Source organism: Arctopsyche grandis, chromosome 7 (genome assembly GCF_051622035.1).
Source record: "Arctopsyche grandis isolate Sample6627 chromosome 7, ASM5162203v2, whole genome shotgun sequence".
NCBI classification, from domain to species: Eukaryota; Metazoa; Arthropoda; class Insecta; order Trichoptera; family Hydropsychidae; genus Arctopsyche; species Arctopsyche grandis.
Window position 1 is genome coordinate 5738217 of NC_135361.1, and position 72089 is coordinate 5810305.

Sequence of the window (72089 nt, forward strand, 5' to 3'; positions counted from 1 at the left end):
TCATTTCCTGTTGTCACAAAATCTGTGTGTATAATTTGTAAAAATTATGCACAGTAATCTGAAATCTATAGATATATCTATAGACATCTCTATAATTTCGTGATTATTTAACTAAATTTAACGCTAAAAATAATCCATAGATGTCTCTATGATTATTACTTCTGTACTGATTAATTGTTATATGCTATGTATTCTGATTGTATATGTATTATTGTATTTCAGACCGTTATCGTACACTCGTCGCATTGGAGCGATCTGTAATGACGAGTGTATATTGATTGTAACAATAAAATAAAATAAAAAAATACCTATAGATAATGTCACATCCAAGTTTTTGTTATTGAATCAACCCCAAAAAAATATGTATGTACTATCTACGAGTGTGCTTTCATAATTTGGTTTAAGTAAAACAACAAGGTCTTTGGTTTAAAAATATGTATATTGTTTTTAATTCAAATCATATAGTAATCTTCATGTCCATTCAAATTAGCTAGTCGACCATAGCAAAAAATTGGGAGCGAAACGATTGTTGGGATTTATCTTCACCATTTCATTGGTTTTAGTATTATATTTAAAATTATTTTTAGCTGAAAAGGTGATAAAACTTTGTTTTAACATTTTTTCATTTGGGATTATTGACATTAATTAAAATTTTATATCTTAAGTTCAAAAGTGAAATAAATCAATTAAATTTAAAAAATATATAAATCGGTATTTCATATATTAAGAAATCCTGTTAAGATTTTCAAACTTACAGCCAGAGATAAATATCATATCATCTAAAACAACTCCGCTTAACCACATGGTGTCTTCAAAAGGATTTCGGAAATGCTTCCATTGTTTAGTATTTAAGTCAAATCGTTCTCCAAATACATCGTCAGCATTTAACTTTTCTGGACCACCTAAGGCGAAGAGACCTCCATCAACAAAGACAATCTAAAATGTAGCAAAAATCAAAATTACTAGAACATTATTTTTTTCTAATCAATACTATTCACATGTAAATATGAAATGTACATTAAGTATATGTACATATGGATACCCACAGAAAAATCCGATCGTGCTTGGTTCATCGGCGTACCTAAAGTCCACTTATTCAAAGTTGGATCGTAAATTTCCATTGATTTCATAGCATCTGATGATTCGTCAGTTCCGCCAGCCACATACAGTTTTCCTTCATATACATTACTAGCGTGATCACAACGCTCAGACAGCATTGGAGCCATACCACTCCAGCTGTCTGTTTTTGGATCGTACCTAATCAAAATAATGTGTATTTTTCATAGTTTATACATAATACGTATCGACAAAAATACAGAAACAATAGACAAACCTCTCAACTGTACCAATTTTATGATATGTTTCAACATTACCTCCAGTAACGTATATGTATTCGCCTAGTTTAGCTACACCCACGTTTTTTTTCTTTTGTCCCATCGGTGTAAGTTTTTTTATTTCCTTCGTAGCCAAATCAAAAGATATAACCTGTAGTTGATACAAGTGAATGCAATTAAAAACAAAATCTTGGCAGTTAAAATTCATATTTCAAATCAATTAAACATTTATATAATAATAATAATAATAGCTTTTATTCCAGACGATGAGGAGAATAGTGCAATCCCCAACGCCCATATAAATAATATATAGATAATAAAATAAAAAGTATTGAAAAATAGTAAACAAAAAATAAATAAATAAATACATAAGTAAATATATAAATATTACTGATAATAAATAATAATAATAATAAATAATAATAATTTTATGTCTATTCAAGGCGGTCGGTGTAGCAGTTCCATCCATCGAACATACAATGAAGAATGCAAATGAGAAGATGCAGCAGCAAGAAGACAATTAGGCGATAAAAATATACGAAGACGTAGAGAGGCCGCTCTCATCCTGAGAATGGCTTCAAAATGAGGCACATGCCCTTCTACAAACATTTGCGATGCGCTACAGCTCCTAGGTAACCCGAAAAGAGCACGGTAACAGTTGTTGTATTGTACCTTTATCTTCCTCATCGTCTCCCGCTTGTATCTGGTCCATAATTCACCAGTATAGAGGCTAGTACAAAAGGACATAAATAATTGTCTCTTAACCTCTACACTGGAGTGGAAAAATCGTCTAGCCAGCATATTTGCCCTTACACAAATGGCTCTTCTTTGTCTTTCGATGTCACGGTCATCAGATAGATCCTCCAAATATATAAGCAGCATGGCTTGCTGGTTGGGCTATTGCCTAGCACTGAGAGGTCGCCGGGTTTGATCCTGTGAGTTGACCTCGATTGAAAAGAATTTATTCCGAGTATATTATCTGTAATCCTGCTGATCAAAGTTGGACATTTGTGACTCCAAGTCGATCATTTCCTATCAGAGTTTGCCAATTTATCTGATTTTCATTGAAACGGTTCCAATTTTCTTGATCCATTTTTCATAATTTTCGAGTTCTCAGCTTCTCAAATTTCACTCATTCGGATGAAATGTTGCAAATTTGCCAAATAAATGTGTCGAAAATTTCGAGTTCGAAATTTAAGTTTCAAAATGTAAGATTATCAAAAATGAATTGATTTATTATTAATTGTTGAAACGGTCCCACCAGTAAATTGGCCAAAATCTTCGTCACCACTATTTAAAAACTATATCACCACTATTTAAAAACTATATCACCACTATTTAAAAACTCGTACAATAAAATATGTGTACAAGTTAGAAATTCATAAATGTCTCGTTAGTTTTGAGTTTGTCATTGTCTCGTAATTCAACTACTAATGTAATAAAAATGCTGCATTGTTTGTAATTGGCCAGGAAGGTGGATTTGGGTTAGGCTTTGCTTGTATATGTATATTTATATAAAATTATGTATGTAAATTAAATAAATAAAATAAATAAAGACCTCATCGCTCTGCTCTTCTTCATTTTTTTTTCCTCCGAAAATATACAATTTTCCGTTTGAAATTATCGTCGAATAATCATTATAAACATTTAACTCAATTTCTGCTAACGTAGTCCACGCATCACGTGATGGATGATAGAATTGAACTGTACAATTGTTCTGAAATAACGTATTTATTGCAACATTAGATTGTGTATCATGCACAACAAAGATAGCGATTTAATAAAATGTATCGATATCTCACAGATCCGTCATAGGGAGGGCCTACTGCTACTATTGTAACTGGGTAGTCTGTTAACTGTTGCTCTTTTTCTAGCTCAACTAAAAATTAAACACATGGTATGAATAACAGAAATAGACAATAATCAAATGTGCATTGAACAATAACTGAAGGATTAACGTAATTGTATTACCAAGGTTAACCAAAGACTTATTCACCAGCAATGCTATTTTATTTTATTTTATTTTATTTAATTAATTGAAAAATCAACAGACAGGATGTACAGAGATATGTATAAAAAAAAACAAAAAGTAAATAAATAATATATGTAACATCCGAGTCCAATAATAGATTTTTACAAAAATGAAAAAGATAAATATAAGGAAAACAAATTAAAAAGTAAAGAATAAAGGCATGACAAAATATGTAGTACATTGCATAATTAAAATATAGTATTAAAATATTTGGAAAAGGTTATAAGATAGAATATAAGAAGAAATTGAAATTTACAAATATAAAAAACAAATGAAAAAGGTAAATACAAAATAAACAAATGAAAAGGAAAAGAATGAAAGCTATAATATGATTAAATAGCACATTACATAACTAAACTAAAGTATAAAAATAATGGAAATATTGGAAAAATAGAATAGAAGAAAAAATGAATCAATCGGTCAAGATTCTCTTGATGTTAGACCTGAATTGATGTAGGGAAATACCAAACAGATCAACCTCATTCAGCTCTCCGTTAAACATACGATAAACGCGCTGCAGATAAAAATATTTTTGGGAATTAGTATTGAAAGGATCAAGTGAAAAGAGTGCAACGCGTCTAGAGTATCGAACTGGGATTCTGAAATTAACCTTATTCAGTAAATCAGAACAATCAAAGAAACCATTTATGAGCTTAAAGAAGAATATAGCATCAGAATGTCGTCGCCTGACAGAAAGATTGTTAAAAGAAAGGATTTTTAAAATGTCGGAAACAGTAGAATGGGTATAGGTAGGAAAAAGGTAGCGTAAGGATTTAATAAATTTAAGTTGAACTTTCTCAATACAATTAATATGGGATAAATAAAAAGGTGACCAGATAATTGAGGCAAATTCAAGGTATTGATGATGGGATCGATGTTTTCCCGAATTTCACGTTTCTAAATTCATTGGTTTTGAGATTCATTTCTAGATTTGACACTTTAATTGAATTAATGCTCAAATTTTAAAGAAAAGTCAATATAAAATTAAATTTTACAACGGCATAGCGAGTTACATGTTAAATGGTGTCTCAAATGTGACGTATTGTTATTATATAAAATACTACTGTATTAAATACCCGTTGATATTTCAACGGATGGTTTCAGAAACGGATTTAATACGGGAATTAAAATAAAGTCATTTGACATCGCCATTGTATTATGATATTCTGTAAATTTTTAGTCGTGTCTATAACTTAGAAAAATTATTATAATCAAAATTTGATAAGCCGGATGAAATATTATATAATCGCATGGGTTATATATAGCATATTGTTATTCGGTAACAAAAAAATTAAAAGAAATATGTCAATTATGTGTTCGATTCGGGTCTACGTGACTTGACAAATTGTTAATGACAGAAAACGCAAATATCGGAAGGCAAAGATCGAAAATCGAAAGATTTTAAGTTGAAAGATAAAAAAAAAATGGTGCATGGTAAACGGTACATACTCACTTAATTTGCGCGAGCAGGATACAACAGGAACAAGAGGAACATGCTTTTCCTCCCGTATTCTGCGCGCGCACATTAATACGGGAGGAAAAGCCTGTTCCTCTTGTTCCTGTTGTATCCTGCTCACGCAAATTATGTGAGTATATACCGTTTACCATGCACCATTTTTTTTATCTTTCGTCTTAAGATCTTTCGATTTTCGATCTTTGCCTTCCGATATTTGCGTTTTCTGTCATTTAACATTCTGTCAAGTCACGGAGACCGGTTCGATTCGCATCACAGTCGTAGTTTTTTTTTTTAATTATCTTTTAAATATAATTCAAATAAAATTAAATAATAAAATATAATTTAATTGTTTAATATGAAAAAAATGATTCAAAACCTCACTCAATCAAATTACCATTATGTATTTTTTATATAGTGTGATTTATGCAATTTTTATTATAGGTATGTTACCGAGAGTTGGCGCAAACAGATACGCTTGTGAATTAAAATATTAAATACAATTACACACATACTTATGTGTATGTTTATAATTTCACATCAGATTACTTGTCATCTTATATGTATATAATTTCGAAAGAGACTATTGTTGGTTCCTAAATCCGTGATGTCTTCTAACAAATTAATTGTCTAATAATTCTAAATAAAATAATAATATTGAAATAACTTTAAATAAAATGAAACTATTCAAATAGATTTAATAAAATGTTTACTATTAGATTGGCCATGTTTAAGCGGTTTGTATTACAAATACCGAGCGAAGCCGGATAATAACACTAGTTTAATATATTACCAGTTTCGGAGTGGACGAAGGTTACAACAGCCATCAACGTTAACACATATAAACTTTTAAAATACATCATCTTGTATTTGCAATATATGTAAATATAGGTATGTATGTAATATGCGATGAACGCTTACTGCGCCATATTGTATTTGTCAAATGAATTTTATATATTTGTTTATCTCACTAAGTGGTTTTGATTATTAGATCATAGGTCAGTGTTAAAAAATTAATATATAAAAGTAGATCTCTCTAGATCAGCGGTTTCCAAACTTTATACTACTACGCCTCCCTAAAAAAATTTTTTTTTTCCGCGCCTCCCTACCTTTTATTTTTTAATAGTTATAATAATATAGACACGTTTTAAATAATAAACCTTTATTTAAAAAAAAATACTGAACACTACAATAGACAGAATAATAAAAAGGTTTTGCTATAACATAAATTTATACGAACATCTATATTTATTTTTATATTAAATTACAAATAACACTACGTCTAACACATCAAAATTTAGTGCGAAGGATGTTGTTGTTTATTGGCACAAAGTTTATCAAATCTTGGGGGGCAATATGGAGAGTGCCACTCGTAACTCCTTTTCGACTATTAACCTGGCTCGATATTTGGTTTTCATTGCAGCTAGCGCCGAAAAGCCCGTTTCGAATAAATAAGACGTTACAAACGGTAGAAGCACTTGCATTGCTTTGCAATACAAAGATTCATACTATCCACTTAGATTCATCCAAATTTTAATTATGGTTTAATTTTGAAACTTTTGTTTTAGTGAGCTATCGCATGATAATTCTATCAATTTTTCTTTTTCGATGGTTGTCAGCTCGAATTCGTCTTCTTCATTGTAGTTAAATGGATTCTGTATCCACAAAAATTTTGAGAAATCAAGGTCTTTGAAATAATTGGAAAAATGCAGCACTAAACCATCCAAGTGGTCAGTAAAAAGATTTTTACTTGCTTCAATATTGACTGTGGCCTAGAAATCTTTGGAAAGTGAAAACATATCCAACTCATTCTTTTGTAAATTTGATTTCCATATTTTCAACTTTTTAATGAAAGCTTTTACTTTATCTTTTTGAACAAGTGGATGTATTTGTGATCCCTGCATTGCTTTATTTAAACCGCTCAATTTTCCAAAAATTTCAACCAAATAGGCAAGTTCATGTCTCTTCATGTTGGTTTTCTTCGAGAAAGGTTGCCAATTAAATGTGTATATAAAAATGAAAGAAAAACAAAAATAAACATTCATGCATTGAATTTTACTGTTAAGCTACGATATGAAGTTTTATTTATTTGTAGATATTATGGTATGAAAATTATTTTTTTATTAAAAAGTTTTGGCGCCTCCCCTGGCAATAGTCCGCGCCTCCCCAGGGAGGCGCGCCTCCCAGTTTGGAAACCGCTGCTCTAGATATAAACACACATAGGCACATATTTTATTTTATTTTTATATTTTATATTTTATTTAATATTTTATTACAATCAATGTACACTCGTCATTACAGATCGCTCCAATGCGACGAGTGTACGAGAGCGGTCAGACAACGTATACAGTACGTTTAATAAACATCGAATACAATACAATACAATACAGAAATAATAATCATAGATTAGACATCTATGGATTATTTTTAGATTTTGTGCAAAATTATTATTACAATTTTTATACACATAATAAACACGAAATTATAGAGAAATCTATAGATTTCAGATTTATGTGCATAGTTTCTACAAATTATACACACAGATTTTTGTGACAACAGGAAATGATCTATTACCAATTTTCAGGAACCGTTTCAACAATGATCAGATAAAATTGGCAAACTCTGATAGAGAAACGATCGATTTGGAGTCACAAAACCCCCAAATCTAACCAGCAGTTTGACGAGTCGAACCATCGATTTCAGTGGTGCTAAATATATACTTATATTATTAAGCCAAACTGCTGGATATATATGTATATATTACTTTTTTTTATTTAGCATAATGTGTATTTTTATATATGTATATGTATATACTAGACAACGAGTACACAAAAATGTCAAAACTTTCGAACGACTCACCTTATATATTGCAACAACGAACAGATTTGTATAGATCTTGGAAGATACAACTAGTAAACGTGGTTATTCACTTGAAGATTTGTCACCAAGCAATATTGTCATAGAGAGATTTGACATTTGACATTTGCTTCTGACTATCTGTTGTCAAACGGAAATATTTCGTCAGATTCTATTTTGGGATCATATTGACAAAAAAACTGACTTACATAAAATAGAGATCAGCTCACGGGGTCTAACCCGATGAGTTAAAATGACGAAATGATCCATTCAGTGTCGTCAGAATGAAAAAATGTCATTCAAAATGCTCTCAGACATTCTATAAAGTCCTATTACTCCTATTAATTAGGTCCTGAAAATATCCTATAATCATCTAAAAAGCTAATGAACTATCTTTTAATAATAATCTTTTGGAGAATATTCTCGTTCTCCGAGAATATTCTCGACTTACATCATTTGTGATTATTGACATTAATTAAAATTTTATATTTAAATTTCTAAAACCTATCCAGATTTTCAAACTTACTGCCACAGATAAATATCGTATCATCTAATGGTCCGTACGCACCAAACCAACGACGATTTTGGGCCAACTTTTAAAACCAGTAGCGTACAAAATATCGAAATAAAAATTAAATAAAAAAATTTAAATTAAATATCAAAATTAAGCTAACGAGCGAGATTGAGCTAAAATTAGATCATCGTTGATGTTTTGAATTACAACAATGTTTTGAATTACGACGATACGCATTACGACCAGAGAAATATTATAATTACGAGCGAAAAAAGCCTTGTTATTGTTTCTTATAAGTCGTCACGATAACTACTGTGTTTCGCCGTCGATGAAATATTTAAAAAAAAAATGTCGGTGATTTGTCAAAGGGTTTTTTTTTTCGTCGAAATAAAATTAATAATCACACATTATCCGATAAATTTTACCTCTGAGATGGATTTAATTATTTGATTTATTTCGACGAGAGAAACAATTGAAGACATTATCCGATAAAATTTACCTCTGAAATGATTTAATTAATTGATTTATTTCGACGAGAGAAACAATTGAAGACTAAAAAAATTTCGTTTGATATACCGATAACGTGTCGGGTTGGGACCATCGCTCGGTCACCCATACTAACACATGATATATTCTCAGTAACTGCGCATTGCGGGGAAGTAAAAATAATAATTCTTTGATTTGTTTTTCGATCTTAGTGCGTATCTACGTAAGTCAAAACATCTTCGACAAACAAAAGTCGAGGATTACCTGTATGTGATTGTTGATGATCTAATTTTAGGTCAATCTCAAAAATTTATTTAAATTGGGCATGTTCTGTTTTAACTTTCAATGTTTTATTTTAAATTTAATATATTGATTATAATTTTATTTTGATCTTTGAATTTAATTTTAATATAATAATAATATTTTTAATTTTGATATTTGATTTAAATTTTTAAATTTAATTTTTATTTCGATATTTTGTACGCTACTGGTTTTATCCTGCTGGTTAAAACGTTGGACCAAAATTAAAAAGTTTATCAATAGATGTCTCTATGATGCGTTGTTAAAATTATTCTGAAAAATTCGGATGTGACCAACACATGACTATATCTATAAATTTGAGGAATATAAGAAGGTCGCAAAACAAAATTGGATATTGAACCGTACAGACACATTCACACATACCGGTTATGAAAGCATTTTCGATCCAAATTGAACTGAAATGTAGGGAAACTTACACAAGACAAAAGTTCTACTTCCGGATGTCGGATTTTTTTCGAAATTTTTTAATTACTTAAAATCGATTACTGATCACGTTTTCATGATCTAGAAAAAATGTGTGTGTGTGTATTTTTTTTTATATAGCTAAATTTATTTTATTTATTTTGATTAATTCATTTTATTGTATGACGTAAGCAGGCCTGTGGGCACGTATACACATATCGGTTCCCAAGTACATAAATAAAAACATTATAAATGTTTGCACACACGCCAAAAAAGATTCTTCATTATACCAAATATAACGCACAACTTACCTGTATAAAATTAGAATACAGTAATAAATAAATCAATACGCTCGTGTAGCCAAAATCGTCGGCATAATTTACACAGCTCAGTATCCGAAAACTTACAGTTGTTTACGCATATAATCGCTTAATCACTTTACGACGTAATAAATATTATAATAAAGGCCGAGTTTTTAAGCCTGCTTTTCGGATTGTTGGAAAGCCGCAAAATTTGTATGTTCATATGTTCATACGTATATTGTAATACAATATACTAGACGACGAATAACCAAAAATGTCAAAACTTTCGCACGACTCACCTTATATTGGAGAGCAACAACGAACGGATTTTGGTCCTTCGAAGGAATTTATTTTAATTATATCTCGGAACGATACAACTAGTAAAGGTGGTTATTCACTTAAAGATTTGTCACCAAGAAATCGTCCAAGAGAGATCCTCTGATAGACAAATCTTTCATGTTTGCTTCTGACAATCTGTTGTTAAACAGAAATATTTCATCAAATTCTATTTTAGGATCATATTGACAAAAAAACTAACTAAACATAGAGGTCACAAGATCAAACCTCGTGACCTCTCGGTGATAAGCATAAAGGCAATCACCGAGCCATGCTGCTGGCTGATATGTAAGTATTGATAAAAATATTATAGTTACGTGTAATTTATGTACATATATTAATTAATTAATCATGTGGAGACTGGCAAACAACTAGGATCACCCAAATATTGTTTGACAATTGGCTGATCTCTGAGAAACCATTATAACAAACAAATGGCAAGTGACTTGCATAAATAATAATAATAAATTTGTAAAAATAATAATAAAAATCTTATAAAGGTCTATTCATATTAGCACAGCGTAGATCATTTACTGCACGTAACAAGCAGGTATGAAAAGTATTCTTTAGTACAGTGCTTCCCAATTACTTTCATGTCACGACCCCCTAAATCTGAAAGAATTAATTCCCAGCCTTTTTTTCTAGTTAAATTTTTTTTTTCTAGTTAAAATGTTTATTTGGCAGTAATTATTACAATTATAATACACATATTTATATTCAGCACAAAATTATAGAAACTTGATTAAAAACATTTTTTTTAAATAAAAACTATACACACATGAAACAATTTAATGCGATAGATGAGGTCGCATGTTTTTACATAGCAAATCGATATCGGGTTCAATTTCAGAATCTTCCAAAGTCTCCGTGGAAAGGCATGACCTTTGCTTATTTTTTAATATAAGTAATGACGAAAATGCTGTTTCGCATAGGTACGTATTCGCGAAAGTAATAAGAGTTACCAGGGCTTATTTTCCAATAGCAGGATATTCTTGCTGTCGCCTTTACCAAAATTTTGAAAACTTTTTTCATTAAATTCCACTTCAATCAAATTATCTGATCTGATATCGATCAACTCTTCTTGGGCTGTCCACGTAATATTATCATACATATTTTAAGGACTTGGCAAATGGTATTATTATCCAATTGCTCCTTTCATCCTCATTCAAGTTTGGGAAATATTTCCTTAAATATATACATTCCCTAAATATATAATGTGGAAATATATTCATAAATAAATATATGTACTTTCTATTGAATATTTTCGCGGCCACCGCGAGAAATCCTACGGCCTCCCAGGGGGTCGCGACCCTTAATTTGGGAAGCACTGCTTTAGTACATTCTATATGGACGCATTTACATTTTCCATTGGTGCATGCGCACATTAATTAATATTTAGACATTAATATTTACATTGTATAATAGTACTTGTATCAAATGTACAATGTTTCTGGGCAGGGAGGCGTATTGGGGTTACCTGTTAGGCCTTCCTGGTATAAATAAAAAATAATAAAATAATATGCCTTCATATAGAATGCACCAAAGTATACTTTCCCTACGTGACAGCTACGTGCTGTTGCTGATCTGTACTGTGCTAATATATTTAGACTTCAAAAATACATTCATGTATGTATGTATATTGAAAATTTCTAATGCGTGGAAATATCATTAGTGCATTCTCTATAAGTGCATTCTTTTAAGTTATATGTGAACACGCCCATAGAGAATGTAGAGGTACAATACATACATATACATATGTAGTAATAAAAAAAATTGTATTCATATAAATAGGAATTTATGAATACAAGTAATTTGTATAATTATGTAACCTGATAGCCAGCAGTCATCACGTCGATCTGACAGCCAATTCTGATTAAATTGTGCGTTCATACATTGTGTCGGAGATATTTTTTTATTTTAATTAGAGACAACTTTCGAATGTCGGTAAAATATTAAAGCGATCGGAAGTATGTAAGTAGTTCAAAATATGCTCACAAATTTTGCTCCACGTACATACAGTCAGTGAAACTAATAATTAATACAAAGTTTAAAACAAATCTTTGAAGTTTGGTTAAAGTTTAGAAAAGTTAATCAATACTATGAATGACCCAAGCATTTTCTAGGTTAGACTTCAGACTTCAGTTAGATATATCAGTTTCACTCTGAAGAAACTATGCGAAACAATAAACACCGGTGAGATAAGATGTATCTGAAATAGTTTTAGTCCCATTAATCGATCGGTACAGACCACACAGTATTTATTTACAACTTGAAACTCACCCTTATTCGAAGAGACGTCTACCGCCAAATGTCAAATATGACACAATTGGCTATAAGACAACATTTAGAAGTTATATATACGCCACGAGGTTATATACCCCAATCATCAATATATATGAGAGATAATGAGAACCTATAAAGCAAATTTCATAAAATATAGAATGAAAAAAGAAAAAGTTATAGGCGTTTAAACAATTAAAATCTGACATAGCGAGGGGCTGGCGAAAAGGGAAAAAACTATTGGAACAGTGTGGACAAATACGACAACGTGGATAAATCCAGCAAATAGACTTAGATAAAGATTATGGAGTATTTTCAAACGTGGCTATTACGATTATTTTTCACCATCGTAATAGGGGACGTCATTTTCACTTATATTGATGACCAAACCGAGCAAAATGGCAAAGTTTGAAAACGATCGGATAAGAATCCAAACTTCCTCACACGAAAAAATCGAAAGTGAAGTAATAAGAGGCTAGTAACTCATTCTGATATATTTTTAAATAATATTTCAAACCCTTGATAGACGAACACAACTAGAATCACCCGACTGAATGCATTGTTCTGTGAGGTTAGACGTATCCATTGACCTCTGAGAAGCAACTACGACAGACAAATCATTAAAAACCCACATCCTTGCGTGGATGCCCACCTTAAATAGTAAAATGCAAACTCGAGATAAGCGATCGTATCGATTTAAAGTAACCCTCAGTGAAAACGCACAATTTCAACACAAACGAGAATTTTCAGAATTGGGTCAGAGCTCTCTCAGAGTCTCGGACCACCCTCCCTCCCCCTCCCCGCGAAAAGATAACAACACTAAAGGGTTGTGTGAATATTTTACACGTGTGTAAGAGGAGGCCGAACATTGGTATTCCCATGGTTGGTCGCTAATTTGTCCATTTAATTATTCATAATGCAACCGCACCGAGCAAATACACGACGCAGCTTCCCGCCCACGTGTCGTAATCAAATCAGAGCCAAATCAAGCCATGAGAACAACGACTAGTAGTACGTAGTTGACCCTAACCAGACGATTGTAGTGTTGGGATGAGGTAAAGGGTTGTAGGTAAAACAAGGCATTAGAATAGTACAATGAAACTATTGTCGGCCGACAACAACTGCTACGACTGATACATTTTCTATAATATGAATAAGTCATATTATACCCAACCAGAAATTGTATTGAATGGACATTTCGATGAATCTAATACAAGTAATGCAAACAGACACCGGTGATCTAACGTTGGATGGAGAGGTGTTAAAAAGATTCAAATACCTGTGTACCTGGCTGAATGAAGAGATGGACCCAGATGAAGATCTAAGAATCCGCATTGAGATGGCTAGAACAGCATTTATCAAAATTATAATTATTTACAAAGTAATTTAATTATTATTTGCATTGTTGAGTAATATCGCATTTAAATGACTTTAAAATCTCAATATGTAGTATTTCTATAAATCATAGTCATCAAGTCCAGTTGCAAAGATGTTTGAATCTTAAAATTGTATATATGCATCTACGGAACGAGAGTTATGTATACTCATTTATGTATTATGTATACGCATTTATGCCGGGAATCTTACAGCTTAGAATAGTTTATTAATACTAAGATTGCTTTAATGATAAAATTGAAGTTGTAATCATATTAACAATGAAGTTGTAATTGTATGATTGTCCATAAATGAGTTTATGTATTTACAGAAATGAACTTTTCAATCATCAGATAAATTAAATCAGCTGATAACTAAAAATAAAACTATCACTGTTTGATCTGTGTACATGTGTAGCTTGTATTGGTTAGAAATTTTGTTTTGGAGAAACAAACAATGAAATTTGAGGTTATGGGTAGCTGTTGAACTAATCGTATGTATGTAAGTTTATTGTAAAAAACTAAATGTATGTAAGCTTATTGTAAATCATATTAACAATTAGATACAACATAGCTTCTTATTGAATACTTATCTCGCAGATAAAACTCCGTGAAGAGATATACTTTTAGCCGTGAAATCTCAGATTTGACATCTTTGGCCATAAATCAATATATATCGTGTATTACCCTACAAGAAGCTACACGCCAAATTTGAAATTTATATATACATATGAGAGTTAAAACTATAAATATTTATATATTATAGATAACGGGAACCAAAAGAGCAAATTTCATAAAATATAGAGTGAATTATAGGCGTTTAAACAATTAAAATTGATAAGGCCCTGCTTGTTAAACGTCAGGGAGATTTACTTTCCCTGTTTTTCAAACGCGTTGTATACGATATTTTATCTCCAACGTAATGGCAGACGATACATTAACGTGTATTGATGACCAAAATGAGCAATATGGCAAAGTATGAAAACGATCGGATAAGAGATAAAAATGACCACTGACACGAAACCATGTGAAACGTAAAGGAGGTAAGTAATAAGTAATGAAGGCGGCGCTTACAAACAAGCATCTCGATCTTCGTACGCGGTTGAGATTCGCGAAGAGCTACGTCTGCACAGTATTACTACACAGATAAGAGATGTGGACTTTGAAGATCAGGATGATCAGCCGCATTTAAGTTTTGAGATGTGGGTCTATATGCTGAAGATCCCGTGGACCAAAAAAATATCAAATGAAGCTGTCCTCAGCATTATGGGGAGAGGCAGGGGACTTGTTTCTGTCACCATGCGAAGAAAGATGGAGTACCTCGGACACATGATACGTGGTCCAAAATACGAATTTCTCCGTTTGATAACCATGGGGAAAATAGAAGGAAAAAAATGGATTGGCAGGAAAAGTTATCTTGGCTTAGAAACATGCGCATGTGAACCGATATGAGCGCCGAAGAGCTATTCCGAGCCGCTGAAGACTGATGCGGATATCTTCAAATAATCAACGAGGTGGTCGCCAACGTCCGGATGCGGACAAGACATTAAGAAGAAGAATACAAGTAAATAGCTGCATGGACTAGTAGTTTGCATATAATACTTTAGAACAAATTGGTCATGGGTTCAAGTTTCACTAGTGGCTGGTGGCCAGACGTTGGTTCGTGACTCCAAATTGATCGTTTCCTATCAGATTTTTACAATTATCTGATTTTCATTTAAATGGTTCCAACAAGTTGGCAACCTTTACCCATTTCTCGCAATCTTGTCTGGTCTGATTAGTATAAAATGTTGCAAATTTGTCCATAAATGTCTTGAAAATTTTGAGTTTTTCAGCATCTTGAAAAAAAAATGCTGTGGAAATGAAAATTTATCAAATTTACTCAGAGATGAAACGGTTGATTGAAATGGTGCTTATAAATTGGCATTTCCTTTCCAATATCTCTTGCAAAGCGGAGTGGTCACGGTTCGATTCCTACTAGTAGCTGTTATGAACACGTCTATAGATATTTGTTCTATAAATAATATAACCAGCAGCGTGGATTAGTGATTAGCATATTATACTTTCAAGAAGAATGGTCACGGTTCGATTCCCACTAGTAGCTTCCGGGCAGACCTTGTTTTGTGACTCCAGGTCTATAGTTTCCTTTTAAAGTTTGCCAATTTTTCGGATTTTCATTGAAACAGTTCCTGTTAATTGGAATCTCCGTTCCAATCTCTCTTGCAAATCTCAAGTCATTCGGCGTCTTGAGGTTTGCTAATTTCTATAATAAAATGCTGCAAAGATTTCTCCATAGATGTCACTGTGGAAGATGTTTGTATGAAATGGCATTGTATAAAAAAATTCTTGTATCAATTGTATTATTGTATTTTATCTGTATTAATAAACTTGTCTCCTTGGAGCGATCTATAAAGGTGAGTGTCCATGTTCAATTGAAATAAAAAAATAATAAAATAATAATGTCTTTATGATGCTTATTTTAAATTATTCTAAAATTGTATATCGATGTTTTTAATTGGCCAGGAAGGCGCATTGCGTTTTATTTGTTAGGCCTACCTGGTATATAAAATTAAAATAAAGTATTTAACCACCAAGTCCATAAATCTACTGTCCATTTATTTAATAAAATTTTTATTGATATTTAAAATTCACTTGTAAATAAAATTTAAACGATACATTTCATACGTGAATAAAATATTTCGAGCACTTTAAATTTTACGGTCAAACCACCACCGGAAAAAAATACGTTTCGCACGAAAACAATTTACAATATATACAATATATTATATTATATGTATATGCACGTTGTAAAAATATTTTGAATAGTTGCCTCTGATGCATGCAGAAAACAAATTCAAACGACACAAACGTGTGGTCTTTTGCTATTGCGCCTTTTAAATTAAATTACACGTCCGTTCGAAATTCGCGTTCAAGTCTTAATTAATTCAATGAAACAGAGAGGATTTTAGCGAGTTTCGATTAAGCGACATGCGAATAAAAAAAAATGGAGTAATTTTCATTACACATTCTAGTGATTGCCGTACGCTTTCAATTTACATTTAATTACCAACTCGCCAACTACATATGTACATAGTTAGTGTAGATTCGTATCGCTATAGTCTGACGTGTGCCAGCCCAAAAATGCAAATTAACTTCACCAAATAGGCACCTATGCATGAATGTGTGTACATAATATGTACTGTTTGCAAACATAAACATTAAAATTTGGTCCATTTAAAACTATATACTATGTTTAATATACAGCGTCAACATGTTGTCCCCGTAGTTCAAGTTAATAAATTGACTTTATAAGTGATAATTATGCTGTAACATTGTTTTCAAAGCTGTTTAGTCGACCCTACACATAACATATGGTGGTGGACTTGTGTTTATAACTGTTATGACCTATTTCCCCTTCCATTCACTGTAATGCTCTATAAGTTGCAATGCTCACGCACAGTCAGATAGACACGTGAAATCAGTCACTCGAGACCCACTCATACACATGGCAGTCGTCGGCACGCAACTTATGGAGCAATCAAGGAAAGTGTATTTTAAAGTACATACAATAAATGGGGTCTACGTGACGAGCCAGAATGTTAAATTACAGAAAACACAAATATCGGAAGGCAAAGATTGAAAGATCTTAAGTCGAAAGATCAAAAAAAAAAGGTGCATGGTAAACGGTACATACTCACTTAATTTGCGCGAGCAGGGTACAACAGGAACAAGAGGAACAGGCTTTTCCTCCCGTATTCTGCGCGCGCACATTAATACGGGAGGAAAAGCCTGTTCCTTTTGTTCCTGTTGTATCCTGCTCGCGCAAATTAAGTGAGTATGTACCGTTTACCATGCACCCTTTTTTTGATCTTTCGATTTTCGATCTTTGCCTTCCGATATTTGTGTTTTCTGTAATTTAACATTCTGGCTCGTCACGGAAACCGCAATAAATGTGAAACAAGGAAAATAGAGATGATTTTAATTTGAACATTCTGGATCCCGAACATAATCCTCCTTCAATCTCAAACAGGTGGAATGTGTATAAACTTATAAAAGGCCTTCAAGTTTTGCACATGTAAAAAAACGCCAGCACGCTTGATATATGCTATGGCACCCAGTTCCGAAATCCTTGTATTGACATACATAGGTTTGACGATGATCGATTGTAGTGATTCCCATATTTGAAGAAATATAGTGGAAACTTGTCGAAACCCTTGTGATGTGAAACATGCATTTTCCACGCCACGTATACATAATTAACCCAGTCTTAAGAACAATTCAATGCAAAATTTTGTATTTAAAAATATTGTCAACAAAACTTACTCATTTTTGTATGTTATAAAGCGGGTATTCAATTTTCTAAATTTAACTATTTTAACAAAAATATATAAAACTTTCATCAGACCTAGACTTGAATATGCTTTTAACATATGGAATCCTCATTTTAAAAAGGATATTATGTACATGTATTGAAAGGGTTCAAAGGAGAATTTCAAAGATTCCTTCTGAACTCAAATCACTTACTTATAATGAAAGATTGAAAATAATGAATCTCACTACATTGGAGACGAGAAGAACTGGAGGTGACTTAATCGAAGTCTATAAAATTCTTAATAATCACTATAATTGTCATATGTCTAATGTTATTTCATTCAACACAAACACTCACCTCAGAGGTCACTCGCTTAGACTCCAAAAAGATAAATCTAATAAATTGATCAGAGATACATTCTTTTCTAACAGAGTGGTTTCAGTTTGGAATAGTCTTCCCAACGATTTAGTAACCTCTATTAATATTAATATTTTTAAGAATAAACTTGATACTTTTTTTAAAACCAAAGGATTTTTGTGATTCTTCTTCCCATAATCATATTTCTGTATTTTTATCTTTTTTGTTTATATTTTTTTTCTTCTCTTATTTTATTTTATTTTAACATTGTTTTTTTTTAATGTATTTTAATTTTTCTCATTTTTTTATTGCATATATGTATAATTTGTAAAATATGTTTATTCAAACCCCTTGGGCCTATCGGCTTTGCCGCCTCCCCCAAGTATATTAAATAAATAAATAAATAAATAATAAAATTTTCATTAAAACTAAACCATCCAACATTGAAATCATAACATCCGTTACGAACAATACAACGATCATTTCAACGCAAGATTTCCTCCAAAAGCAAATGGCCGATACTAAACAGAAACATATTTCTCAAAAATATTTCCGAGGACGTTCTCCTCAAACAAAACTAAGATTTTAATTCACTACATCCATTTCCACTAATTGGGCAATAAATAACATCGAAAACAAAACCGCCAGTGTGACTTATCATCAAAATTTTCCAAACATTATACTAACCCAGTCCCCGAGCGTTTTAATCGCACCTCGTATTTCAAAGATCCGAACGGACAATACAACAGGTACTACAATGGTATATAAATAATTCGTCGAAAATTCCATTATACTACCTACATATATACATCCTGGAAGACTATTGCTCATTACGGGTCCGCTTCCTCTGTTCTAAGGTCGTGATTTATGGCCGAATCGGACGGGACTTGCATGATTTTCCAAGAATTAACTCGCACAGATGAGCCGGCAATAAATCCCTACCCGCCCAAGGGAACCCTCTTTATATTCATCGGGAAGGCTCAGCGGACAAGATTTCTCTTTTATACATTTTTTTTTTTATACTTTTCACTCTCAACTTCATATTTCATTAACACCTGCGCTATTTAATAAATCGCGTCGAAAGCAACCGGCCGATAATGTGAAAAATGATACGGGGCGAAACGCTTGACACTCTTTTTTTGGTACATTTTCTTCCGGCTAATGAAGAAAAATTATTCGACACCCCGTATAAGGCGGAGAGATTTATTTATTAATCTTAATTTCGAAAATCGACGTGTTCGGTTCGTTTTCCGGTGACGTGACGTACATGATTTATGCGCGTCATGATGACCTGTCACGACATGACGGCGAGACGACCCAATTTACAAAAACTCCAGATGACATCGCGTCTGGATGTCGTAAAAAAGTGAAAAAAAAATGAAAATAAATACAGGATATCAAGAATGGCAGCCGCAACTGCGTCGTATTATATTCGCATAAAAATATTATGTCACAATTGCGAACGGCAAAGGGGAGAAAAGCGTTTTTCCGACTTTCGACGAGGAGAAAGTGCCAAGTCACCTTTCAAATTGGTACATTTCTCGCGAAAGATAAATCTCATAATAATATTCAAACAAACGCCGTGCATTTTAGATATCAATAGTATAATAATTTGTTATTAAATATCGGCTAATGTTAGAAGACCAATCAAACAAGCTGACCTTACGTTTTTTTGTACATAAGTACATATGTGACTATGAAGAAATGTTAAATACCCTACGAGTGGAGTAAAAATATATAAGATAGATAAAGAGAGCCTATAATTCAAATTTTATAAAATATAGAGTGAAAAAAGAAAAAGTTATAGGTGTTTAAACAATTAAAATCTGATAACAACTTTCTTATAGACGTCACCGAGAACGATAATGGAGTATGTTCAAACGTGTCATTACGATTATCATCGTAATGGCGGATTTAATTTCCACATATATTGATGACAAACCGAGCAAAATGGCAAAGTTTGAAAACGATCGGATAAGAACCCAAATTTCGTCAGACTAAAAAATCGAAAACGAGCTAAGAAGAGGCTAGTAATAAAAAATTAAACATAGTACATAAGTAAAAGTTCCTAATGCAAAAGCTACATATACGTATACATACAAACTAGATAGGAAACAAGATAGATTTTTTTATTATTACATACATAATAGCCAGCAGTATGGCTCGGTGATTGCGTTTATGTTTAGCAGCGAAAGATTACTGGGTTCGATCCCGTGCTAATCTTCAATACTGCTGGTTAGACTTGGATATTTGCGACTGCAAGTCAATTTAACAAATAATCTAACCATATGTATCACCATGGGGTAATTTCTGTCATGGCATTTACTATGTATAATATATTATTTTATTTTTAACATAGATATATACTAGGAAGGCCCGACAGGTAGACCCCAATGCCGCTTCCTAGGCAATTAATTACAGACATTTCAGCATTTTTATTACATAAATCGCTGTATTTCGAGAGGCTGAAGAACACGAAATAAAAAATTGATTAATCCATTGAGATATCTATGGATTTAGACTTGTGTATATATTTAACATATTGTAAATAAATCAAATTCAGAAATTTGTGAAAGCGGGTATGATAATTTTTGCCAATTCGAGGAACCGTTTCAACAATGAAAATCAGATAAATTGGCAAACTCTGATAGGAAACGATCGACTTGGAGTTCCAACTATCCAAGTCTGACCAGCAGCAATTAGATTTATACTTTGAATAAATTCTTTTCAATCGAGATCAATATTGTACATATGTAAGTACCAACAAACGTTCGACTTTCAGTCACAAATATCCAAGTCTCACCAGCAGCATTAAAGATTATACTCGGAATAAATTCTTTTCAATCAAAGTCAGCTCAAAAGATCGAATCCGGCAACCTCTCGGTGCTTAATATTAACGCCACCACCGAGCCTTGCTGCTGCTCTTTATATCTTTATCGTTTTACCGAAAAGTAACACTCTGTGACTGAAACAACTTGGACTAAATTTTAGACTCGCATTTTTTTTACTTTAAATTTTTAATTCGATTACATATGAAATTCAATTTTATTATCAACAAATATCAAACCATAAAATATGTATCAAAATAATAATAAAATGCGTAAAATTGAACACGCTTCAATTAATTTTTACACAAACATGCACATCCCTTGATGATACATCTATAAATTTACACGTGCCAAAGCATACACAATCGATCGAATACATAAATGTCATTCAAATTTATACGATTGTACAATCAGTTGTATTGTATCGTTTTTTCAATACACACACACATAAATACATTCTTTCAGCACACAAATGAAACATTTCCAAAAACTCGGCTTACATAATCCAAACAACCGGGAATCGGCTTTCATTCTGCGAGCTTTATATTTAACCAAAACGCATAGACAACCCATATACATATGTAGTACATATACACATGCACGTGCAAACGAGCTTTTGCTATCGATTTTATGGCGAAATAAATTTTCATAAAATATTCACCATCGGACGAACGAGGCATATTTAATATGAAACTTACATGAGAAGGTATGCGGCCCTTCTTAGACATACGATCAGACCTTTCCCATCACTCGCACGCGTCCCAGTCTTCGATCCACTTTAAATTAAGCATTCAAATCATGTGACAATGTGAGTAAAATCGGCATTAAACTATGTGTAGGATTATATCTTCTTACGGTGGATTTAATGTTGTTTTGAACATCAACAAGTCCTGGATTGCATCTTGGGTTTCTGAAAACCTGACAAATCCGGTTCCAATATTTTGAAAATCCAACGGATCCGGGTCCAAAATTAAAAACTTCCAGATTTTAAATCCAAATTTTATTTATATTTTTTTAAATGTAAATACACTGTACATTTTATTTTTATTTTATTTTATTTTACATAATCAATTAATCAAGCACACTAGTCTAACAGATTGCTCCAAGGTGACGAGTGTGCTAAAAAGATTAAGAAGTACAAAAGGAAAAAATACAAGTTAAATAAACAAATTATATATACAAATATACAAATTAAATAAGGAAAGGATTACTAAATTAAACATTAAATCATAATTAAAAACATTAACTCAACCTTTCTAAATGGTCGCGACCTCCATAACTTAGGAAGTGGTGCAGAGAATGAAGAGAGACGTGACAAATGTCAATGGCACCATCCAGTGAATTTAAGAAACGGAGGCCGCGAGGAATGGGAGAATAACTAAATGCCACAGTTCTAGCCAAAGGAGTGTGAAAAAGGGACGATGGTGGGTCCATATCACACTCTCTGGAGCATGAAGGCCCAACTCAGCCAGGATAGACGGACAAGAGATACAGCCTCTAAATATGGAAAACAAGAACTTGATGAGGGCAACACTCCTCCTGTGGTCAAGAGAAGTGTAGCCGACCATACCCATGACGAATTTTGAAGGAAATAAGTATGGGTAAATCCCATATTGCTCCTTATAAAGCAGTCTGAGAAATCGTCTTTGGACAAGTTCAAGCTTCACAGATAGAGACTTAGTGTAAGGATTCCAGATCATAGAGGCGTATTCCAAGATACTCTAGAGCTAATAACTAGAGCATTGTACAGCAATCTCAAAACAGCGGAATTATGGTAGTGTCGAGAATTACGAAAGACAAACCCAAGCATTCGTGAGGCAGAGGAACACACAGAGTCAATATGAACAGAGAAATTTAGGTCAGTCTGGAATGCAACCCCAAGATCAACAGTTGAATCGATCCAGTTCAATAAAAAGTTACCAACAAGATATGGAAAGTTACGATCGGGGGTGGATCTGGATCTGGAGTATATATGGGTGAAATTCTAAATTTAGCCAAATTTCAGTACGCCGTATCGTTTTCGGTATTTATTTTCAGTATTTGCAAAATCCGTTCCATTGTTCGCAGTTTTCTCAGAACTCACATGTCGTAAGATCAAGTTCTCGAACAACAAATGTCATACATATATGAATTTAATCGCCCGAAATGTTCGGTCGCATTGTTCGCCTACTGCGATCGCTTTGGCGTCTTCTTGCTGTTCGCCATCCTCTAGCTTTTATTTCAGATTTTATTTGCTTAAACGCCTATAACCTTTTCTTTTTCACTCTATATTTTATAAATAAGCCAGCAGCATGGCTCGGTCGTTAAGCTTCTGCTTAACACTGAGAGGCGCTGAGTTCGATCCCTTGAGCTGACCTCGATTGAAAAGAATTTTTCTGAGTATATCTGTAATGCTGCTGGTCAGACCAGGATTTGTGACTCCTGGTTGATCGTTTCCTATCAGAGTTTGCCAATTTTCTCTGATTTCATTGTTGAAACGATTCCCGATTAAAAATTGGCTAAAAATCCTTCCTACCCACTATGTCACCACTATTTGAGTATGATTAATGTAAATATTACAATAAAAATGTATGTACAATTCATAGATGTCTCGTTAATTGTCGAGTGTAAGTCAGTGTCTCGTAATTTAGCGACTTATATAATAAAAAAATGCTGTATTGTTTGTAATTTGGCCAGGAAGGCGCATTGGGGTTTACCTGTAATGCCTTCCTGGTATGAAATAAAAAAAAATAAAAAATAAATAAAAATAAATAAAATAAAATGTTTACGTTAATACTCGAAATTTTAAATACCCGGATCCGGATTTTAAGTCATTACCCGGCCGGGTCGAATCCAGAAGTCCTAATTGCAACTGCAGTGATGACATTCTTGCACTAAGCTCAACCCAGCTTTACATAAATGCTGATTCGGTTCAAAATTTTATTCAAATTTGAAAAGATCATTTGGAAAACGTAATCAAGCGTTCGTTTTATGCTTTGAATTTATGAAGGTTCATCTAAAAGCGTAATGAATACTTATAATATATGTACATATTAAAATCAATAAGATATTGTTATTATTATAAAGCGCTAACACATTACAAACACATATAAAATTTAATCGGTTTTATCTACCTTACGATTTTATGACTGCAAAATTGCTGATGTTTCCGTGTGTTTGTATAATTAAGAATCCATATAATAAAACGCTGAAAGGGGATATAATATAAAACGATACTGTTCTAAATGATTTTATATTTTGAGTAAAAATCCGACTGGAATTCTTTATATATAAATGATTCTCGTTTTATTGCCCTTAAATTATGCTGGAAATGCAGTTTCAAATATAAAAAGCTTCAGTGTAAGTTGTGCTATAAATTATGGTATTTCAACGAGAAATGTATAAAAAAAATTCTGGCTTCGCTGCCCTCGGATTTAACTGGTCTTAATTTATTTTTGTAGGGACAAGTGAAAGATTGTGTGTGGTAATAAACTTCAAGCATTTATCTAAAATAACATTCGAACACGAAATTTAGAGCATTTCATTTTATTGTAGACTTAACGGGAGACACTATTGGGTTGTAAATTTTTATAACTGTATATCAACCACTTTATATGAAAATATAATTTAATTTAAAATTCAAACCAAAATTTATTATATGTACTTTCACAGTGATCCTTATCTTATGAAAAGTTATGGTTTTTCCAAAAATAATGTACTGATGAATACGTTTTATTTTCATCCTTTAAAGATGTAGAACAAAAGTATACAAAGACATATATAAAGGAAGAAAATAAAACTTATTCATCAGTACATTATTTTTGGAAAAATTTAAAAATAATGTACTGATGAATACGTTTTATTTTCTTCCTTTAAAGATGTAGAACAAAAGTATACAAAGACATATATAAAGGAAGAAAATAAAACGTATATTAATAAAAATGGAAATGAAAAGTGAACAATACAAAAAAAATTGTAAAATAAGCGAGTTAATTTGAATTTTTATATTTTGACTATAACAAATATATGTACATATATAAAAAAATCAATAAAAACAGCATAAATAAACAGCAATGGACAGCATTCGTTAGCAAGTCCTTTTTTCACCGACCAAAAAAAAGTTGCATAAATAAACGCGACCGTCTTTAAAACGATAACATTGCAATGCAAATGATGCTCTAAATGTAGTTTGGCCAAGTCTTTCAAATTTATGCGCAATAAATGCACTTTGACAATTCGACTCGGACGAACGAATGACCCATAAAATCCTATGCTTTTTGCCCCTATCTAAACTCTCCTACGACACGAATACACCAATGAGTTTATGTACATCCGTATACATATATGTATGTATGTACGGAAACATTGAGTCGAATTTTCGCAATTTAAATTCAAATTCTAAACCATTTATGACCGACCCTTAGAAGACAATGCAACGACACGGTGAAAACCCCCAGAGTAGTTTATATCGTTCGGGCAGATGCAGTTTTGCACACTATTCGCCGCGAAGAAAATGTGAAGACGAGCCATATGTGCTCAAATAAGAAAACTGCGAAACAGAGTAAATAAGTAACAGCTGAAAGAAGTAGAACCAAGTCTACTTCTGGTGCTTTCAGCTGCAGTCCATCTCCCTGAAAGGGGAACAATACGTACGTGGCGAAGCGCGAGTACAATTTAATTCGCACATTTCGCAATGCATTTTTATATTCGTCGTATCTCTCGGATGTATAATATGTCTATTTTTATTGAAATAAAACCACACGTTTGCAATTAGCTGAATTTAGACAATATTGTAAGGCACGCACTGAAACAGATACGCATATTGCTTCATTAGATTGCAAAGGTCATAACTTGAATTAATTTAGTTATTAACTAGCTGAACCCGGCATGCGTTGCAATGCCAAAATAACGCATGCCGTTCCCGTTCCCGTTCCCGTTCTCGTTCCTGTTCTCGTTCCCGTTCCCATTGGTCGGAAAAACGCAGGCAGCGAACACGTTGGTCGCAACGCGAAAAAAATTGAAATTTTAGCGTTGCAGTGACATTCATTCCCGTTTTTCCCGTTTTTTTTTCACATTAATCTTCCCGGATATGCATACAACAGATCCTGAATGTTCCATCGTAATTGGTTCAGGAGTCTATTCGAGACACACACAAACAGACATTCATTTATATATATATATATATATATATATATATATATATATATATATATATATATATATATATATATATATATATATATATATATATATCGATTTATGTCTGTATATTGTACACAGTTGGAGCTTCCAAAAAACCGCCCAAAAGAAAAAACCGGTATTCGGCTTTTTTACTCAAATAAAAAGCCGGTTGACTGACTTTTACCAAATTTCAGAAAATTAACATTTTTTTGAACTTTCAAATTTTTTTAAATCATTTCTATTTTCTTAATATTTTATTTTTATAAAATTTATAGTGATTTTAAGTGATAAAAAATTTTTGAACAAAACCTGACAACCGGAAGTTTTGTCTTGTATAAGTTTCTCTACATTAGCCCTCAATTTGTGTCGTAAATGTTCTCATAACCCAAATGTTTGGACGTGTATGTATGTTTTATTATCGAATTTTGGTTTTTTATACGTCATATATTCCTCAAATACATAGATAAAGTCGTGGGTTGGTCACATTCGAACTTTTTTCTTGTTGTATTATCTTATTTTAGGTTTATTGTTTAAGATATAGTAGGAAAAAAAGCTCAAAAACCTATTTACAATTCTTGTAAATGTTTTATATAATTATTTGAAGCAAACAAAAAGGTTATCAAGTAAGACGAACAAACAGAATTCAAACGTTTTTCATCACTTGCAGGACTAGAAACTAACAAATCCATATTTATGCCACAATGTGTGACCACTTATGTATTGCATTCTATGAATTAAGACTAAAAGGAAGTTAACTGTAGTGAAGTTATGAAAAATCATTTTTTTGTTAAAATTCTTATCTTTAAAACGCTGACCTAAACAGTTGGATGTTGTAAAGCTATCATATTTGCTCTGTAAGGACGCAATATATGTAATATATGTATGTATACAGCAGATGTAAATAAACATGAAGCGTGGCTTAATATATAATATGTACGTTGAGTGAGCAATATTAACCCCTACGTTGAAATTCACAGCAGGCAAGTCGCGTCAAAGGGGTTAATTAACCTTTCGAATCTTGATTTTATTTAGTAAGCGCACACACGTGTATTAAGTAAGAATATTTCAGATTTAATTTGGCTAAAATAAATATTTCATAGATTTCAGTTTGATATGTAAATAAATTCCTAGATAAATTTTGTAAATTTTAAGTAAAAATTGTCAAAATTATTTATAAAAAAACATGACTTGCAAATGGGTTCGCTGACATTGCTAATTACTTAAAAAACAATATAGATTCAAGGTCATTCTTAAATATGTGTAAAAATACAATTACGATGTGGCATTTGTACATATGTACAGTATCGACGAACTATTGAAATAGTCATATTTGTACATATGGTATCGACGAATTATTGGCTATTTGTAGATACAGTATATAGTACATAAGAAGATTATAAGAATTAGGATTTAAGATTAATAAATTATAATATTAGAAATTTAAATTCGATTAAGAAACTTTTCCTTCGGCCGTTGCACATAACCTAAAAGTGCAACATTTGACAGCGAAAGTGACGTTTGGTATAAACTTGTATCTACAAATAGCCAATAATTTGTCGATACTGTATGTACAAATAGTCAACAATTCGTCGATAATGTGTGTACAAATAGCCACATGCATAAAATTAAATTAAATATGTGTCCGCATTGAATGTACTAGAATACTTTTTGTACTGCTGCCTAAGTGCAATTGCCGGTATATGCTGTGCCAGTACGAATATACCTTTATTCGTCATCTTAAATTATTTATTTATTACATACATATTTGCCATAGTGACATTACAGAATACTCTAACGCTTCACTGTATTGACCAGACATATAAGCATAATACACAAACTATATATAAGAATATACATTATAAACATACTATATATAATATAAGTATACAAATATACATATAAGCATGATACAAAAAATATACATAAGAATTAGCGAGACATCTATGTCATAAACAACACATTTTTGAAATCATTCAATCATTCAAATAATCGTGACGTAAAGGGTAGGACAGTTTTTTGCCAATTTAATGGACGAACCGCTTCAAAAGTGAAATCAGATAAATTGGTATACTCTTTATTGGAAAAGATCGACTTGGCACATATCCAAGTCTGACCAGCAGCAATTAGATTTATATTTTTAATAAATTCTTTTCAATCGAGATCGGCACACGGGATCGAACTCGGTGACCTTTTGGTGCTTAGTACCAACCCAACTACCGACCCACGCTGCTGGCTAAATCAATCACTGTATGCGCATATAACGCAACTTTAATATTAAAACAATATTTTAAGAATATGTATATTTTAACATATAGTAGCTTCGTCGTGGAATATTATGTATTATGTAATACATATTACTAGTAATATAATTAAATTAAATTATGTATGACAGGTTGTACAGAATTCACAAAACTCATACTAATTTCGCATACGAAATGCATTTTACAATAATGCTTATTTATCGTGAATATTGTTACGTACGCCGCGGATTAAGCGAATAGAATCTCATAGACTATGTGACCGTTCAAGGGTTATCTGTTAACGGATTAACTAAGTGCTTGCACTTAGACCAACGGATATCGGTTATCGGATTAACTAAGTGCTTGCACTTACTTCCAGGATTATATCTGGACTCTAAGTGCATTTAGGCTAAACAATGACCGTTTTAAGTCCTTTCTCAGAATCGGTACGGGGAGACCCAATGTCGTGGAAATACATATCCGAATACGTGACTATACAACAGGTAAACAGATTAGACGTCCTGAGAGATCTACCCTTTATAAGGCGGTACGTAGGCGATATCATGTAATTCTGGACTGAGCACTGCCAGTGCGTGTATCATCGTAATCATCAATAAATGCTGTAAAACGACTGTTGGCCTTTTACTTGGATCCTCCACCCAACCCTACGCAACAATATATTTAGTATAAAACATGAATATTACAATGTATGTAATGAATATTACAAAACGTGGTACCTATGAATAGCCTCTATTCATGAAAAGTCAGTTGATTAAGGAGGACCTCCTACTCGAAAGTATTTCTTGTAAAAATAGTACTTTTTTTTTTTGAAGAAAAATAATTAATTAAAAATTTTGTGAAAAGCTCGGAGTAATTTTTCGCGGAAAATAATTACTTTTTGTGTCTGCGAAAACTCGACGACCGTTGATGTTGTTGATGTTGCTGTTGTCTGGGAAAAATTGGCGCTAATTTTTGACGCGGCGAACACGACTTTTTACGTTCGTGTTCGTGTTCGTGTTTTCCTCACTCGTTCGAACATTATCTCCATCTCGATATTATTATTAAAATGAGTGCGCAAATTTGTACGAAACGCCTTGTGCTGTTCGCAGTACAGGTAAATTGAAATTTTAGGCAAATTTTCAATTAACTTTAATTATGTCACACACCCGAAATAAACTCCACGTCGAAAGTTAACGGCCGACTGGATTTGTCGGGTAAACAAGTCACCCCCCCCCCCCCAAACATCCTCCCTTCCGTCTCATTTAATACCTGAGCATTTTAATTGACGTGCTAAATTTTATTTTTCAACCCTTCGTTATTCTAAATAATCATCCAGAATAATTTAATCCCGTTTTAAAGCTCGGAAAATAGATATTTCCCGAATTAGAAATAAACGTGGTTCTTTATAGGTATGTACATACATACATATATATTATATATTCTTCCATAAACACAGATACCTAAACACAATCTGCTTTAGATCATCGACTTCAGAGAGTATTTAATTAATATTATGTATTAGATGTATTATAATCATTTATAAGAATTGTAAATAGGTTTTTGAGTTATTTTTTCTATTATGACGTTCCTTTAAATTAGAATAATATAATACTATGATTACTTACAAAATTAAATTAAAATTGTAAAATAGAAAATGACCAGTAGATCAGTAGCTATTAAAATAGACATAAGATGTATTGTGAACATAATTTAGTAATAATAATAAGCTTATTGTAAAAAACTAAATGTATGTAAGCTTATTGTAAATCAAATTAACAATTAGATACAACAAAAAATAAAACTATCACTGTTTGATCTGTGTACATGTGTAGCTTGTATTGGTTAGAAAGTTTGTTATGAAGGAATAAACAATGAAATTTGAGGTTATGAGTTGCTGCCGGCAATATGTATACTCACTTATGCTGGGAACCTTACAAGTTTAGAATAGATTATTAATACTAAGATTGCTTTTAGAATAGTTTATCAATGTATGATTGTCCATAAATGAGTTTATGTATTTACAGAAATGAACTTTTCAATCATCAGATAAATTAAATCAGCTGATAACTAAAAATAATTGTATGTGATGTATGTATGTAAGCTTATTGTAAATCATATTAACAATTAGATACAATATCACTTCTTATTGAATACTTGCTCACTTCTTATTGAATAATTACTCGCAGATAAAACTCCGTGAAGAGATATACTTTAAGCCGTGAAATGTCAGATTTGACACATTTGGCCATAAATCAATATATATCGTGTATTACCCTACAAGAAGCTTCACGCCAAATTTGAAATTTATATAAACATATGAGAGTTAAAACTACAAATATTTATATATTAGATATAACGAGAACCAATAGAGCAAATTTCATAAAATATAGAGTGAATTATAGGCGTTTAAACAATTAAAATCTTATATCGCCATATCAAGGCGAACAGGTTGGAAGATACGGGACGAACGCTTATTAAACGTCAGGGAGATTTACTTTCCGCGTGTTTAAAACGCGTTGTATACGATATTTTATCTCCAACGTAATGGCTGACAATACATTAACGTGTATTGATGACCAAAATGAGCAATATGGCAAAGTATGAAAACGATCGGATAAGAGATAAAAATGACCACTGACACGAAAGCCATGTGAAACGTAAAGGAGGTATGTAAAAAGCATTTAAAAATCAATATATTCTTCCATACACAGTTTGTATTCGAATTTTTAAAGCAATTATATTATTTCATTCATTGAAAAATTATATAATATAAATTAATTTATTTTATTGTTTACTAGTTAGTTACCCAGTTTTGCTCAGTATTTGTAATATAAACCGCTTAAACATAGGCTAGTTTAATAGTAAACAAAATGTATTAGAATCGAAAAAAAATTTAGCGTAACAGAAATGTCAAATGGAAATCGGAATTGGAAATCGGAACTGAAATCGAAATCGAAATACATCAGGTTTGTTAAAATAACCAGCAGCGTGGTCTAGTTAAGTTAACAGCAGTGTGTAGTTAATAAAAAACCAGCAGCGTGGTCTAGTGTTGAGTGTTGTATTCTTTCGTACAAGGTGTCACGGGTTCAATTCCTACTAGAGTCTCATTGTTGACCATACCTTGGTTTGTCGAGGTAGATCGTTTCTTATTAGAATTTAAGCCAATTTTTCTGATTTTCATTGAAACAGTTTCTGTAAAATTGGCTTTTCCTTCCCAATTTTCTGTTGCAAACCTTGAGCTATTGTTATATCTCAGGTTTTGCCAGATTTCTCACCATGTCTCTGTGGTTGTTTATCGAATGTAAAAATTCGTATAGTTACATGAAAAATGTTATTAATCGTATTTATATGATGTTTGTAATATCTGACCATAGATATCAGGTATTGTTTCGATTTACATGTGTACGTATGTATGTAATAATTATGTATTTAGATATCTCGTTAATTAAGAGTTTTCAATGTCTTGTAATAAATTAGCCATAGTGACGAACTGGAGCTAATCTATAATGTCACGAAATTATAAAACATAAATAAATAAATAAATTAGGGTATGTTCAACTGGTTCTCCCACGTGTTTTCATTTTAGTTCACATTTACGAACAATACAGCATACAAAGCTCGTCTCGCTCGATTGCTTTGAAGTGTCAAAGATTGTCAAATAGTTTAATTGACGTCTAACTTGAAAATTGTTGATGCGAAGCCGCCGATACAAACAAGTGACGTGATTCAAACTGTCGGCAAAACTCAGGTGCAAAATCATCACAAAGGTGTACGTGGATGGAAATTCAAATATACCTATTCTAGATATGGGCATACATAAATACTTACGTATCTGATATAAGAACCTTTGAATGTGTTCGAGACAATTGTTTATAGTTGAGTTGTAGACTTTGACAAATATGGCAATATCAAAAGTCATTCACGGTCGGAAAATCAAGTTTTTACTCGTGATAGTGATAGTACGATGGTATGAAAACTATTTTCATTAATTTTAGATAATTTATTATTTATTAAACATATATACATACATACATACATATGTAGGTACATATATACACTATGAAACTCGTTAGATTACTTTAAAAATAGAACAATCAGATAAAAGCTTCACCTAAGCGATACAAATTGTTTGAACGAAAACTTATTTATAGAAAGTGAAGTGATATTCGCGTCATGCTGAAACATTGTACGAAACTAAAATGGAAAGATGGTCCATTGATCAATGATAAAAGTGAACAATTTCCGCTTTTATTAACAAAGCAATGCGTAATTGATAATATGTAGCCAGCAAATAGATCGATGTAATGCTTTCAATTGTGTATTCGCGGGTTCTATCCTCGGTGTATGCTGCTGGCCAGACCTTGAATATATGCTTCCTATCACATTTTTCCAATTAAACAGATTTCATTGAAACGTTTCCAAAAAATTTGCATCTTTGTCCAATCTCTCTCGCGAAAATTCCAGCATTCATCATCTTGATTTATTCTGATTTGAAAAAATGCTGCAAATTCGTCCATAGATATATCTCTGTGGATTTCAATCGTTGTTTGTATTTTCCTTGTATTTGTTTTTGCCTTTAAAATGAGGCGATTCGTAGAATAAATGCTGTTGACTGACTTTGGTCTATTATTTATATACGTGATCGTGGTTTCCGGCTAGAAAGGACGTTTCTTCAGGCTAATGCTAATTGGTATAAGTTCCTACTAGATTTCTTCAAATATGTGCCAGCAGCATGGCTCGGTGGTTTCGATATTTTACGTATAAATACAATATTTTTATTTTTACATATTACATACCTCCTTTACGTTTCACTTACGATTACAATTCAGGAAAAAGTTTGCCTCTTATCCGATCGTTTTCATACTTTGCCATATTGCTCATTTTGGTCATCAATATAAGTAAATGGATCCTCCGCCATTACGATCGTGCAAAAATATCGTGTAAGACGCGATTTAAATTTGAATTTCTGAAAAGTGACTGACGTCTATCCAGTTTTTTGTTTTAAACATAGATGGCGATAGGAAAATAAAATTATTGGTATTTTTATTACATACCTCTTATACAGTTCACATGGTTTTCGTGTAAGTGGTAATTTTTTATATATTTTATCTCTTATCCGATCGTTTTCATACTTTGCCATATTGCTCATTTTGGTCATCAATATACGTTAATGTATCGTCTGCCATTACGTTGGAGATAAAATATCGTATACAATGCGTTTTAAAAATCGAGCCCGTAGACTTCCCTGGCGTCTATTCAACGTCAACAAGCGTTGTCATTTGTTCGCCGTGATCTGGCCATATCAGATTTTAATTGTTTAAACGCCTATAATTCACTCTATATTTTATAAAATTTGCTCTATAGGTTCTCATTATCTCTCTTATATATTTAGGTCACTCATATTGTTGTGAACGTTGATAGTGATATAAGCGATCGTCAGAAGATGCTGGCCGTACATTCGATTTTTATGACTAACTACGCTGCTAATTCAAAATAATAATTTTATATACAAATTATAGAAGAGGTATGTTTTTAAAAAACTTTATTTTAGTTTAATGTCTTTTACTATTGCGTCAATTCTTTCAGTCGGTTTTGATCAGCGAACATGAACATGCGTGCATGAACATGAACATGAAGTGCGTGTATTCAGAGCAGATTTTTTCGTAACATACGCATGTTTAATTATTATAATTTGAATTCAAAAAGATTCTTTCGTTTTATGATAATTTTAAACGTAATAATTATTTCCGTAAATGTCTTGTTGTTGGTAAACTGTATAGGTACGTATAATAATTGCGCACCGTTTTAATCACGGCACGGCAATACTCGAGTACTCTAACACAGCAGCCAATAACAGCAGCAAGCAAGTCGAGAAGATCCGTCTTGTTTCGCATCGTCCTTAAAATCGGCTTTAACCCGATTCTGTGTGTCTGCCACTTTTCGTCTGCAGTGTTTCGTGACAGGTAACGCTTCATACATCCGAGCGTAAAGAAGTTTCACTTAATAAGCTTATTGTAAAAAACTAAATGTATGTAAGCTTATTGTAAATCATATTAACAATTAGATAACTTCTTATTGAATACTTATCTCGCAGATAAAACTCCGTGAAGATATATACTTTTAGCCTTGAAATGTCAGATCTGACATATTTGGCCAAAAATCAATATTTATCGTGTATTACATTACATGAAGCTAGACGCCAAATTCGAAATTTATTTATACATATGAGAGTTAAAACTATAAATATTTAAATATTAGAGATCACGAGAACCTATAGGGCAAATTTTATAAAATATAGAGTGAATTATAGGCGTTAAAATAATTAAAATCTTATATGGCCATATCAAGGCGAACAGGTTGGAAGTCACGGGACGAACGCTTATTAAACGTCAGGAAGGTTTACGGGCCTCGTTTTTAAAACGCGTTGTATACGATATTTTATCTCCAACGTAATGGCAGACGATACATTGACGTGTATTGATGACCAAAATGAGCAATATGGCAAAGTATGAAAACGATCGGATAAGAGATAAAAATGACCACTAACACGAAAGACATGTGAAACGTAAAGGAGGTATGTAAAAATAATCAAGTAGGCTCTGTATTTGTCACTTATCTGTACGATGTAATTTAGTAGGCATATTTTTAAACCAAAAGGAAGTCCATATACTTGATTCAAGCCGCGGTAAGTACGCCTTCAGCCAGTTTATATATAAAATATATTGAACGGGAGTCGTTCGACGTTATCTGTGCATCGTTTGGTACGCAGCACGCCAATAATGAGGTGGGTGAGGGTAATTTCCTGCGAGTGTCTAATTACGCCCTTATCACAAACGCCGGTGGAACTATTCCGCAAAGTTCCCCATGATGCTGGGGGGTGGTCTACGAGGGTGGTAAGCTGGCAACCCCTCTTCCACACTCGGGGACTGACTGGGCGCAGTCCCCAAATTTTCGATGATAAATTGTCGGGAGAAACCGGCAATTTCTAAGTAAAACGGACGTATATATATCACTGAGGTTTAACAACCTTTTGTGATAGCGCACGCGGCACGCTCTTAATTATGAAAGTTCTCGTAGACCACCACGATTGATTGGCCAACCCTGGCCGATAGCACCAAAGACCTCTCGTATGTTTACCGGGTCCGACAATTTCACATACTGTCACACCATACGAGCGAAACGCTCTCGATCGATTTCTCATCTTTGACGTTCATAAGTGGTGTGTCGAAAAAATCAAGTGTTACAAACGCTCGATATTGTAAAGCAGGCGTGTCAAACTTGCAGACTTATTAGCAGCGATAGGCGCAGGAGGTGCTATTCAAGAAAAGAGAGAGCAAAATAAAATCTGAAATGGCCATATCAAGGCGAAAAGGTTGAAGATAGATTATGGTAGCTTGCCGTACCGTCATAGACGTCACCGTATCCGAGATTCTGGATATTTGATACGCATTGTATACGATATTTTATCTCCAACGTAATGGCAGACGATACATTAACGTAAATTGATGACCAAAATGAGCAATATGGCAAAGTATGAAAACGATCGGATAAGAGATAAGAGATATAAAAAATGACCACTAACATGAAAACCATGTGAACTTAATAAGAGGTAAGTAAAAAAAGGTTCACAATAGAACAATGGGGCACCTTGATGCGCCGGCCTATACTAACGAGGGCCGGACACCAACGCCTTGTCCATACAAATGTATTACACTTCTCCCTTCCTCAATTATGGCAATAGAGAAATTATTTTTTAATATGCTATAGATATCTACCATAGCGGTCTCCGTGACGAGCCGGAATGTGAAATTACCGACAACGCAAATATCGGAAGGCAAAGATCGAAAATCGAAAGATCTTAAGTCGAAAAATCAAAAAAAGGGTGCATGGTAAACGGTACATACTCACTTAATTTGCGCGAGCAGGATACAACAGGAACAAGAGGAACAGGCTTTTCCTCCCGTATTCTGCGCGCGCACATTATTACGGGAGGAAAAGCCTGTTCCTCTTGTTCCTGTTGTATCCTGCTCGCGCAAATTCAGTGAGTATGTACCGTTTACCATGCACCCTTATTTTTTTGATCTTTCGACTTAAGATCTTTCGATTTTCGATCTTTGCCTTCCGATATTTGCGTTTTCGGTAATTGCACATTCTGGCACGTGAGGTAGACCCCTACCATAGGCATGTTTCTATCTTTTAATTTTTTGGAATAGTTATTATTTTTTATAGGAGCTAGAAACCACCAAACATCTATAAAATCACCTCGTTTTTACACCCATGAAAAGAGTCCAGCGTGCTAATTTAACGGTTGATTTAAAAAAAATACGAAAATACAAACATAGAAAATATCTTTCTCATACTGATGATGATTTTTTTTTAAATTGGTCCAGTTTTAGAGGAGAAAATTGGAGAATACGAAACCTCGATTTTGTCGATTTAAAATAGGTATTATCTGGTCGAAAAACTGTCGCATTTACTCAATATATATATATATATATATATATCAGTGGCGTATATTGGGTGTGTGCTAGGTGTGCGGCGCACACCCGTGAAAACCAAAGACCACATAAAGTAGTATTTTAATACAAAATAATGTGTTGTTGTATTTTATTTTATTTTTTTATTTTATTTTATTAATTGAAAAATCAACAGACAGGATGTACAGAGATAGGTATAAAAAACACAAAAAGTAAATAAATAATATATGTAACACCCGAGTCCAATAATAGATTTTTACAAAAATGAAAAAGATAAATATAAGGAAAACAAATTAAAAAGTAAAGAATAAAGGCATGACAAAATATGTAGTACATTGCATAATTAAACTATAGTATTAAAATATTTGGAAAAGGTTATAAGATAGAATATAAGAAGAAATTGAAATTTACAAATATAAAAAACAAATGAAAAAGGTAAATACAAAATAAACAAATGAAATGGAAAGGAATGAAAGCTATAATATGATTAAATAGCACATTACATAACTAAACTAAAGTATTAAAATAATGGAAATATTGGAAAAATAGAATAGAAGAAAAAATGAATCAATCGGTCAAGATTCTCTTGATGTTAGACCTGAATTGATGTAGGGAAATACCAAACAGATCAACCTCATTCAGCTCTCCGTTAAACATACGATAAACGCGCTGCAGATAAAAATATTTTTGGGAATTAGTATTGAAAGGATCAAGTGAAAAGAGTGTAACGCGTCTAGGGTATCGAACTGGGATTCTGAAATTAACCTTATTCAGTAAATCAGAACAATCAAGGAAACCATTTATGAGCTTAAAGAAGAATATAGCATCAGAATGTCGTCGCCTGACAGAAAGATTGTTAAAAGAAAGGATTTTTAAAATGTCGGAAACAGTAGAATGGGTATAGGTAGGAAAAAGGTAGCGTAAGGATTTAATAAATTTAAGTTGAACTTTCTCAATACAATTAATATGGGATAAATAAAAAGGTGACCAGATAATTGAGGCAAATTCAAGGTGAGACCTTACAAAGGAAAAATAAAGTAATTTTAGTACATAAGGATCATTAAAGGGTTTTGTTGAGCGGAGTAGGAATCCAAGAGATTTAAATGCTTTGTTGGTAATAAAAGAAATATGTTCAGAGAAATCTAGTTTATTATTGAGTATTACACCAAGATCCTTAATAGAAGATGACGTGTTAAGGATTGAATGATTTAATTGATATTGATTAGTAATAATTGACTTATTTCTAGTGAAATTTAAAATAGAGCATTTTTCTAGATTAATAAAAAGATCATTATTTAAACAATATATAGAGAATCTATCTAGATCTTCTTGTATCTTATGACAATCGTCTATGGTGTATATAGGTTTGTAAATTTTTAAATCATCAGCGTAAAGAAGTATAAAGGAATGTTTGAAGATGTATGAGATATCATTAATATAGAGTAAAAAGAATAAGGGACCTAAATGCGACCCTTGTGGGACACCGGAAGGAATATGTCTAAGTGATGATCTAAAACCATTGAGAATTATGATTTGGTGACGATTTAGTATATACGAAGAGATCCAACGAAATAAATTTCCTCGGATTCCAAGGGACCAAAGTTTATTGAGTAAAAGGTTGTGATTGATTTTATCAAAAGCTTTAGAGAAATCCGTATAAACGACGTCTATTTGGATTCGTTTGTCCATATAAGATGTGAGAGTACTAGTGAAATTAAGCAGGTTAGTCTCTACCGATCTCCCCTTAAAAAAACCATGTTGTTCAGGTATAATGTAGTTTTTGAAATTGGAGAAAAGGAAATTATAGATAATTTTTTCAAAGATTTTACTAATGACAGATAGTTTAGATATAGGACGGTAATTCTCAATAAGATTCTTATCACCTTTTTTAAAAATAGGGGTGATGTAAGATAATTTCCAATAGTCAGGAAATTTACCGTTCGACATAGAAAGATTGAAAAGGATTGTTATGGGAAGAGATAATGGGACAGCACATTTAACAAGGAAAAAAGAAGGCAAACCATCACAACCCGCACCAAGATTAACATTGAGAGAGTTGATGTGACTGAGTACAGTAGATAAGTCAAAATGAAAAGTAGATAAGTTACAAGAAGAAGTATCTGTATTAGAGATAGAAAGGTTAATGGTAGAATCACTATTGAAAGTGGAGTCAAAATAGTCAGCAAAAATGGTACAGATTTCAGAACCATGTGAAGCCGACTTATTTCCATAATACATTACGGAAGGATATGAAGAGGAGGTATTTTTTTATTTTAGGTATTGTATAAGCAGGCATTGATGTGTATGGTGTATTTACCGCGTGCGCTAAATGTATGGTGTGGTGTATGGTGTGGTGTGCAGTCTGCAGCGTGTTGTGTGATGTTAGATGTAGTTTGTGCGCCGCGACGAGAGAATACCTATGCCGTGCAGCAAATTGGTGGGTTTGGTTGGAGTGTGCAGGCGGATATTCGCTTGTATAGGTTTGTTCGCGATATTAAGACGTACGGTGTGCTACGACTTCAGAGCACCGCGCACCGCACCGCACCGCACCGCACCGCACCGCACCACTCGGCAATTGACCGAATGCGATGCGACACGTGGTCTCGTACTTTTTCGCACATTCGTATTTTTATGGTCATATTATTACCTCTAATAACTAATAATGGCTAACAGTGTTCAAGACATTTTAACTATTCCGTTTTCAAATAGAAGTTTTGAGATAAAATTAAAAATAATTAAAGATGGGAAACCGTGTCCGTCTCTTCCAAATTTATCCAGTTTGCATAAAGAAAAAACAAAAGTTTACACTAGACATTTTTGCGTTTCAAATTATAAAAAATTCGAATGGATTACAGGCTGTGAAATTCGATCCAAACTTTTCTGCTGGCCATGTTTATTGTTCTCCAAATATATTAATGTGTGGAACAAAGAAGGATTTGCTGATCTCAACCATTTGACAGCAGCACTGAAGAAACACAAAGGATCGCAGGCACACGTTCAATCATTTCTTTCCATACAAATGTTTGGCAAACAACGAATCGACGTATTAATTGACAGTCAACGTAAAGCCGAAATAAGTCGACATAATGAACAAGTAAATAAAAATAGAGATGTTTTAAAACGAATTATTAACGCAATAATCTATCTAGGAAAACAAGAACTGTCCCTGCGAGGTCACGACGAGTCATGTAATTCCGTAAACAAAGGCAATTACATTGAATATCTAAATGCTCTTCGAGAATATGATTCTGTTTTAGATACTCATTTAAATACTGCTACTACCTTTCGTGGTACTTCTCCAAGTATACAAAATGACATAATCGAAGCAATCTCTCATGTTATTAAAGTTCATATAAAAAATGAAGTAGAGTCAGCAAGTTTTGTTGCTATTATTCTCGATGAAACTTCAGATATAATGACAAAATCACAGCTCTCAACAGTTTTACGTTTTGTATGTAAAGGCAATGTACATGAACGGTTTATTAGTTTTACAGACGTTAGTGCTGATAAAACATCTAATGGTCTATTCTAATGGTGAACATAGTTGAAGAATTTAAAATTCAAGACAAATTGGTTGGACAGACTTATGATGGAGCAAGTGTAATGAGTGGACACGTAAATGGTTTGCAATCCAAAGTCCTCAATGCTTATCCTTTTGCTCTTTTTACACACTGATATGCTCATGTATTGAATTTAGTATTGCAGCAAGGTCTTTCTGATATTAAAGAAAGTAAATCATTTTTTCAAACTTTAAATGGATTGTCTACATACTTTTCAAAATCTTCCAAAAGAGTATTCGCTTTACAGAAATTTGTGACAAAAAGACTTCCCTCTGTAGCACCCACAAGGTGGAATTTTACATCTCGTTTAAGTAGCACAGTACAACAATACAGAAGTCAATTTACATATTTTTTTTCGACATGTTATAGAAAATTGTGAATTATGGGACACAGATACTGTTATAAAAGCACGAGGGTTTTTAGGCTTTTTAGAGGATTTTCAAACAATTAAACTTCTTCAATTTTTTTCAAAACTGTTTGGAATAACTGATGTTTTGTATAACATTCTTCAATCTAAATCTTCGGACGTTTTATATTGTTGTAAAAAAATTAATGATGTTTTGCAGCAACTGAAATACGAAAGGTATAATAATTTTGAAATGTTATGGAATAATGATTTAAATGAAAAAAATGATGATCATGATCGTAGGCCACAAAGATTAAAAAATTATTCAGAAGTAGAAGATAAAACTTCATTTCGTCAATTATATTTCAAAATAGTTGATAGCATAATCGCACAAGTCGAATGTAGATATTCTTCACTTTCCAAATTAGAATATTTCCACCTTCTTTGTAATGATAAATATGACGAATATAAAGAAAATTTTCCAAATGTTTTAATTAATAAATTAAAAGATTTTTATGGATCACTGTTTGATTATATTCGATTGAAAAACGAACTCATTGTGCTATATTCCAGCTCTGAATTTTCAGAGAAACCTGTTCATGAATTAATACAATTCATGACAAAAAATAACCTCGAATCTGGTTTTAAAGAGGTGTTTAAGCTGGGAGAATTAATATTAACGATACCAAGCAGTACAGCTTCAGCAGAACGGTCTTTTTCGGCGCTGAAAAGAATAAAAACTTGCTATAGAGGTACGCAAGGTCAAGATAGATTATGTGGCCTTAGCTTAATTTCAATAGAAAAAAAGTTATTGGTGGAATTAAAACAGAAAGACACATTCTATGCAGACGTGATTGAAAAGTTTATGTCTCAGAAACGTCGCATTGAACTTATGTATAAATAACTAATAAATTAAACATTTTTGTAATGCAAAACGAGTATTTTTTTTTAATTGCTAATTTTATACCCTACGCCCTACGGCATACACAGCACACCCGGTATTAACACCCACCGTCCGCCACTGATATATATATATATACTAGCTGTATTACCCGGCTTCGCTCAGTGTTTATAATATAAACCGCTTAAACATGACTAAGCTAATTTAATTAAAAAAAAAAAAAAATTAAAAAAAAATTTAAAAATTAAAAAAAAAAATAAAAAAAAAATAAAAAAAAAATCAAAAAAAAAATAATAAAAAAATAAAAAAAAAATTAAAAAAAAATTAAAAAAAAAAATTTTAAAAAATCAAAAAAAAAATCAAAATTTTTTTTTGCCTTCTAGGGCTTCGCCCTCGGCGCCCCCCTGAGCCTTTGCCTTCTAGGGCTTCGCCCCTCCACGCCCCATGAGCAATTGCCGTTTAGGGCTTCGCCCCCCTTAGTTAATGCCTTTTAGGGCTTCGCCCCTCCGCACCCCCATGATTAAATGCCGTCTAGGGCTTCGCCCCCCTTAGTTAATGCCTTTTAGGGCTTCGCCCCCCGCGCCCCCAAGATTAATTGCCGTTTAGGGCTTCGCCCCCCTTAGTTAATGCCTTTTAGGGCTTCGCCCCTCCGCGCCCCCATGATTAAATGCCGTCTAAGGCTTCGCTCCCATGATCAGTTGCCTTTTAGGGCTTCGCCCCCCACGCCCCCAAGATTAATTGCCGTTTAGGGCTTCGCCCCCCTTAGTTAATGCCTTTTAGGGCTTCGCCCCTCCGCGCCCCCATGATTAAATGCCGTCTAAGGCTTCGCCCCCATGATCAGTTGCCTTTTAGGGCTTCGCCCCCCGCGCCCCCAAGATTAATTGCCGTTTAGGGCTTCGCCCCCCTTAGTTAATGCCTTTTAGGGCTTCGCCCCTCCGCGCCCCCATGATTAAATGCCGTCTAAGGCTTCGCCCCCATGATCAGTTGCCTTTTAGGGCTTCGCCCCCCGCGCCCCCAAGATTAATTGCCGTTTAGGGCTTCGCCCCCCTTAGTTAATGCCTTTTAGGGCTTCGCCCCTCCGCGCCCCCATGATTAAATGCCGTCTAAGGCTTCGCCCCCATGATCAGTTGCCTTTTAGGGCTTCGCCCCTCCGCTCCCCCATGATTAATTGCCGTCTAGGGCTTCGCCCCCCTTAGTTAATGCCTATTAGGGCTTGCGCCCCATGAGGCTGGGCCCCCCGGGCCCCCTTCGGGGCCCCACGGGGCTGCGCCCCTTGTGGCGCCCCCTTTTGAGCCCCATGGGGCTGCGCCCCATGAGGCTGGGCCCCACGGGGCTGCGCCCCTTGTGGCGCCCCCTTTTGAGCCCCATGGGGCTGCGCCCCATGAGGCTGGGCCCCCCGGGCCCCCTTCGGGGCCCCACGGGGCTGCGCCCCTTGTGGCGCCCCCCGAATAGCCGATCGAATAGCTTAGAGATCGCAGGCAACAAGGATATTGGTCTGTATGATGTTACTTGTTCGGGTGACTTTTCTGGTTTCTTCAACATGATTATTTGAGCAGTTTTGAAGCACTCTGGCACATGCTTGAGCCGGAAACATGCATTGTATAAGTATGTTAGCATGATAATAGCCTTTTTCGACTTTCCTTGAATAGTCCCGGTGAGATTTCGTCAATTCCAGGTGCCTTTTTAGGATTTATATTGTCATCTATTTATTTAGCTACTTCCATAGGGGTGACAGTTTTGATTAGTTGCTGTGGTTGATACATTGGTGTATAATCAGCATCAGATTGAATATAGTGTGGTTGGAATACTGTCTCTAAGTGTTGTGCAAACAGCTCAGCTTTTTCTTTATTGCTTCTTATCCACTCTCCTTGCGCATTTTTCAGAGATGGTATTTGTAGAATTGGTCGTTTGAATTTTCTAGTTGCTTTCTATAGTGAGTGATTTTTATCAGCTGCAGCGCCCAAACCTTCCAAATATTTTTCAAAACAATTTTGTTTGTGCTCTTTAATAAGTCGGTTAACTTTGTTACTTATGTGGTTAAATTCTCTTTTGTCTGCAATATTTCTGGTTCTATGCCATATTCGTCTTGTTCTACGTCTTTCTTTAATCAATTGTCTAATTTCCATGGGGTAATTAATGATTTGGTCTGGTTTTTCTTTTGGTACAGGTGTAGCTTCTTTCGCAGCCTCTCGTACAGAGTCAATAAAATTTTGAGTGTGTAGTTCGAGATCTTCTATAGTTTTAAGTTTCACTATTAAATTTATTGATTGCCATATTATTTGAATTGGCATAATGATTTCGTTAAAAATTTTGGAATATTTATATTTTACATATATAAAAAATGCATGTTTTCATTATTGGAATTGATTTAGCCATTGTTTAAACGCGAAAAGCTATTGTAAGACGAGTTTTGAATATTTTATTGCTTTTTGTTTATCCTGCGAAATTACATTTCTAAGAAAACGATTTTACCACATCAATTTAACGCGGTAATCTAATATTTTTTTTAAATCCCACAAACTAGAAAAGCCCAAGCGAAAACAAAACCAATGAAAATTGTATTGAATTAAATATTTTACACGCATAACACAGATTATCTAAGCACAATCTGCTTTAGGTCATCGACTTTAGAGAGACTTTAATTAATATTATGTATAAGATGTATTGTGAGCATTTATAAGAATTGTAAATAGGTTTTTGAGCTATTTTTTCTATTATGCTATACATTAACATTAGAACAATATAATACTATGATTACCAACCAAATTAAATTAAAATTGTAAAATATAAAATGATTAGTAGATCAGTAGCTATTAAAATATATATAAGATATATTATGAACATAATTTCGTAATAATAATAAAAAGCATTTAAAAATAAACACGCATAAAACACTCCATATGCACACATCGACTAATACTTATAAAAAGAATTATATATATATATATATGTATATATATATATATATATATATATATATATATATATATATATATATATATATATATATGTATATATATATATATATATATATATATATATATATATATATATATATATATATATATATATATATATATATATACATAAATATACAAATAAAGAAACATTTTTAAATTACATATAACGAGTGATTGTTGCAGTTTTTTTTAAACACATTTGAGCATTGAAAATCTTTACTGCGTTTATCTAAAAGTTTCATTCTTTGCAAGTACTTAGATTAAATTTAAAAATATTAAAATTAAATATAAAAAATACTAAACTATTAAAATTATAGTTACGGCTTAGATGAAAATCTTATAGAAATATCTTTATATGAATCAAAAATAATATGTACATATAGTAGATTTATGTAATTAAATATATTACTTCATATAGAGAAACATATAATATACAAATGTATATACTAGAGGATTAATGTAAAGGGTTAATATAAAGATATGATATATATACTAGAGAATTAATTTAATTAAATATATTGCTTAAAACCCCGGGTCTTGGAAGGATGATATGATATACATAAAACGGGCTCTAAGTAAAGTAAAGAGCTAGCTAATCTTTAAACATTGTTAATTCCGATTATATTTATTTCACTATTATATTTTACTAGCAAACACAATTCAAATCTCTATTGGGGGGTCAAACCTCGCAAATTGGCAAAGTTTCAAAGCGGACTAATGGACGAATTGAAACTAATAAAAACCTTGTAAAAATACATACCCATACATAGAAAACAATATGGTTCATGGCTTCGTTTACGTGGAATCATATGAGTAGACCTCAAATGATGATTGAATAAATTAGTTGATGCAAATCAGCTTTGATTTACAAAACAGCGCCACATCCAATCAAGTGATTAACGAGCCGATTTTCTGCGATCAAAGTTCAATGATCACAACATGAAAATTAACCGTCAATATAATGTGATTTAACTCAAATAAAAATAAAATAATCTACAAAATCTTAGCCACCTTAAAAACATTAGAATTTCTATATATTAATATTGTTACGTATACTAAAAAGAGCCACCGAGTAATTGCGATCGGATTAGGCTGGGTAGCGTCCTGAGAGACCGTGTGACCGGTGTAAGTGGTTTTAAGGATTAGCGACAAGCTGTGCATGTAGGCTAAACAATGGCGACCGAGTTGGCTGGTATTGATCCTTTCCCAGAATTGACCTGTACCGTGTCGTGAGAATGTCGTGGGAAGACATATCCGTACGTGACCATAACAATAGGTAAACAAATTAGACTTCGAAGATGTCCTGAGAGATCTATCCCTTATAAGGCGATACTTAGGCGATATCAGGTCATTCTGGACTGAGCACTGACAGTGCGTGTATCTCCTTAATCATCAATAAATGCTGTGAGACGACTGTTGGCCTTTTACTTGGATCCTCCACCCACCCCTTCGCAACAATATATTATAAAACCAATTTTGAATGATTGCTTACAAACAAAGCCATGCAACAATATTGTATTTCACGTACAATTGTCATAAAGTAAACTTTCAGACAAATATTTTTTTGATGTTCATTCATAAAACATGTGTTTTAATAAAAATAAACCGTTAGATCATTCTTTATTAAAAAAAATTTGTGTTTTTATAAAAAATTTAGGAAGTGAACTCTCTGCGTATGAATAGGGATATTTTTTAATGGCGTCGTGCCAGTTTAAGTTTCCGGCGAATACCTCCTGGAGATTTTGAGGCTTCTCTCACAAAACAACCCGTTCGCTTTTGTAGACAACGGTAATATCTGGAAACCAGGAACTCCATATCGCTCTGGAGAACATCTGCCAAGAGCTTCCACGCCTGGTGAGAGCTCTAACGTATCACTTTTGACTGTGCAAATATTTGCAACTGCACCAAAACCATTAACGTTTCAGAAATACGCTTTTCATTATAACGAAGACGCGGAAACTTGATAAAACTTTAAAATTTTAAATGTTATACGCTTGTACAATGTATGTATTGAAACTAATAGCCGTACAAATATACATATTTATTTTATTTTTACATAGATATACCAGGAAGGCTTAACAGGAAGACCCTAATGCGCCTTCCTGGACAATTAATTACAAACAATGCAGAATTTTATTAATAAATCACTGTATTTCCAGAAGCTGAATAGCACGCAATAACAATTAATTTATTAATTAATTACAGTATTAATCCATTAAGGCATCTATGGATTTTAGACTTTTACATAAATTTTTACAAATTGTACATATGTACATAATACAGAAGATATACCCAATAGTCCATCCATATTACAAGGCTCTTCTACAATATTTCACTTCGCTCATTGATCTAACAATATATCCTACATTCTAGTAAAATAATGATTTGTGGTTGCTAATATATTGTGATTTCAAATCAGGTCCATATTTTTGAAATACCCTATATAATAGGATATACATGTAGCATAACACAAGCATATTTAATGAAATTAAATAAATTGGATTCAATATTGGCTTATTAAAAAATTAAAATTATTTTTTTATTTATTATAAACGGAGGTTGATTGTTCTCACGTTTAGAAAAAAATATTTACTAATACTTCGAATAGTAGATAATGTAAAAATTGTCAGTCACTTTGTCTACTTTTCTGCCCCATTCTATAAAATACAGACTGATTGAAAGCTCCTCATAACAGAGTTCATTATTCAAAGTTAAATTGTGCGGTGGTTATTTTATTGCATTATTTATTTGCTATTAGCGATTTCGTAACAGCAACTAAAGAGGCCGAATTATTTATGGAAAAACTTTTAAGCCGAGGTGTGGTTTTATTTTCATTTTTCGCATTCTGGCGCTCGTTATTACTCCATTAAAACTTCTGTAATACATATAAAATGTTTGATCAAAACCCGATGTATTTTAAAGTGAATAATGCGAACCAAATTCTAACTTACAATAATATTTTGTATTTATTAAAGAAACATTTCAGTTGCATAGAAGGTAGTTGACCGTTCGAATCTAAGGATTTTGAAACCTATTCGAGGATTATCTCTAGGCTTAAGTGCAAGTCGGCTAACAATGAGAGACCCCCGAATGCACTTAGCGGTGGTAACGGCACTCGGTCGCATTCCCGTGGAGTTCTTAGAACAGACAACTCGAAACCGTGGGACTGCATATCCGAGTACGTGACTAAACAATGGGGAAGTAACCGGACGTTGAAGATGCCCTGAGCGACCTGTCTTTTATAAGGAGGTACTTAGACCATATCAAGACATTCTGGACGGAGCACTGCCAGTGCGTGTATCTCCTTAATCACCAATAAATGCTGATAAACGCCTTTTACTTGGATCCTCCACCCACCCCTACGCAACAGTATCAACAATTTGTATATAATATATAAACTTTTAAGGAATCAATTGTAAATTTCATCATCATCATCATTTGAAGTCGTTCAATATCCATTGTTGAAAGATGACCTATACGACAAGCTTATTTTCAACTCTGTTCTGAATCACACGTATCTACAAACATATACCTATATAGTCTCACAATTTTTTATGATTTTGTCCATTTATCTCACTTTTAGCACATTTTGCACCATTTTAAACTAAATTGAGTACCAATTTAGGCATTTTATGTTTATGAAAACCAGGATTCTTTCACTTAGCCACAGCGTAGTGCTCTGAAAGTACATATCAATAGAGAAGTCGTGGGTTCAAGTCCCTGCCAAATACGCGTATGGCAATATTTTATAGTTAATAAAACACAAATCAACCATCTCCTGTTAGAATTTTCCAATTTTTCTAGTTAAATTGTTATGACGGATCCAATAAATCAGTATTCTCCCCATCAGCTTCTTGCAAATTCGAGATATTGTAGCATAAACGGAGCTGCCGTTTTAATTGGTTTTCGAGGATTATCTCCTGGTTTAAGTGCAGTCGGCTAACAATGGAGACCCTGAATTGACTTAGTGGTCGGTAACGGCATTCGGTCATTTCCCATTAGAGTTCACAGAGCTGACAGCGCGAAAGGGTGGGACTGCATGCCGAGACTGTGGGACTGCGTAACTGGTACGTGACAATAACAATAGGTAAACAAACGTGTCTAGGAAGATGCAGTGAGTGACCTGCTCTTTATAAGCAGGTACTTAGACCATATGAAGGCATTCTGGACGGAGCACTGGCAGTGCATGGATCTCCTTAATCACCCAATAAATGCTGTGAAGCAACTTTGGCCTTTTATTCGGATCCTCCACCCATCCCTACGCAACAATAAATCCCGAATTTGTTGAATCTTATAAAAATTGTACCTACAAATTGTATTTCTGGCAAATTTGCTGTATCAAAAAAACTTGTTGATTTTCTATAGATGTCGCTATTGTATTATATGTCCGTTTATGTATGAAAAAGTGTTGATTCAACCATATGTGTCACCTTGGGGTAATTAATGTCGTTTCATATATGACGTTTGTATGTTTTTAATAAAAATAAAGAAAATAAATGATAAAATATATGTTTATTTGTATATTTGGGTATTTATGACTCTTATCGGAGTTTTCCAATTTTATCTGATTATTGTTGAAACGGTTCCACAAAATTGGCAAAAAATCATCTTTCATGTCTTCACAAATCTTCTGTATTTATTGTATGTACAATTTGTTAAAATTATGTATAAATCTAAATCCATAGATGTCTCAGTGGATTAATTATTTAATTAATTAATTGTGATTTCGTGCTCTTCAGCTTCTCAAAATACAGTGATTTATATAATAATAAAACTCTGCATTGTTTGTAATTATGAAATTTTCCAGGAAGGCGCATTAGGGTCTTCCTGTCAAGGCTTTCTGGTATATCTATAAATAAAAAATATATATATTAAAAAAATGAATTTCATCTCAATTTTACTTCGTCCTAATCTCCTCTTACTTATTTCATCCCCTGTATATGATATAATAAAAATCCCCATAGATTGATATACATATGTAATCCATACAATTCATCAGATTGTGATGCATCCATATGTAGGTAATAAACTTTCGACGTCTGCAACATTCAAAACATCCATAATTTTGAACAAAGAAACATGAATTCGAATCTAAAATTAGCATATTCAATTTCGAACATTTTTTCGACTGACATAAACAATCAACATGATAAATATAAAATGAAAAGTTTTTGTTATGATATATTTAATAAATTTAAACCGAAAAAAAATGTATTGAATCTGAACAAGAGAGAGTTTTAACGAAGCCTAAGCGAACTATTTTCCTGATGAGGTTTTTTTTCGTTCGGTTACATAGTTTGAGCGAAATTTTCGGTAGATTTTTTTTCCCGGAAGGGGCGTGTGTAAACAACGCAGGCAAGCAAAAAAACCTAATAAATTCTGGTTCCAGTGAAATTGCAGTAAATTGCGATGTCGAAAAATTTCGAATTACCAAAAACCCAACCCCGCGCGTGAAATGTCAAAAGAACAAACGAAAAAGTGAAAATCAACACCTTCATCCGCTATTGAAAACCCTATATTTTTCAACCTGGGCGTGCAACTTTTAAATATGATATATTATATAGCAGATAAGCGACGGCACAACTTTGCACGATCACAAAATTAAATCTAAAAATCATTTATGCCGATTTTTCTTCTATTTCATGTATGTAAATATGATACCTAAATGTATATACATATGTACATACATACATATATCCAACTTCGTTCAAGAAAACTTGAAACTCATTGATATGATTGATAATCAAAGTTTCAATTAAATAAAATGGATGTCTATCAATTACACTGTTTGACAAATGACGACTTTTTTTGGTTCAGAGACGAGATATGACTTTTCTTATAGATCTATGCCCAGCAAACACGAATATGGTAATAAAAAATGTTGATTGGCTCGAGATTCGGAGATGTGTTTTTTAAATCGCGCGATTTTTCTATATCTTGGTGTTGTTCTGGCGATGTCTCAAAATTTGTTGATTTCCTGTTCAAAATGAATATTGGAATCTATAGTCGTGTATTTTATCTTTCATTTATAGTACTTTTCAGCTTTCAAATATCTCTAAGTAGTCGTCCAGTTTAAATCAAAAGTCAAAAGTACGTATTTTCACTTGGGATTTTTTCCCACTGTTAATACTATTTTATATTAAGTATTTTCTATTGAAACATGTTTAGTAAAATAGTGTTCTGGCCACACTATTTTTTGTTTTTGTTTAAAAGGGTTAATTGGAAGTGTGCTGAATTTAAAATCGGTAAAATTGCGAGCTAAAAGCTCGTAATAGTATTTACACGAATCTGAATTGAATTAATAGGGATAATATATTAAATTGTCTTTTTATGAGAATTAAATAAAATTCCACTTAGAAAAATCATATTGTGGATTAATAACCGAATCTCGAGCCAATCAATATTTTTTTATTACCAGATTCGTGTTCACTGGGCTTAGATCTATAAGAAAAGTCATATCACGTCTCAGAACCAAAAAACAAATCATCATTTGTCGAACTGTGTAATCAAAGTTTCAATTATATAAAATGGATGTCTATCAATTATTTATAAAATGGAAAAAATATATATGTACATTGTATGTATGAAAGCAATAAATCTCGGAAAAGCAGTATAAAAATATTACAAGCCACCAATATTTTTAAATATTGTTATACGCAAAGCATTATATTTAATGTTTTGCGAGATAACTCTCGAAATGAGGAAAAGTGACCTTTTGCCCCTTTCACATAAACATATATAGGTTCATAAACATATATAGGTATATTATACAATGAAATTTCAACAAAAGAGCACCACATTCCACACAAGTCATCAAACAATCAACATACGAAAGGCAACATTCAATCTGCCATGAATGTAATTGACTCACTTTTATTGAGAAAGTTTTGGCTTTCAAATGATTACTTTTTGATTTTCAAAGCCTTTAAACAAATAGTTAATTGTGTCCATTTATATATTGTATTGCTAGTTCATTTATGGGTGTATTTATGCAAGTTAAATGCCTATGAAAAAATATAACCAGCAGCGTGGACTAGTGATAAAAATATTAAGCTTTTGAATGAAGTGGTCACGGTTAGATTCCCACTAGTAGCTGTTAGCCAGACCTTGGTTTGTGACTCCAGGTAGATCGTTAGTAATTGGCAAACTCTGAAAGGTAACGATTCGTTACCTCTCAGAGTTTGCCAATTTTTCTGATTTTCATTGGAACGGTCCTGTAAATTGGCATTTCTTTTCCAATATTTCCTGTAAATTTTAATTTATACAAAGTCTTAAGGTTCGCCAATTTCTATAATAAAATGTTGTGAAATTTCTCCATATACGTCACTGTGGATGATGTTTGTATGAATTCGTATTGTATAAAAATGCTTGTGTTAATTCTATTATTGTATTGTGACTGTATTAGTCACTTTGGATTGATCTATTAAGGAGAGTCTACATGTACGATTGAAATAAAAATAATTAATCACTATGAAAATCCAATGAGCAATTTGTAAAGTCGAGTGTGCATGTTCGATTTAAATAAAATAAAATCAATGGACCAAAATTTTTGTAAATTAAACTTCGTATACAAAAAATATGTTATAAAATGTGTTTTATATAAGAAAAACTTTTCGCCATAACCGTTGGATCAATATTACATACATATGCAGATATTTTGAGGCTAAAGGGTCTATTCTGAATTACATAAGTGCTGTTAACTGTAACAAAACTTTTTTTTAATTTAACTTTTTATATCAAGGGACAGGAATCTGTTGCCTGGTCGTTGAAACAATTTTTTTTCAGGCAGATTTTGATACGTATTTAAAGTTGGACCAGTGGCATTATGTAATAACCTATCATCAAAAAACAATTTCTGCCATATGCCGCTAAAAGTAATTTATAACGGGCTGCTGAGCACAGCGGGCGCTCAACACATCGAAACAACAGAAAAAATATACGTGTATGTGTGTCGGAAAATTTTCGGGAAATAGGGGGGTGGGGGTTATATAGAGAGGGGGGTGGGGTATTACGCATTCGTCGGTAAGGGTGCGAAATTGTGAACAATGTGCGTACGACGTGACTAGCGATAGTTCTGGCCACTTGCCCTTCAACCCTTTCATAGCGAGAATATGCGAAAATAATCAGAGGTCAGGGGTCAAATCGACTTGCGGTCCGTTGCAACGGATATCGTTTTCAGATAAGCGAAATCGAACATGGAATTTCGCGTGATATTTGAGAAGCGTGTTTATTTTAATACGCGGATCGAATCCGTGCGGTCGGATTGCTATCGGACTCGTTTGTATGTTTTGGTTTGTACTTAAAAGTCAACTACCGATAGTGTTATGACGTAGAACTATATAGATTCGTGAGGGTGCTTCTGAAATGTGGTACAAAATAATCTATATATGTACATATATAAAATTGAATGTCTGTCTGTCTCGTATAGGCTCCTAAACGACTCAGTCGATTACGATAGAACTTTCAGGATTTGTTGTATGCATGTTCGGGAAGCTTACTGTGAAAAAAAACCTCTTAATAATAATATTTGTAATTAAGATTTTACCGACGCGAAAGTTTGAAGCGCCATTGTGTAGTTAAGGAAATTTTTACGTTGGTAACCAACTTGCGCGCACGCATTGCCAACGTACAAATACATTACGTACCACTCATAACAATCCTACATATCTATATAAATCAATGTTTGTCTGTCTGTCACGTATGCGTTCCTATACTTTACCATAATTTAATTTGATTATTAAGTATTAATTTAAACGGCGTTTTAATACTTGTTTGCTAATTTTGTGGTCACAGCATCGAATTGAAGCTATCTGTTATATGTATAGTATTGCTTGCAATTTAAATTTCATAAATCGGTAAACTGTAAATGATTCTTCCTACTACCGGTATACCGGTATTTACCAGTAAGTGAAAAATATTCGTGGATTAGACAACCGTGTGTGGTTTATTTATTCCTATAAACCTAGATTGAATCATAAATAATTAAAAATAAAGCAGGTATATATAATTAAAAATAATGTATTTGAATGATCCGTATTTATTTGAAACGGTTGGTATACATCGGTCAGTATCTGTTGAGATGTGCATGTAAATGATGAATGTGTCGTATACATATGTACATAATGAAAGGTTTGAATGAAAGGTTTGAATCATAATGAAAGGTTTGAAGTATTCGTAAGTAATCATCTTAAATGGAAATCAAATTTGTTATCATATCTAATTGAAGACTGGTCAGTATTTACAATGAATAAGGCATGCAATTCCCGTTCCCGTTCTCGTTCCCGTTCCTGTTCCATTTCCCGTTCCCGTCCCCGTTCCCGTTCCCATTTCAAGTGATGGTTGGAGCTCAACTAATTTAGCCGAAACAGACAATGACAGGATCACCAATAAGCGTGCTAACAAAATAGTGAAATGTTTCGATAGTTGCTAGTTTTTGAACTTTTGTTTTGACATGCTTTGAAAACTAACATTCAAACTGAGAAAAATAAAACAAAAAATCATATTTAAAAATAATGTACATATAATGGAATTTATTTAGTGGGTTCGATCCGCCATACTGCTGGTTAGATTTGAGGGTATTTGTGACTACAAATCGATCGTTTCTTATCATTTTTCCAATTTTATCTGATCATTGTTGAAACGGTTCCCCAAAATTGGCAAAAAATCATCTTTCCTGTTGTCACAAATCTTCTGCATTTATTGTATTTACAATTTGTAAGAATTATGTACAAATCTACATCCATATATGTCTCAATTAATTAATTATTTAATTAATTAATTGTTATTTCATGCTCTACAGCTTCTCGAAATACAGTGATTTATGTAATAATAAAATTGTCCAAGAAGGCGCATTGGGGTCTTCCTGTCAAGCCTTCCTGGTATATATCTATGATAATAAATAAATAAATTAAATAAATAAATCAAATAACCTCAAATTTGTAAATCGATCTGTTTCAACAGTTTTTGATCGCTTTGATCACTTTCAATTTTCTCCCAGCATATTTACATAAATTAGTTTTTGTATTAAAGTATTATTAGTTGAAAAACTTAAGTTTAAAAAAAGTTATTTAAAAGCAAGGTTTTTTTAAATGTGTTATACAAACATATTTTTTTTTTATTGAGATCACAGTTTTAATTCAGTATAAATCGAAGTCGAATATCATGTGCGAAAAGGAGCCGCCGTTTTAATTGGTTTTCGAGGATTATCTCCAGGATTAAGTGCAGTCGGCTCAAAATGGAGACCCCCGAATTGAATCAATGGTCGGTAATGGCATTCGGTCACTTCCCACTATAGTTCTCAGAACTGACAGCGCGAAAGCGTGCCAAGACCGTGGGGCTGCGTATCTGGTACGTGACTATAACAATAGGCAAACAAACGTGTCGAGGAAGATGCAGTGAGCGACCTGCCCTTTATAAGCAGGTACTTAGGCCATATATAGGCATTCTAAACGCAGCACTGGCGGGGCATGTCGGGGCGGTTATTTCGGGGAGCTTTTGAATGTCGCAAAAGTCGGGGTACCGTATATGTATATGTATATAGTAAGCTAAAGTGATTTGAATGTTAATGGTAATTCGATTTCAATTGCAAATGTAATGTGGATAATGTTATTTAATATGAATTTCTTACGTTGGACGTTGGCAGTTTCCTCTCCGTTTTTCTGTAATGTTACAAACATTATTGTATTTTCCGATAATAAAGGTTAAAAGTATTATTATTATTCTAATAATAAAAATGTAGGTACATTGTGCGCGTGCTTAGGGCGTTGTTCGTTAATTCGTGTGCTGTTTTTTTTTTTTTTCTTTTTATGAAAAATTTTATTGAAGTGCGCAATAAAGACGTAGTTATGTCGTGTAATAAAACGCAACGTAAAAAATAGACCTTTTCAGTTATTTCATTTCACGTATGTATGATACAAACGTGGAATACTTTCTAGAGTTCCGTGCATTCTATGAGAGTTTATGTGCTTTTACGTTTCGTTCTCTTTATTTTATTTTGGAATCTTTTCATACTTTTCCACCGTCTCGGCCTTCCGGTGGCGAAATTTATTTTATATTTTCGCAGATACGATACCGTAATAAAGGGCGACTTTATAACTCGGAGCTCGTAACGAAATTTCGATTGCACCGTGCGAAATTTGATACACAATCAAATCGATATGCTTTTGATTCTGCCAAGGAAAACCGCAAACCGCATATTGCCAACGATTCAACAAGTATACAAAGCGCTCTCAATGCGCCATAACAGTAGTATCCAATCACAGTTACAAATTAGATTAAGTGCCCGGCTTTGCTCAGGTGAAATTTTTCGTTTCACGTGTCGAGAGAATGCCGAATAATATGGTGCAAATGTAATTATAAATTCTCTAAAACTCAATTATAGATAATTTAGTTCAGATTGATTGAACATATGGTTTAAGGAATAAATATATAAATATTGGGTATATTTCCATATACTTAAATATATATGTATAGGATTTTTAAGATTTAGTGTGAAAAAGATTAGGTTATAGGTGTTTAAGCAATTAAAATCTGACAAGACGAGTGGGTAGTGGAAAGTCAAATACATAAGGTTACTGACCACTAAACGTCAAGATGTCCAAAATTTTTGCATTTTTAAACGTGTCTAAATTTGCGAGTTTTCAGTGTTTCGTAATTCAGTGACTTGTATAATAAAAATGCTGTATTGTTTGTAATTGGCCAGAAAGGCGCGTTGAGGTTTACCTGTAAGGCCTTCTTGATGTTGCGTAGAGGTGGGTGGAGGATCCAAGTAAAGGGCCAAAGTCGTTTCACAGCATTTATTGATGATTAAGGAGATACACGCACTGCCAGTGCTCCCTCCAGAATGTCTTGATATCGCATAAGTACCTCCTTATAAAGGAAAGGTCTCTGAGGGCATCTTCGACGTCCGGTTTGTTCACCTATTGTTATGGTCACTTACTAGATGTGCCACGGAAGTCATTCCCACGCTATCGCTGTGGGTTCTGAGAACTCTACCGGAATGCGACCGAGTTACCGCTACCCCCGCTAAGTGCATTCGGGGGTATCTCATTGTTAGCCGACTTGTACTTAAGCCTGGAGATAATCCTTGAAACCAATATAACGGCGGCTCCTTTTTAGTATATGCTACATTGGTATAAAATGTAATAAAACAAATAAATAATAAATTCCATAATACATTATTTTTTAAATATGATTAAATATGATTTTTTTTTATTATTTGAATGTTTGTTTGAGTTTGAATGTTTGTTTTCAAAGCATGTCAAAACAAAAGTTCAAAAACTAGCAACCACCGAAACATTTCACTATTTTGTTAGCACGCTTATTGGTGATCCTGTCATTGAATCTTTTTGTTAAATTTGTCAGTGACACCAACAACTACTATAATGTAATGTGAAAAATTGTATATACACAAAACAATCAAAACACAATATATTCAGCGACGTATATATGCATCTACAGCAGGGGGTAGTTTAAAAATAGTCTGGGATAATTACGTTCGAACTTCAAAGACGTTATTTGTGGACGATCGTCAACCGTACCAAGTGTACATATACATAGGTACATACATATGTATATATCCGACTGATTTATCCCCGAATTATGTGCGATTCCAGACCGGAACCGGGGAGCGTCGCGGCGCCGGCGTCGCCCGCAACCGGAAATTGGAAATATAAACTTCTCCGAGTTCAATCGTCTCTAGGCCTCGCCCCAGGGCGGCCGGCAACACAGAGGGAGCCCTCACAACTCTCGGCCGAGCTTTATTGGCCCCTAAAACGTCTTTATTTGTCGGGCGTGAGTAATGCGAGGCCCTCTCCACCCCCCCGACTCCCTTCCACCCTTCCACCCCCCGACTTGCATACAATTGTGAGCACACGCGTGCGAAATAATCGCATTTTATGGCCAAAGCACCCCTTCGACATACGTAGGCGGAAAATTTTGAACGGGCCTGTATATGCACGAGCCGTTCTCTGCAATTCGCCTTTCTGATGTATCAATTGTGTGTGTGTGTGGGTGTGTTTATTTGAGATTGCTTCCCAAAGTCTTGTTTGAATCTCGTTATAAAAGTTTTCCGAGTTGAAAACGAATTTTTTATACTCGTTAACTATGCATAAGATGATGGCCATTTTTTCTTTTTTTCCCTTCTTTCTTTAGTCTTTGTATTGTGCTTATTATTTTCAAGCAGCGGTTCTGTGCTTGTACGGAATTGGGCACCTATTGAATCGTAGAGATATTTTTCACACACCATTGTGATTTTTTTACAGTTGATTATAGCGTTGGTAGACGGAAAAGATTTTAGTGAAATCTAAAGGAATATTTTAGATGAAAATATTTAGCACGACTCACGTCTTCTATTTAATATATAATACATGTAGTTATTTTCATGAAAAGTAAACACTAGTTTAAAATAATGATAGAAATAGAAACATTTCCGTAATTTAAATGAATGTTATGAGCTTAGCGCGCTTTGTATGGGAGTTCCCGGCAAAATGGCAACTTTGAATTATCGTTTATCAATCAAAACTTATCATAATTGACCCAATTAAACAGTTAAACTTTATTAAATTGAACATGTATTTAAATAAAAAATAATAAAAAGACTCAAAAAATTATCAAATTCAATAGAGATCGATCAATTTGTTCAAGGCACAGAATAAGTTATAGCCAGCAGTATGGCTTAATGTTAGCATGTATGTTTAGCACCAAGTGATCAATGTGTTGGTTAGATTTGGGGGTATTTGTGACTATAAATCGATCGTTTCTTATCAGAGTTTGCCAATTTTATCTGATCATTGTTGAAACGGTTCCTCAAAATTGACAAAAAATCATCTAATATAATTTATAATTTATAAAAAATATGTACAAAATCTAAATCCATAGATGTCTCAATGGATTAATTCTGTAATTAATTAATTAATTAATTGTTATTTCGTGTTGTTAAAGTGGGATGTCAGCCACGTGTTCGTGACCCACGCGATCTCTAGGGAACGTTCATGAAGCGTTCTCCGTCTCACGAGATTCACGTGTATGATGCAGATGAAGATCACTGTTGCGTCCTTCAATGGGATTTTGGTAGTTCGATCCTTATACCAATTGCAGCATGGCCACCACGTGTTGTGTGACCGCAATCCAATTAGTCGTGGTGATAAGGTGTCTTTTCTTGGTATAGTGTAGGTTGGTTGTGGGATAGTGGTGATCTCATGGTCGGCAATGAAGAAGATCACAAGTGGTTTGAAGTACAGGTATTCCTCGACTTACGACGGAGATACGTTCCTGAACCTCGGTCGTAAGTCTAATCCATCGTAAGTCGAGGAATATATTTATATTTTTTTTTTCGGTGATTTTACTTACTTTTATTAATACAGTAATTCAAATGAATTCATATTTAAATTAAAAAAAAATTAAACATCTACATCATCTGTACTTATTAATTATAAATTATACATCCTCATCACTTATCACATAAGTACAATCCATTTCTTTATTTTCAGTTTGAGATACAGTCGTATGAGTTTTTTTGAAAAATGTGTCTAATTTTGTTTGAACAGTATCCTATTTTTTTTTCTATATATTTCTTGGTAGCATGCGAGATTTTCTTGAATCCTGCGGTTCACATTTGAAAATCTTTCACTGTCTGGGTCCATCATTTCAAACTTTTGTATTCCTTGATTAATTAAATTAAAAGCAGCAGCCATTTCTTTCAATACAATTTTTTTCAGCGGTTCCGCAGATGAGATTGATTCATTTTCATCAATATCCTCTTATGCAACCATTTGAGTTTCAAGATCTAATAATTCTGCATTGGTTAGATCTTCTGAATCATTTTCAAGAAGTTGATTGATGTCTTTGTTATCTACGTCAAATTGTGGACGTTCACTAAATTGTACGATTAGGTTAGTAATATCCTCGACATTTTTTTCTTTTTCGTATATGGAAAGAGAAACGGGTTCAAATCGATTGGTGAGTTTTTTCCATATTCCGTACATATGTACATGCTGAAGTAACTTCTTAAGTCCTTAAAGGGTCCACCCCTTATCTATATTTCTTATAGCATGAAGGATATTATAATTTTTCCAAAATTCTTGAAAAGTTTTTCCTTCTTCTATTGCTTCAATGCCTTGCGCAAATGTAATTTTTAAATAATGAGCTTTAAGAGACGCAATGGAATTCGCTTTTCAATCTTGTCATCGATCCAAATCACTAGTAATTTTTCCATTTGTTGAATAGGTCCGAGTCTTTTTTTATTTATTATTTTAGATTTGATTGACAAGGCTTAACGGCCTTACGATTTTTTTCTTTATCTTTTAAAATAGTGGAGACCGTTGAATGTGACAATTTCAAATTATTTGCGAGGTCCTTCACTTTTTTACCACTATCATATCATATTGTTTTATCACTTCAATTTTCATCACCTTTCTCTTTTTTTTAACAAGTTTCTTTATCAGTCATTATCACGTTTCTTTATCACACATTATAAATGTTCTTATAAATAAAAATTTGACCACTAATCAACACGAAATTGAGAAAATAAACATCCTAAAACAATAACGAACAGTTATGTAACAAAAAGTAACGACCGTATGAGTTTTTTACCGTCGTGCGACTGGTGACGAGCCCTAAAATAATGATTCATAACTTAATTTTTAAAACTACTGCGATGTTTCATTTCTTCCGAAAGAGAATTCTCCGTTTTCATAACTCACACCCCCTTGAGATTTATCAATAAATTTTTGAAAAATAATTAATTAATAAAAAAAATATTATTTTTTTTCGGTCGTAAGTGCGAACTACCTGTGCGACTACCTGTACTTTATTGCGTGATAATTTATAATTTACACGTGATCGCCATCGTGGCGAGGAAAAGATTCGTCACGTCTTTTCCTGGTGAAAAATTTTTCACCAGATCCGAAATCAAAACTTCGCATTTTCCACTCCGGCCTAATATCTGTATAGAGTCGCATTTTGCTAGCGTACAAGAAAATAAACTTGGACTCATCGCATCCGAGTACAGAGCTTTGATCTCCCCGGTGGCATTCCATTATTTTTCGCCCGAAACCGTATATCTTTGTTCGCGTATTTCATTTCAGCGCGTCTTTCAGCAGTGTCTCGATTGATGTCGCTCGCGTTTTCAGACCCCCCCCCCTCCCTCCTTCTTCGCTGGGTACATTTTAAATTCAAGGTAAATATTTTACCATCGTAACGGGTTGCGATATTAGCGCGCCACTGGCTGGCGTTTATAGGTACACACACATAGTTGCGAAACGACATCATTTTGGCGGGAAAAAAGCATGTTTTTTCATTTAATAAAAACGCACCAGCGGCGTTCGCCATCAATCATAATCTCATATGGCCGGGAATATAAACAAAGGCTTTAGCGATAAAAAATACGCCGTATATTATTTTATCCCTAAGTAACCCTTTCGGTGTGTGCGCGAACGCGTACCCATCTCTCGCCACATAATGCATATACGAGTACGCACAAGCGCAAACACCAAGTCATTAAAAACACGGCAATGCTTTACTTTTTCAGCGAACACACATACATATATATACATATGAATATTACTTTATTTATTATATAATCAACATCATTTACAGCCCCTCATCAACCACTGCTAGATGAAGGCCTCTGCAACAAGCTACCATTCGTCTCTGCTTTGAACAATTCTCATCCATCTCATCCCATACATTTTTCTAATTTCATCCACCCATCTACATACATACCTTGTGGTTTTCTTTGCACCAATTTAAATTATCTTGGACATCATTCAAACAGTTTTATTCATTAATTTTCCTTTCATTCTTCTGGCTACGTAACCCACTCATTGCCACTATATCAACTGTACTTTTCATACTGTTGCGTAGGGGTGGGTGGAGGATCAAATAAAAGGCCAAAGTCGCTTCAAAGCATTTATTGGGTGATTAAGGATATCCATGCACTGCCAGTGCTCCGTTCAGAATGTCCTGGTATGGCTTAAGTACTTGCTTATAAAGTCACTCAGTGCATCTTCCCCAACACGTTTGTTTGCCTATTGTTATAGTCACGTACCAGATACGCAGCTCCACGGTCTTGGCACGCTTTCGCGCTGTCAGTTCTGAGAACTCTAGTGGGAAGTGACCGAATGCCATTACCGACCATTGAGTCAATTCGGGGGTCTCCATTTTGAGCCTACTGCACTTAATCCTGGAGATAATCCTCGAAAATCAATTAAAACGGCAGCTCCTTTTCGCATATGCTACAATTCTTATCACCCATCTCCATACTAACCAACCAACAGAATAGACTAGTGGTTAGCATATAATGCTTTAAACAGAGTGGTCAAGCCCACTGGTTTTTGCTGGCCAGACCTTGAATTTGTGACTCCAAGTCGATCGTTTCCTATCAGAGTTTGCCAATCTGAATTTCATTGAAACGGTTCCAACAAATTGGCAACCTTGCCCATTTTCTCGAGTTGTCAGCAATCTTGAATTTCGCTAAATTTTATAAAATGCTGCAAATTTACAAATTTAACCATAGATGTTAAATTTAAAGTTTTTCTGGTCGGCCAACAAATTTGCGCGGTGTGGCCCGGGTCTAAGTCCTACTCGACTAAGGTCATAAAGCGCTCGCCCAAAAGTCACTAAAATCTCTATAACGGAGCTTCTGGCAGCCGAAAAGTCCATCATACTAACGAGAGCTCGAGTGCCAAATATTCCGTGTTCGCAATTATCATGGCGAAAATTGTCTTTTGGGCGATCGCAATGTGACTAATAATCCAATTACCGACATACATATGGCAGCTAAAACACTGCCAACAAAATTTACGAATATAATAACAAAAGAAAAAACTTCTATATATGTATACTGTTTGCTACATTGCTGTATAGTTTCCTCTAGGGATATAAGTTTCTGAGCATTTTGGGCCATCTATTTAAAATTTATTTAGTTAATTAATTAATTAATTAATTAACTTTTCTATTGGTGTTTTATATTGTTTATATGTAAGTAGGTAGGTAATTTTTACTATTTTTATTTTCATATTAAAAAATTAAATATAAATATTAAATTAAATATATTTAAAAGGTATTTGAAAAAAATTCGACCGCGTGCGGATCGAACACAGAACCGACACATTTCCTTTAATTATTTTTTTTTTAATAACTTAATATGCCAACACCCATGCTATGATATACATATATCATCTGGTATAATACCAGTATTATATTATTTCAAGACAATTTTTAGCATCGACATCGATAAGTTTTTACTAAAACCCTACCGCAAACGGAAGCTTTCATACTAAACTTGAGCAATTTACGCATTTTTATCAAAAATTTATATAGGTATAATTGCAATAAAGATACCGAAGCGAGCACCAGAGGAAGAGGGAAGGGGGGGAGGGGGTGGCGCCCTCAATAAAGAGCCACAACGGGGCGTTTGCAGAGCGAAAAAAATATCTTTTATGTCCGGTAATATTTCCACATTAAAATGTATCGTAATACGTAAAAATTGCCGTCGGCCCTTTCCACAACTGATGCTCCCGGGGGATGGGATTCTGGGTGGGAGACACACTTTAAAATAGGCGGTGCTTTGAGGTCCTTTTTGTTTTCATTAAAAAAAAAACTCGGCGAGTTTACCCTCTTGCGCATTCTGTTTATTTACCCGATAAATCATAAAGAGACCCGGGAAAAAATACTCACCCTCGTAGAATGAACTCGTCTATATTTAATTGCGTAAAAGGAGGGATGAAAAATTGTGTATCGTTATATTAATTGAAATTTGCGTTGCGTCGGTAGCACTGAATGCGGTGAAATTCGCGGACAATCAACGTTCAAAATGGCGGCCACCACGCTCTCAATGCAGAATCGCAATTTCAATCTCAATTTCGAGATGTCGACAGATCTGTATATATACATATATGCATATGTATGTATGTATGTTTATATGCTGAATTGAAATCTACTGCGAAAAGGAATTCTATCTTGTTTATTCCAAACATATGTATAATATTTACCATGCTATACCCAATTCTTGGAATGGTGATTCTAAATTGAAAACTGTAGATTTATTCAATAAACAAGCATTGATATTTTTTATATATACATATGTATATACCCGCCTCGAATACTAACCTTTCCAAGCTCCAAGTAATACAGAATAAATCCCTAAAAATAGTTTATAATACACCCATATACATATACTTACTTGAAAAAATTGCATGCCATATATTTATTTATTTATTTATTTTTAAACAGACCATTGTGGCATAACAGGAATTTCTAAAGCGCCACAATGGTCAAAAAATATAGCACAAAAAAGAAAAAAAACAAAATAACAATTAAACATAAATATAAATACATTCATACATAAACATAAAAAATAGCATTTAATAATAACAGATAAAGTAAAAATATCAAATAAAATATAGCATAAGGAATGCCTTGCACCTACAGCCAGTTTCAATAAATATGTAAGAAACAACTACAAATACAAAACATCCCAGTAAGGCCCAAATGGAAGAGAGTTAATCAAAATTTCACTCATAAATCACAATCAATCATGAAAACAATGATGAGCGCAGACTACCAGATAAATGGGTTAGAGTAATTTCCGACAATTTCCGCTCACTAAGGTGGAAAATATCACATTCAGTCTCGGCAGCAACGATTTTATTAAGAAGTCGGATAGCTCTTGGAATAGGAGCCATTCGAAAAAGGACTGTGCGGGCAGGAGGTACAGCCAGCAAATGATGATGTCTACCACGCACATAGTGATTAGGGACATAAAGTCCCAACTGCTCCAGCAACAACGGGCATGACGTATTACCACGTAAGAGCAGGAGAACGAAACGAATTAATGAGAAGTTTCTCCGAAGTTCAAGGGAATTATACCCAAGCATGCCCAAAAGGAAAGGAGTGGGGTAGAGATATGGGTAATACCCATATTCTTTCCTATATAGGAAACGAAGAAATGCTTTTTGCACTTTCTCAATCATCAGAGAGTAATTTGCTTCACGCGGATTCCACACAATCGCATTATACTCTAGCTTACTTCTCACAAGCGAATTGAAAAGCAAGCGAGAAGACAAAGGATTGGAGAATAATCTTGCATATCTCAAAGTCGACGAAAGGAAACGTCAGCGACTTTCTTGATATGGTTGTGAAAGGTGAGCTGAGGATCAAAAGTGATACCCAAATCGACAATAGATTCCACACGCTTCAACAAGACGGATCTAATGGAATATCCGTGACAATAGAGCGAATGTGCACGTCCATAGCTCATAATTGCACATTTGTTTAAATTAAGTTCAAGGCCTAAACTAGAACTGAACTCCAAGACAGCGTTAATATCAGCTTGAAGGAGAGAGGCTTGCCTCTCATCCTTGACACCAAAAAAAAAAAAAAAAAAAAATATATATATATATATATATATATATATATATATATATATATATATGTATAATGTTCCGTTTGTAACAGACATTACTAACAAAATAACTAGTAGATTCTATGACAGAATCACTAATAACCATACTAACACACTTGTGAAGAGCTAGTCCCTACATACATACATACATAGGTGACAAACCGTTAACTAGCATCGGTTTTCTCCCTCACACGCGATCTCGCTCACACGCGATATATCAAAATTATGGTGGTCGCTATCACAAGTTCCGCGGCCACCAGGTTGCGATGCTCTGACCTACATATATTTCCTAAGTTTGCTACAAATCGCTGCAAACGACGCTTCTGCATGCATGCAGCGAAATTCGAGATATTCATTGGGTTGCGCAGATGACATTTCGATATGCATTGATGATTGGCAATTATTAAAATTGAAGTTTAATTATAAAAAAACTTGCCTTGGTATGTATGTGATGATCTAAAAGCGGCCCATACCTCTTAGTAATATATTTAATTACATTAGTTTAAGCCGGGATCATAATTTTGATTGAAACCCCAATCATTGAAATCTTTTTGATTGAAACCCCAATCATTGAAATCTTTTTGATTGAAACCCCAATCATTGAAATCATTTTGATTGAAATTTTAATCCCACACATTTGTACATTTATTGTTGAAATATTGTTTAAATTGCCTTTTTATTTTAATAAATTAATTGTATTTAATTTATTATATATTTATTTAATTATTTATTATATTTTTGTACATTATTTGTTTATATACATTTATTTTACTTGACTTTTTTTTTAATATAGTTTTTTTACTGAAGTTTTTTATATACATTTATTTTTAATATTTTAGTACATTATTTTTTATATACATTTATTTTGTTACATGAGTTTTTTATGTACATTTATTTTGTTTTACTTGAGTTTTTTTATATCTTAAAATTATATACAGAACCAAAAAGAGGAATGTTTTTAAAAAACCTTTTTTTATTTAATTCAAATTTAATTTATTTTAATTTAATTTTAAATTTAATTTAATTAATAATTAATAATGAGAATTACTAAAAAATACGCCAACTGAAAATGTTAGAGTAGCACTGTTTTAAATGCTACAGACATTTATTTATGAATACAATATTTTACAGATTATTTTAACTATTTTATACATAGTAATTTAATTATCATTTACAAATTAATTATAATTATTTACAAATTAATTTAATTATTATTTATAATTATTTTCATTGTTGAGTAATATCGAATCTAAATGACTTTAAAAGCACTTTAAAATCTCAATATGTAGTATTTCTATAAATCATAGTCATCAAGTCCAGTTGCAAAGATGTTTGAATCCTAAAATTGTATATGTATATGCATCTACATAAAAATTAAATCAGCTGATACCTAAAAATAAAACTATCACTGTTTGATCTGTGTACATGTGTAGCTTGTGTTGGTTAGAAAGTTTGTTATGAAGGAATAAACAATGAAATTTGAGGTTATGAGTTGCTGCCGGCAATATGTATACTCACTTATGCCGGGAGCCTTACAGTTTATAGTAATAGTTTATTAATAACCTTACAGTTTATAGTAATTGTTTATTAATAACCTTACAGTAATAGTTTATTAATACTAAGATTACTTTAAAAATAGTTTATCAATGTATGATTGTCCATAAATGAGTTTATGTATTTACAGAAATGAACTTTTCAATCATCAGATAAATTAAATCAGCTGATAACTAAAAATAATTGTATGTGATGTATGTATGTAAGCTTATTGTAAATCATATTAACAATTAGATACAACATAACTTATTATTAAATACTTATCTTGCAGATAAAACTCCGTGAAGAGATATACTTTAAGCCGTAAAATGTCAGATTTGACACATTTGGCCATAAATCAATATATATCGTGTATTACCCTACAAGAAGCTACACGCCAAATTTGAAATTTATATATACATATGAGAGTTAAAACTATAAATATTTATATATTAGAGATAAGGAGAACCAATAGAGCAAATTTCATAAAATATAGAGTGAATTATAGGCGTTTAACCAATTAAAATCTTATATCGACATATCAAGGCGAACAGGTTGGAAGATACGGGACAAACGCTTATTAAACGTCAGGGAGATTTACTTTCCGCGTGTTTAAAACGCGTTGTATACGATATTTTATCTCCAAAGTAATGGCAGACGATACATTAACGTGTATTGATGACCAAAATGAGCAATATGGCAAAGTATGAAAACGATCGGATAAAAATGACCACTGACACGAAAGCCATGTGAAACGTAAAGGAGGTATGTAAAAAGGCAAAAGTCGAGACAAATGTATGAAATGAGCATGCAGCCGCATGGTTTGCAGCGATTTGTAGCGGAGCGATATTTCCTAAAAACCATAACCTACATATGTATGCAGTTATTTTTGACCAATTATTTTAAAAAACCAACGGGTTTTTCATGAAATAAGCCATTTCATGCATTAGGTTTAGCATTTCCACGCAAATCACTAATGAGCGAAAGCACTTTCTTGCAATTTGTTCATTAATGGCTGCTAAATTCCAAATGCCATTTTGAAGAACGTCTGATGTTACGATAGGTCTTCATTATATACTGACATTAAATTGAGCCCTGTGATCTCCTTAGATGCGTCGTTTATTACTCTAACATCCATTTTGTCATCTCAAAGGACCCAGGGCGACTTCAAAGGACTCGACCCGGTCCGTCACGATGGCGCCACTCACATTTAAATACTATTTCGAGAACGTTCCTTAATTTCTTCGCAACCGTTTTTTATCCCTTCTCCTTCTTATATTTGTCTGAAATGCATGCAAAATTTTCGAAGCGGAAAAAAAAACGCATCAATATTTTATGAGCGCCTTTTGTCCGAGAGGGATTTTTGACATTTTTTCTCAAAGAAACTCTTTCTTTGTGAGACACGCTACAAATGTCAATTTATTTCGTAAATTGTTTACCCTCTAGAATAAATTTTGTAAACTTGTGAATTTTCAAAAGCCGAAATCAAATTCAAATAGACTATAGATATGTATGTATGTACGTGTGTATAAATCGTTTCGTATAACCCGACAGGACTTCAATGTTAATCAAGTTAATATATGTATGAGGCACTTACCATTATGCTAAAATATTCAAATGAAGACACGCTCTTATCTTGACGTTTTTATAAGGAGGCAATGGGCTAACGACCGACTTTTTGCAATCGGGTACTTATTGGGTGGGACCTGGAGCCGGCTTCCTCCAGCATCCTATAGAACGATTTAATCAATTAATTAACATGAGTGTAGTAAGAAAACGTACGTATAGATAAGTAACAAGATACTGTCTAAAATTTAATCAATTAAACGTAGGGGAACACACTACTGTGTAGTGTTTCCCAATATGTTCACTTTCTATCAGTTTAGTGATAGAACTTTTGCCACTCTACTGGCAGTCTTTAGTTGACAAACTCTCAATTACAACTATTAAACTGTCTAAAATGCATCGTTAGTAATTGGTAAAACTAAAAATCAATACCTATCGAGCATAATGGAACCCATAGACAATATGATATTTTATTTTTACATAGATATATGTATACCAGGAAGGCCTAACAGGTAGACCCCAATGCGCCTTCCTAGACAATTAATAACAAACACTGCAGCATTTTTATTACATAAATCGCTGTATTTCGGGAGGCTGGAGAATACGAAATTAACAATTAATTAATTAATGAATTAATCCATAGAGACATCTATGGATTTAGACTTGTACGTTAATTTTTATAAATCAAATTCAGATATTTGTGACATTGCGAGTAGTATGATTTTTGCCAATTTTGATGGAGGAACCATTTCAAAAATGAAATCAGATAAATTGGCATACTCTTATGAGAAACGATTGACTTGCAGTCACAAATATCAAAGTCTGACCTGCAATATTAAAGATTAGCACGGGATCGAACCCGATAACTTATCGGTGCTAAACATAAACGCAACGACCGAGCCATACTTATATAAATATGGCTAAATAATTATATCGTGCGCGGACTTTTGGCCAAATGAACATTCGGCTAACGGACGTTAGGTCAACGGACGTTAGGTTGACGGACGTTAGTGTGACGAACGTTAGGTCAACGGACGTTAAGTCGACGGACGCTTGACCGATCGGTCATTTGAAATGTATGTTGTACGTTATTCAAATATTTGGAAAAACGATTACATAAGTGAAAGTTCCTAATGCTAAATATACATATGTACTGTATGTATGTACCATATACATATGTACATATGTACCTCCCTTATCAATGACAGGAATGCCGGACTTTGCCAAACCCAGTGTTATGTACCTCGCTTATCAATTTAGTTGACTAACCAGTAAAGATAAGACACACCATTGATTTGTGACATACCCAATTTAACAAGTAACACCATTGATGTGTGGCACTCCTATTTACTAAGCAGCACCATTGATTTGAGGCACACCTTAAAAACACTGACTAGCCGAAGTTGTACGACACGTGTCTTTAACACTTAATTGTTTGCAAGAAGAGTGTATAAACTCGTTATTGTTAGAATTTAAGTCAGTCGTCACCATCGACTCTAAGAGTGACAGTTATTTAATTTTGTGTTCTTCAACCTCTCGAAATACAGCGATTTATGTAATAAAATGCTGCAATGTTTGTAATTAATTGGCTAGGAAGGCGCATTTGGGGACTACCTGTTAGGCCTTCCTGGTATATATCTATGTAAAATAAAATAAAATAAAATAATAAATGTCGAAATATTCCTCTAATGTATTCTTAAGTATAAACAACCGGATATATGTAGTATTTAGAAGCACTGGCCTATGAGAAACATACGCACGCGTAATGTACTACATAGTATACATGCAATGCTCGCGCGTTACTACTAAACGACACTATTATTATGAATCATCTTAATGTTCGCGTAATAGCAACATCCCGCTAATAGTTTCCTCGTTATTGAAATAGTTGTATCGTATTAATTTGTTCGGCGATTGAACCCACCCCATCCCCAACCCCCCACCAGTCGTGGGACCTCGTTGATTGCTTTATTTCGCGTAAGTTGGCAATAAAGCGCTCCGGTTTTCGCAAACCTGGAATGCTTGTCGGCAAAAACCATGGCTTTCATTATTGCATCGGAGAAATGAAGGGTCACAGTCCAATTTTGAGCACCTGTCAAACGTGGTGGTGTAACTTACACCCCCTACATGTAAATTTGACGTTTTAAAGTGCACCACCCTAATCGCTCGATCGTAACGTCAATACTATCGGATTGCATGGTTTAGACAGGCGCTCTCAGCTAAGGTTTCCAATTACCCGGAAAATAATGTTAACCGGTTTTTTGGTAATTTATATCCAAGTCTAAAAATTCATAGATGTCTGGATGGATTAATTCATTAATTAATGAATTAATTGTTAATTTCGTGTTCTTCGGTTTCTCGAAATACAGTGATCTATGTAATAAAAATGCTGAATTGTTCGCAATTAATTGACCAAGAAGGCGCATTGGGGTCTTCCTGGTATATATGTAAAAAAAAATTAAATAAAAATAATATGTATCACTTGTGTATCATTTTCAAACGCTCATAACTCTTGAACGAAAATAAGCCAACAAACAATATTGTCATATTCGAATTCAGTGGGTCATACTGACATAATAAAGACTGATTAGTTTCCCCTCCAGTAAGTAAAACCTTTAACAAATTTGTTGCTCAATGTAATTAAAACACTTTTTTTAAGCACTAAATCAAGCTAATAATTTGGTTTTGGCTATTTGCAGATACTATATCTCCAAATTATTGGCTATTTGCAGGTACTATATCTGCGAATTATTGGCTATTTGCAGGTACTATATCTGCGACAGGCGCAAAGCCATGTACAGCATAATAGGAAAAAAGAGCCCAAAAACCTATTTACAATTCTTATAAATGCTCATAATACATCTAATACATAATATTATAATAATTAAAGATTCTTTAAAGTCGACGATCTAAATCAGATTGTGTTTAGGTAATCCGTGTTTATACCTGAAGGGTATAGACATTTTGTTGTAATCACCGAGACTCTTCACAAGTGTGTTAGTATGGTTATTAGTGATTCTGTCATAGAATCTACTGGTTAGTTTGTTAGTAATGTCTGTAACAAACGGAATATTATATATGGCATGCAGTTTTTTCACGTTAATAAATATGGGTGCGTTATAAAGTATTTTTAGGGATTTATTTTATATTATTTGGAGCTTGGAAAGGTTAGGATTCGAGGCATTATTTCATACAGGTGATAAAAATGTACATAAAGTGTACACTATAGATCACCGATACTCTTCACAAGTGTGTTAGTATGGTTATTAGTGATTCTGTCATACATAAATACGTGTGTGTGTGTACTTTCATCTCACTTGTGAGGGCCTTCATTCAATTGTTATACAACATTTTGTATTCAGATATGAAAGGTTCGATTGGATATTGGAGGAAAACTACCATTTTTATGGAGAGTGAAGGGAGGGGTGGGGGAGAGGGGGAAAAGTCGTTCCGGCCGAAAATTTCCGTGAGAAAGTTTTCACGTCGGCGAGCGAACCATTCGTCGCACATCCAATCCGGAATAAGTTCGGATAAACGGATGCGAACTGGAATGTGCACGAACGTACTATACATACATATGTACACATGGACACACACACACACAAATTTTCCATATGTCCTTCGTGTATAATATGAGATTTCGATTCGTCGGCAAGTGGTTCGCGAACAACCTTCTGGGCCAGAAGTGCACGGCACGGTTCTGGGCCTTGGGCTTCCCACCTGAGCGCAAAACACTTTTCACCCCACCCGGAACTT

At 33.5% G+C, this 72089-nt stretch overlaps 1 protein-coding gene across 1 annotated transcript; it reads right to left on the bottom strand.

Moving 5' to 3' along the window:
• Nucleotides 1-424: 424 nt before the first annotated feature.
• Nucleotides 425-5808, bottom strand: LOC143914343 (uncharacterized). Its single transcript, XM_077434531.1, has 7 exons — nt 5613-5808; nt 3137-3213; nt 2893-3051; nt 1334-1485; nt 1047-1257; nt 756-936; nt 425-587 (listed from the first exon to the last, which is right to left on the bottom strand). The coding sequence occupies exons 1-7, from the start codon at nt 5680-5682 to the stop codon at nt 487-489; spliced, it is 951 nt and encodes a 316-aa protein (XP_077290657.1). The 5' UTR covers nt 5683-5808; the 3' UTR covers nt 425-486.
• Nucleotides 5809-72089: the final 66281 nt, after the last annotated feature.

Bases quoted from the DNA above. Each gene is read 5' to 3' on its own strand.
- LOC143914343 (XM_077434531.1), bottom strand. From the start codon at position 5,682: ATGATGTATTTTAAAAGTTTATATGTGTTAACGTTGATGGCTGTTGTA. The intron at 3,214-5,612 runs GTAATATATTAA...TTTAATTTTTAG, and splicing joins CTTCGTCCACTCCGAAACTG to TTGAGCTAGAAAAAGAGCAA. The intron at 937-1,046 runs GTGGGTATCCAT...GCTACATTTTAG, and splicing joins AAGCACGATCGGATTTTTCT to ATTGTCTTTGTTGATGGAGG.